We start from the raw sequence: 72,089 nt of genomic DNA, 5'->3' as shown, positions 1-72,089 counted from the left end.
AGTTAAAAGGATTTGAAAAGGTTAAAATTTTTTACTTCTAATTTACCCCCCCTCTCATAAGTAAATCTTCCAACTTGTTAATTCCAACAATTGGTATTAGAGCCAAGTTTTCACAAGGAGAAGCCTTACAGCTTGGAGAAAAGATCTAGAAATGGAAGTCTACAAACTTGGGAAGATCATAGAGAATCAAGAAATTGATATACAACTTGCTTTGCATGCTTTGGAAGAAGCCAGAGAAGAATTGAGAAAATCCTTAAAGAGAAGAAGAGAGATTGCCATAGCTGAGAATGATTCATAGTACAAGGAGATTTACACCTTAAATCTATTTTCAAATGGAGATTCCAAAGAGTTTGATGTAGTAATATAAGACGTAATGGAGAAGAATAGAGCTCAAGCAAAAGAAATCAGAACACTTAAGCTTGAACAAGAATCACAAACCATGATGCTTTGTGAAGTGACTAAACAAAAGAAAAGAGCCATTGAAGAGAAGGCTATGCTAGAAGAAGACAAGAGAAACCTTGCCAATAGACTGGAAGAAAAGTCAATTGAGCTTGCAAGAATCTCAAACATGTAGCCAGACACCCTAAGGCAGATGATGAATGCTCATCCTGAACTGAATGTCAAAGATATTGAGATCTCTACACTGAAGTTGCAAAATGAACAACTAAAAAATGACTTGCAAAGAGAAAAAGAAATTGTAGAGAGCTTTAACAAACCTAATGAGGCCATAAAGTACTTTGAGTAGCTACTAAAATCACCAAGGGCTAGCAATGATACTTTAGGACTAGGATACACCAGACTGAACAAGGAGAGTCATCCAAGATTGCAAAAGAATAGAGTAACAAAGGTAAGAACACTAAACCTACTTGTCATTTCTATGGTAAAAAGGGACATACCTCTAATGTATCTAGGAGAAAGAATTCCCATCAACACGACAAGCCTAAGAATGCAAATCATTGTCATAAGTGCAAAAAGCAAGGACATCAAGCACATAACTACAACACTAGGACTATCATAACACCAAGATTTGAAGGTCACTGCTACAATTGCAAGAAGTATGGACATAGAGCTTTTGAGTGTAGATCAAAGCCTATGTGGTCACCAAATCAAATAGCAAGGGAAGATAATCATGGTCATCACTAAAATTGGGACTAGAACACTAGGTATAGTTATCATTATTGTCAAGAATATGGACACATTCCTAAGAATTGTATAAGGACACATTTAAGAGGGAACTACAAAAAATGGTTGATCCAAACCACATGTTTTAGTTGCTTGAAGATTGGACATATCAGCAGGAATTGCCCAACAAGGTCAAAGGCACCCAATTCAAAGAACAACAAAGGTAAAGAGAAGGTAGATGTTGAACACATCAAAGGAGAAAAGAATAAGACATGGAAGAAGAAAGATGGGTGTAGCACATCAAATGAAGGGATCACTTCACCTAATAGGTCAAGTGGTCACACTTCATCAAACTAGGTAAAGAAAAGACATGAGGGACTAAATTAAAAAGTTTTATCATACATCAGTTCCTAGAAAAGTAAGTACTAAAAAGAAGAGATCAACATGAACAAAGATGCAAAGTTAAAATTTCAAGATTTTGCAAGTTTTGCTGAGTTGCGCTCAGATGCCAAGTAAAAATCCAATACATGCTGAGTTAATTGTCAAAATAGTAGGAGTCAAATGATTAGTAGGAGCCAAGTTGGTAGAGGAAGCTAAGTGAAGAAGAAATCTCAGTTAAAGCTGAGTAAAGGATACTCCTATGGATGCCAAATGTTGAAAAGCCAATGGAAGTCGAGTAATGTAGAATCCTTTACAAGATGAGTGGATAGCTGTAATCATACTAAGCATTAAATGTGATGAAAATAGGGTATATTATAGTATTTTCAATCATTTTCCTCATTGCAAATGAAGAGAAAATATGAGAAAGAGCATAGATTTTCATATATTCAATCATTTTCCCTCATTTTTTAGCATAATTTCATCAATCTTGAGGTATTTACATCTGTGTCAAGTTACATAGTTTAATATTTTCTTCATGTTAAAACCCTAGAATTGCAAAAATGGCTTCTAGCTCTAGGAAAACACAGGAGAAGTAACCTTTCAAAGTCCAAGTAGTGTCTAATGAGATCAAACAACCTAATTTCTACCCAATCCCAGAGGTAGTGTATAAGAATGACCCAGCTGGAGCCCTATCCATCATACCCCTAAGGTTGTAATAGTTTAGGATGTTAGAAGATGTTAAAATTGCAAGATTGGAGCCATAAGTGACATGGAAATGAGGGAAGCCTATGAGAGACAGTGTGAAAATGAAGTGTTAAAGGAAGAATACCATATTGTTGAGAGGAAGGGTTTAACACATGCCCTAGAATTCCCCACCATTTTCAAAACTAAATGGATCAAACTAGTACTTAGCCAAATACATGATGGAAACTTATGGTTGGTGGATGTTCCAATGAAAATCACAAAAAGAATTGTTCATAGAGTGATAGGGTACCCAACCCTAGATCGGTCGAAGACCCTTAGGAGTGATTCCAAGGAGGCAGTTGAGAAAAAAAATACCATTCAAGACCCTCTTGTTTATTTTTCTATTAGGGTGATTGCACACAAATTCTATCAATCCAGTAGACTCAATAGTGTGCCCTGCAATGCAGTAGATGTAAGCTACAAATTGGTGAGGAAGAATCATACCTATGATCTTGTAGAACTGCAACTGCAACAAATTAATGAGAATCTAGCAGCTATCAAGAGAACCAAGGGAGTCCAATGTAAATTTGGTGCTATTTTGATATGTATATTCTTTTATGTTTAGAATGAATTTCCTTCTTTTGGCAAAGTTGTATGAAAAAAAAAAAGGTCAATAATAGCTCAAGTCAATGAATACATAGAGTAGATGGGAGTTAATTTTGAGACCTTAATGACTAGCTATTTTGAAGACTTCAATAAGTCAATGAAGCAAAGGCTAAGAATTCTAGTGTTATTAGTGGAGAAACATGTAAATGATGTATGTTTTCTTGTAGATATTGATTATACATACATTTAAGCTACCATACCAACAGTGAGATGGTTAAGACCTCTTGGCTATGAAATAAATATAGATGAAGAATCAACAACAATAACTGCATTATTAGTAGAGGAGATAAACAAGGATGCACTATATTTTGGAACCTATGGCGTGGTGAGATCAAAAGTGGATATGGAGTTGAAGACTACCTCCACTTTGAAAAAGAAGGATAAAGTTGTGAAGAAATTAAAAGCCAAATTTGGGAAGGCACTACAGAAGCAATAGAAGAAGAAGGTGAAGATGCCGAGGATGATGAAGAGGAGCAAGGTCAAGAACCACTTGCTATAACCTAAGGTATGGGAAGGATGCAAATGAGGAGGAAGGTGTCAAGAAGAAAGCACCAAAGACTAAGACAAAGAAAAGGAAAGATAAAAAACAACCAACTGCACAGCCCAAGGGAAAGAAGAGAGCTACAAAGCCAAGCCTAGCCAAGCCAACTACAAGGGCTAATACCAAGGCTACAACTCAGGTAGCAAAGGAATAGGAGAAGTAGAAGGCAACAAAACAAGGAGGACCTATAGAGCAAAAGAAAAGAAGAAAGTATGTTGCACCTTCTGAATTAGATGAAGAAAGAACATAGTCTAATGAAGAGCAATTCAGATTGGTAAAATGTTCTACCACATCTAAATTGGAAATTTTTTGCAATAATATTAGAGACAATGTTGATTTAACTATTCTAAAGACCACTGATTTTAATAAGTTGTCAAAGGAACAACAAAACATAGTGCAAGAGTCCATCTACACTATGAAAGCTAAGTTCAAGACCACTCCACTTGAACTAGACAACTCAATGCCTAAGGAGCTAAGCTCATTAGTTGAGAATAAATGAAATTACTATCTCAAAATGGGGAAAGAAATAAGGGATTCTACATTGGCTCATGTAATTCTAGACCTAAAAAAAGGTCAAATAAAAAAGGCTAGCAAGAAGCATGGGAGAAAATTTGCACCCAAATATAGAACCTTTAGTATTTTGTAGAACCAAATAGAAGATGTTGTGCAACAGTCCACACAAATGTGGAAACTAATTTATGGATTGAAAAATATAAAGGAAGGGTAGGAAGACCCATTTGAATGAAGAATTGATGATGAAGAAGAAGAAAATGGGAAAGATGAGGAAGGAGAGAAAGAAAAAGAAGAAGAAATAGTGGATAAGACACATGGTGAAGAGGCAATAGTTGAAGAGTAGCAACCAGAATAAGACACCCAAATACCACCACCAAGTCCTCCACACAAAACACCTATAGATATAGTAATTATAAAGGATGTTTCTAACACTTTAGCTCAAAACATCAACCCATTGACTATAGAGGATCTCAAAAAGATCCTTCACCAAACTACACTACAATCACAACTATGTACAAATCCAATTTTGGTGAGTGTGGATGAACTACAAAGGGTTGTACTAGAAATCACAAGGGAGAAGGAAAACATTCAAGAACCACCTACATAGCCTCCCACAACTACAATAGATCAACCTAAAGAGCAAGAAGAATAGAATAAAATTGCTAAGGTTGATAATACAGTCACAACAACAATAACTGTCGAGGAGCCAACAAAGGAAAAAATAGGACAAGATGTTCCTACTATAGAAAGAAAGGTGTACCTCCTCAAATTATCATTATTGATAAAGGTAGTAGAGAAGAGGATAAAGAAGAGGAGAGAACCCCTAAAGAAAAGGAGCAAGAGGCAATACAAATATTAGTAAACTTGCCTACCTCGGGGACTCCTACCAAAAAGCCAAGCATTGATGCAATACCATTGTAGATTTCAGCACTAGGTTCAAGCTTCACCAAGGTTGTAAGGGCACTTCACTATGGAGACCCTGCACTTGATGAAGAAATAGTCATACCTAGTTATGACTCAAGGACAATGAATTTAGCTCAAATAAATGAAGTGCAAGAGGCACTAGAGAGAAGGAAGAAACAAGAGATACTTAGAAATGAGTATAGGTAGAAGCAAGCACTGGTGGAAATTAAAGATATATTTCTTGATGCTTTTAGTTTGCAAGTACCTGATGAAACCCAACCTAATATGGAGCAATTATCCAACATTGTGGACCAAGTATAGAATGAAGACCTTGATACAAATTTAAAATTATTAGAATGGTCAGAAAAGAAGTTTTATATGAAAGTGAATGAGAAAATATCAAGTGAAATGGCACTTTCCCAAGTAGAATTGGCTAAGAAGATTGAAAAAGTGAAGACAATACTTGAGAATGTATTCTCATTATACACCAAGTTGTGTTATTCATCATATTTCACACAAGAAACTAGCCAAAGGATAATGAGCTTGGAATGAAATCTCAAGATTTCTAGCACATAGCTACCCAAAGATCCAACTTAGAGTAAGAAGCATTTTGCAACTACACTTCACACACAGAAATAGTCATTGTATTGATAGTAGAAAAGGCCAATATTAAGGCCAAATTGATGCAAATTCAATCTTCCATCACCCCACATTTAGAAGTACTCCATAAGGAACAGGCCTATGCATAAAATGTTCTAAAGAAAGATCCTAATATTTCTACTTTAGAAGGCCTTGTACATCTTGCAGTGGACAACCATCCAACACAAGTCATTGGAAATTGCATTAGATAATTGGGATGCTTCTCTCAAGATGATTATGGAGGTAAATAAAAGATTTTTGGAAAAGTATTCTGTTCATTCTTAGAACCCTTTGACATAAGTTTCAAAAAGGTGGAGAATCTAATAAGAACAAGGAGATATAATGTTTTAGGGGAGATGTAAATAAGAATGGTTACATAATACATTCTTTGATGGAAGTATTAAAGAATATCCAAAGGGGGAGATATTCAAATTCATATTTTAAGGAAGTAATAAGGGAATAAAGCCAAAAAGGATGTGAAAGGGGAATATATAAAAAGTACAAGCAGAAACAAGGTACACAGAAACAGAGGCAAAAGAATGATAAGGCAGAAAAGGAAAAGAGTATTAGATACATCAGCATGAGACACATTCAGCACAATAATTTTGGTTACAAGAATGGAATTGGCACATCCGCTCAAGGGGAGTTACAAGATTTTGAGGTATACAAAATTTTGAACAAGTTTTTGAAGTTTTGTATATATGCCAAATAGAATATGTAGTATACTCATAGAGATCAGATTTATAATGTTTAGTTAAGTTTTTTTTCCACTTATGTCAAAGGGGGAGATTATTAATCTCAGATTGGTTTTGACGATTAAGTGTCAACACACTTAACCAATTCTTAAGATGATGCCGAGTATAATACAGAAACTGAGCTACAGTGTGTGCCAAGCTAGAGAATTCAATAGGTAATGAGTCACTATAGATAATGAGTCACTATAGATGCCAAGTAAAATAGAATTACTATAAGAGTTGAGTGAGTTAGTTTTCCTATATGTGTCAAGCATCAGCAACTAGTAAGTGCCAAGTATTAAAAAATTAGCATATGATTTTTTGCCTTCACAAACTCAAATGTAAACCATTTTTGAAGCTGACATAGTGTTGGCGCTCAAAATTGTAGCTCGAATTTTGAGCACTATTGAGAAAATCAAGCCTATGAATGCTTTTTTATGAGATTCTACTTGGTTTTACCTTTGAGGCCCTTGAGGTGTTTAATGTTTCTAATACCTTCCATTCAACCTATCCACTTGTTCCATGGTGATAAATTGACATTCTGAGCCATTCTGTGAAGTTCTGTTTTGAGCATTTGCCAAATCTGCATTTTACCCTAAGTGTCAAACAACGACATGAGGTTATGTTTACATTTGAATATCTCACACCCAGAAATGTTTCATGATTTTTTGATTTGGGAGTATATAGTGTCCATACTCAAGAACCTATGTTTCATATTTTGAGTCATTTCAAATCCGTTTGACTAGGTTTTGAATCCCTCAAAGTTGGTAGTTTACTATTTTCACGCTTTTGCAAAATATTCAGAATTATGGGAAGCCGTATTTGACAAGTTATAACTTTGACCCAGTTGATTGAAATGCTAAAATTCCTTTTACATTGCTTTATAGACATCAAAAACTTGTTATGTTTCAAGTTTCAGCTTATGAAAAATCCGTTTGATCAATTTTCAAATGTGATTCCAAATGCAATTTATATCTTTTTACTAGTGTCATAAAGTGCTGATTGATTGGAACCCCTATTTGTGACGTTATAACTTGAGATCCATGATTTCCTAGATTAAATGGATTGTAATATTGTGTTGTCCACTAAAAATACTCCAAGTGTATCAATTTGCAAGTCTTGATGAATCCATTTGCACACTTTTCCACATCAATTCCATTTGCAAAAAACCATTTTTTGTCAGTGTTTCTAGTTTACAAATTCTGAGTAGCCCACTTTGACCGCTCACCAAATGCACCCAATTATTTTTCATTAGCAAAAATCACAAATTTATAATATCCTCATGCTGAAGAACCAACACTCCAGTTTTCGTCTTCCCAAGTGTCAGTTTGCCCAGCTTTCGAAGTCCAATCCAAACATGATTTGTTGCTTTCTAACATGTTTTCTTGCAGGCAATTCTAAGAGGTCAACTTTGAAAGAAAATATCTTTTGACCCTAAATTTTTCATGAGATGAGATTTGACAAAGTGCAAGAATGTAGAACAAAGAATTAGTGGGTCAGTTTTCAGAGCCCGATTAGGTGTTTGGTCAATTTTTAAGGCTAGTCAATGGACCTCCTGACATGAAATTCACAGTTGGAAAAAAGTGGGTAAATGAGTTTTTAATGATCAAATTAATGCTTGAAATCAATTCTAGACAATTTGAGGTGATCATTGGATCATTATGTAAAGTAAGTCGTTTGAAAATTTTTTTTTTTTTTAGCAGGACCCACTTTAAGGCCTGACTATTTCTGTCAGAATTAATAAGGCATTGGGGTTTGAAGATATTTATAAAGAGAATTCATAATGATTTTGAAATTTTGATTCTTATGAACTTGGGATAATCTAAATAGAGTTGGCACCTTGTTAACGATAAGGTTGAGTTATGGAGAACTGGATATAAAGGATTTTCAAGTGATATCAGAATTGTTAAGGTAGTATTTGATTATTCCTTTGAGATATTGACCCACATTACTGGTTGTTGTGTTACTGCTTTGCTAATGGCCCCAACTACAATAAAATCTCTGACATTTCACACAACCCATAAAAAATGATGGAGAAGAGCCAAGATCTTTCTTCTACTCAAAGCTTGTAGAAGGAATGGTAGTTGGTCTTCATGGAAAGAAAGGAAGATTTTTATACAGGCTGATGAACACGTTGTTGCTGGAACTGAGAAGAAGCATTTAACATTGCAATAAAGTGAGAAGGTTGTTATGACTTGACATGAGGTGGGTCATGTCATGGTAGGCATGATAGGGAAGCTATTTTAAAGGTTCACATTTCCAGAAAGCAACTTCCTTTGGATGCAGATGTGGACCCAAATATAATTGCTACTATTGTCACTGGATTCACTGGGATAGATCTATGAAATTTTATAAAGGAAGTGGCCTTTGTTGGCTGGGAGAACAAACAAATTGGCAGTAGAGAGGGGAAGGGACATTGAATGTTGGTTGTTCTCTTAAAGGAAACCTTATTGGAATGTGTGCAATTAATGAATACACTTGTGGATTTTCAGATCTTGTGTATTGACTAAACCTCCAAAAGGATTTTGATTCCATTTCATAGTTTCAATTTAATACATGTGTCCAAGGATTACTTTCTCTTAATTTTGGACAGATGTCTCTTCATATTGTCCATAGAAGCCAAACACCACTTATGGCAGTCTTCCCACCATAGAAGTTATAATTTTATGAAGCTCATTTTGAATGTAATCATATTGACAATCCTATAAGTCTTTTTCAAAAACCTCAACTCAGTTCAATGTCCTAGATTCAATCAACAAGGGACTACTTGAGAGGAAGGAGTCACAGTTTCTAATGTATAATTCTCCACGTGAGAAACAAAGCCCATGCAAGGCATGTCACAGTAGGAATGGGGAATATCCCATGACAGAGCAAGAAAAGGAGGAGGGAGGAGCTCCACATGAGGGGGAAAAGAGCTCAAAATAGATCACGCCTTTAAAGAGAGAAAGTCATTGCCTCCATCTAGTCCACGCAAAAAATAGAGGAGTGGATAGAGTTTGAAGATGCCTCCAATAGTGTAGTAGAGCCTTAGTCAAAAGAAGCCACCTATAGTAGCAAGTTGTGAGAAAAAAGGTTAGTAGAGACCAATCAAGAAAGAACCACACCAAAGAAGATTGAGAACATTCCATCTGCAAGAAGCTGCTAGTGGTAAAGAAGGTAGCCCAAACCATGAAGAGAGAGAAATCCACCAAAGGCTATGTTGAAACAATAGTTCGAAGATTGCAATGCTATTTTAAAGACAAAACTCTCATCAAAGAATCATCAAGAAGCCCATGTAAAAGTCGCAGAGTGATGGGGTTGAAAAGGGTTTTAGTGATAATAGTCCCACATTGCTCATTCAACGTGATTTCCTTTTGTTTAAATACTATCACACAAGACATGTAAGATGTCTTAAAGGCAAGCACTTTTGAAGTGCCAAACCTCACATGTGGGGACTTATGGTCAGCCAAAAATAGATTAAATTTTGAACCAATGTGGTGGAAAAAGCATGATGATGTCAGCAATGATTTGGACCTACTAGGCGAATCCTAAAATGACACATGGTTCTAGAATGACAAACCTACAGATGATGTGGTAGAGGAATTTCCAGTTGGGCATAGATTCTTGGATGCTAACATGGCATGGGGGACATGTCACATAGGTGCTTCCCCGAATGCACAATCAACACCCTGCTAACTATAATGCAGGAATGTGCCTTGCTGACACAGTCAGCAGGCCCAACTCAAAAGTGATGTGGCATACTTACGACAGAGAAGTGAGGTGGAACCAGTAGTCAATTGTAAGGAGGCACATGACATCTGTCAAATAAATTAGGTTACAACACATGGTGCAAGTTTCAGGAGGGAAGTGATGTGGTGGGGCTTGAGATGGAGCTGTACGATTTTGCCACATGGTGAGATCCGACAGCTGGCGCTTCCCCACAATTTGGAGTTGCGAGGGAGTTAAGCCAAGCGGGAAAGTAGGGAAGTGCCATGTGGGAATGGGTCCCAGCCCATGCTGATGTGGCGCCAGGGGTTGACCAATCATGAAGCACCACATGGAACCCAGTCAAACATGGTTTGACCCAAGGGGCAATATGAGGGAAAAAAAAAAAAAATTTAATGGAATTTTTAAATATATTTTCAAAAAAGGTAAACATTCAGGTATTTTAAATTCAAAAAGATAATATTCTAAAGTTCAAACATTAGAATATTTTAAATTTTTGCAAAATTGAAGTTGCAAACCTGAACCTTATACCAGAGGGGGACATTTTCAAACTGGCTTTTAAGGGGTGTTTGAAAGGCAAAATATGTGATATTATATATCATTGGAATCATGAGAAGACAAACTTTTCGATTGTGGCGTTCATTTTTGCACAGGTGCTCACTAGTTTGAGTTATAGCTAGAAATGTGAAATTTGGGGCCTTCTCAGTGGAATCGGTAAAAACTAAAAATCCAATTAGAGGATTAGTAAAACATGGTAAGAATGCAGTTGGGGTCAAAATTAATCAAATTCACTCAGTAAAAACTCAATTTTACTGACATTTCATCAAGTTTTTAGATATTTTGATGACTCAACAAGTTTTCATCATTTCAACAAAGATATTTGAAAATTAGTAATAGAAAAATGATGAAACCAAATCAGATTAGAGTGGGAGAAGGGAGAAAGAATTTGTTCAATTGTAGAAGATTGAATTCCAAGTGGACACATGTCAAGCATAGATCAGATCCGAGAATTCATCTTCTCATATATCTTTCTATCTTTCTTTCATTATAGTGGTTGGTAGTTTTCTCTAGGTAATACTAGTAGGGTTCCAGTGTTCTAGTGTGAAACCATGGATGTGATTGGTTTTGCTTCCTATTTATTGAGCTGAGCTCTAGCAGTGAAGACCACACACTTGTACCTATGCAAATTTGCATTTCATTTTCATGCATTGTTTTTGAGATATGATAATGGATGCTAGATTATGTGACATATATTGAGCTTCATTTTGTGTTGCCAATTTGTGTATTTGGTCTTTCCAAGGATAAATACAAAAGGGGATTTATAATGAATTATCTGAATTTTCTTATCTTGTCTCCTATTTCTTCATATGTTATTAACTTTGTAATTGAGTGAACAAGGTTTAGTTGATTTAAGACATCTTGGATGAGGTGTGTATCAGATATGTTGTTGCTTCTAATTCAAGGAATTAGGTAAATGCTTTAGTGTTTTCTAGGTGTATGGAGGGGATATTGCATAAGAATGGGTTTTGGGGATTTCAGTTGATAAACTTGATTGTAATGCAAACAAGTTAGGTCATCCTGCTGGTAATGACTCTATGTTTCAATGGATAAGACACTGATGACTAAATCAGATGCAAGTTGATATGAATGTCATTTGCAGAAAAATCTTATATTAAAATCAGTTCAGTTTTTCATGTTTTGTAGTGGGTTGAAAAGGATTAACCCTCACTCAACTTATGAGATTCATAGATTTGCATTTAGCTACTGTAGATCTGTGTCATTTCATGAGTTATTAGGAGATATAAGGGGTTTTCATCCTTAGTAAATAGATTCAGGGATATGTTTTGCATTGGTACCATATTGATTGGATCTAAGGTTCACCCACCTAGGTTTTGGAGAGCCTGAAGTGAAGGAGGAGTTATGCCTTATACTTGGCCCAAGAAGACAGTCAAGTGTATCTATCATAGGAAGTTGCTAGCCTTAGATGCATTCATCTAGTTTCTTGGTTATTTACAAAACTGTTAAATCAGGAGCCAACACATAGGATGAATCTCGAAGGATCTTGAAGATAAGATTGGATCTTTTGCATTACCTATGTAATCAACATGCAACCAATAAGAATTAAAAATGGAGAAGGCATGCAACTAATAGGAAGAGTGCAAGAAATGAGTGGGAAATGAAGATTTAATATTGATCATAGATTAATACCTAACCCTGCATGAGAGTGAGAAAGAAGTGTATGAATGAATTATAGAAAAGTGTAGAAGGGTGAAAAGAATTAGTGAAGAACAGAGTAGCATTGTAGAATCCAATTGATCAAGAACAGAGTATTAGAACTTCAAAGAGTGACATATCAGATCAAGCAAGGATTAGAGCAGACAGAGCAGAACAAGGATCTAGAATTAGCAATTAAGGATTGCAAGTTATCGGGTCAAAATTTTTTGATACTTTCTAGCAATTGTAGTAGGATTGAAAATCCTATGGACTTAGGTTGGCTTAGCAGCCATTTGTAAATCCTTTAATAGGGTGGCATTCCAAGTGATTGTACTAAAGTCCTTTAACCAAGCATACTTTTAGTAAGGTAGTTAAATCCTTTAACCAGGTCACTTTTAACAGGGTGTAAAGTCTTTAACAGAATAGGCCTTTCATAGGGTAGACCATTGAAAGTGGCCAAACATTGTAAGCTTGAATAGTTACATATTGTTGTAGTGATACTTTGTTGGTAGTTTTACCTTCTCATTTTGGAGGGTTTTTGGGTTACCAAATTTGTGTGTTATTTGTTTTCATGCATGTTTTACTTTCATGTTTATTAGATGAATTAGATGCATGTGGATGATATTAGTTAAAAGGATTTGAAAAGGTTAAAATTAGTTACTTCTAATTCACCCCCCCTCTTAGAAGTAAATCTTCCCACTTGTTAATTCCAATAGTAAGATAAAGATTGAGAAGTTTAATGGGAAGAATTTTTAGTTATAGAAAATGCAAATGGAGAACTATCTTTATCAAAAGGATTTATGGAAGCCATTGGAAGAAAAAGCGAAGAAATAGAGAACTATGAAAAATGAGGACTGGGAGATTATAGACAGAAAGGCACTTGGAAGTATTCCATTATGATTGACACCATCAATGCCATTTATCATTACAAAAGCAAAGATGATAGAAGAGTTGATGCAAACCCTAGAAAAGTTGAATGAAAAGCCCTCCACTTCAAATAAGGCATTTCTCATAAAGCATTTATTATGAAGATGATAGAAGGTAGATTTTTTGTAGGTCATTAAATGAGTTTAATATAGTTACTAGTTAGTTATCTTCTGTGAATGTTGATTTTGATAGAGAAAATAGGGCTCTCTTGATTTTGTGTTCTTTGCTTGAAATATAGAATGGCTTGATAATGGTTGTGAGTAATTCTGTTTATGGATCTAATACCCTAAAATTTGATGATGTGATTGGTGTTATTCTAAGTGAAAAAACTTGTAGGAAAATCTCAGGTGGATCTACATTAGGAAGTGCTTTGAATGCTAAAAAAAAAGGTAGAATGACTGAGAGAGGAAACAATTTTGGAAACTGTAGGAAATCAAGAGGTAAATCAAAGAGGAATACATCTTAATCCAAAGGACCTAGAGATTGTCAGTACTATGGAAAACTAGGGCATAAGAAGAAAGATTGTTGGACTCAAAAGAAAAATGGAGATAAACTAGAAGGGAACAAGGAGGAAAATATGGTAAGTAACAAAATATGAAGAGGATGCTTTGCTATGTTCTTTAGAAAGTGTTGATGATTCTTTGGTTTTAGATTATGGGGTTTTATTTCATGCTACACCCTATAGAGGTTATTTTATTGATTATATCCAAGGGGATTTTGGGCTTCTTTATTTGGGGGATAATGAACCCTATCAGATTGTTGGAAAGGGAAAAGTTAAGATTAAGATGTAGAATGGGAATCATTGGCTACTACATGAGGTAAGACATGTTCCAAGGCTGAGTAGGAATTTAATTTCAGCAAAGCAACTTGTTGATGAGGGTTACATAGTTATTTTAATGATAAAAATTGGAAGTTTTCAAAAGGTTCCCTTGTAGTAGCAAAAGGTGTGAAAGTAGGCACCTTCTATCTTTGTACAGGTCATATTGTTCCTTCTACTTTAATTATTTCAAAGAGAAATGAATGTTTAGGAACAATTGCTATAATTGAGCAGGGAGAACAGTTAATTTTTGTAGATTTTGATACAAAACTATGGCACTACAGACTTAGGCACATAAATGAAAAATATATGAAATTACTTCATTCAAAGAAAGTTTAACTAGGTCTAAAATGTGTCAATATGAATTCTATAAAAGTTGTGTATGGAAAACAAAAGAGAGTTAGTTTTGAGAAGAGGGGCAAGGAATTTTTTATAGAAATTAGAGCTTGTGCATACAGATGTATGGGGACCATCGGATATATTCCTTTGGTAGATCTCATTATTATGTAACATTCATTGATGATTCAACTAAAAAAAATGGGTTTATTTTCTTAGATAGAGATCTGATGTATTTCAAACTTTTAAGAAATGGAAATGCTTAGTTGAGAATGAGACTAGTGAAAGGCTAAAATATCTCAAATATAATAATGATGGTGAGTATTGCAACAAAGAATTTGAAGATTATTGTTCCTCTATTTTTATTCATAGACATAAAACTATTCCAAGGACTCCATAGGAAAATAGAATGGTTAAACGCATGAACAAGCTAATAATTGAGTATGCGAGGAGTATGAGGTTGCATATTGGGCTATCCTTAAATATGTGGACAAAGGTAGTCAATACTATTGTATATTTGATTAATAAAGGTCCTTCTACTCCTTTGGGTTGTGATATTCTAGAGGAAGCATGAACTGGTAAGAAGGTGAGTTATTCTTATCTCTGAACCTTTGGTTGCAAAGTATTTGCACATATTGATTCTAAAAATAGAACCAAGCTGGGAGCTAAGTCAAAGAAATGTGCATTTTTTGGATATGGCATTGATGAATTTGGTTATAGGCTTTAGGATTTTAAAAATCATAAAATTGTAAGAAGAAGGGATGTTGTAATCAATGAGAAAATGTTGTACAAAGATCTATTGCAACAACATGAGAAGAAAGAAAATAATTATGTGGTGTTGGATGATACTTAGAAGGAATATGTTCTAGTAGTTCCTCATGCTCTGCAACAACCACAACAACTACCACATACCCCAATTAATGCTAAATATTCAAAATGGCTAAGTAGACCTCCGAAATGATTTTCTCCCTCTTTGTACTCTATTTTACTAAGTAATGTTGGTGAAGCTATGTAGGTGGATACCAAGATTTAATGAGAGTCAGTAATGAAAGAATAAATGGACTCTTTGCTAAAAAATAAGACATGAGATTTATGCAAGTTGCTTTTAGGTAAAAGGGCTTTACAGAATAAATGGTTTTATAGGATGGAGGTAATCATTTTTTTAAGCTAGATTAGTTGTAAAAGGATTTGTATAGAAAAAGGGCATTGATTTTGATGAGATATTCTCTCATGTTGTTAAAATAACTTCTATTCATATTGTTTTAAGTATTGTGGCTACAAAAGAGTTTCATTTAGAGAAGCTTGATGTTAAAACAAAATTTCTTCATGGTGATTTAGATGAAGAGATGTATATTGCACAACTACAAGGATTTGAAGTCAAAGGTAAGGAGAATTTAGTGTTCAAATTGGAGAAAGATTTATATGGCTTGAAGCAAGCATCTTGGTAATGATATCTAAAATTTGACAGTTTCATGCATGAGCATGGATACAATAGGTGACATTTAGATCATTATGTTTAATATAAGAGGTTGGATGATGACAAATATATTATTTTATGATTATATGTTAATGATATGATTTTTATTGGGTCTAAATTGGATCACATTAAGGTTTTAAAACAAGTATTAGTACAATCATTTGCTATGAAGGATTTGGGAAAAATAAAACAAATCCTTGGTATAAAAATTTTCAGAGATAGGAAGAACAAAAAATTGACATTATCTCATGATAATTATATTGAGAAGGTGTTGTAATTTTTATCTATGGAGAATGCTAAAGTTGTCAGTACACCTTTACCTAGTTCTTTGAAGTTAATTAAGAAGATGTGTCCAAAGACATAATAAGTGAAGGATAAGATGTCCAAGGTACCTTATGCTTTAGCTGTAAGAAGTCTGATGTATGCTATGGTATGTAGGATGCCAAATATTGCACATGTAGTGGGAGTTGTTAGTAGTTATATGCGTCATCTAGGGATCAAGAATTAGAATGCAGTTAAATGGATTCTCGAATATTTGAGAGGAACATCTGGTAAGTGTTTACATTTTGGGGGATCTACTACTAATATATAGGGCTATGTTGACTTAGATTTGGTAGGGGATATTGATACTAGGTAAAGTACTACATCTTATGTATTTACTATTGGTGGTGTAGAAGTGATGATGCAGGAGCATCCTAGGTGTGAGGGCAATCTTGCATCACACAAAAATATTTTTATTTTCAACCTTTTCTATTTTAATCAAGACTAGTAGACATGAGTTTTACTATTTCTAGGAACTTACTATTTTTATTAAGTTTTTCATATGAGCTTGAAAGTATTTCAAAGGTGGATATTCATCTTGGATATATCATCCTACTAGTTGAGGCTTAGTGCCATATCATGCATATTCATGGATTTTTTGTGCATTTTTTGTTTGCAATTTTGGTATATAAAATTTAGGCTTACCATTGGAAGCCTTAAAGTGCCTATATGAGGCCTTAAAACTTGATGGATGGGTGCTTGCATTGACCTAAGCTAGTAGATCAAGACCTAGAGTTTTCAAAAAGTGGTTATAATAGCCAATTGGAGCAATATTTTGAGAGTTATGGTCTTCTAAAGTTGGATCAACAAAAACATCCAAAAATAATGTCAAAAATGTATTTGGCCAACTTACATGTTGTGTTAGGGTCTGTCAGGCCTAGGTATTAAGTTTTAATGTCTAGAACCTTCCTGGGCAGTATAAAATTGCTTATTTAAGAAATTTCTAAACATTGTCTAGGACACCTCTAGGTGATAGTTCACAACTTTGTCTTGCAAAAATCTATAATGAAGGTGCCCATGTGGGTTAGCATATTGCAATTGTGATTTATATAATTCTACATTCACGATGATAATAAGAAGCCCACACTTTGTTCTCACAATTGTTATTGTTTCTTTATTTTTGTTATGTATTTATGGCATTAAGGGGCACACCCTTCATCAAGTGAGTTAGGCTTCTTGGTTATAGAAGGTGAATAATTTATCTATTATGGAGGAAATAAAGGAGATTTTATGGCTTCAATTATTCATGGAAGAATTGGGACACCTACAGAAGGATAATTATTTGTTCACAGATAGCCATAGTGTCATTCAACTTGCAAAGAATTCTACTCTACATATAAAGACACAACACATATAGTTACATTAATATTTCATTCAATTAGTTTAGGATGATGGATATTTAAAGATGGAGAAGATACATGCATATGATAATCAAGCAGATATGTTTACCAAGACAGTAACAAGGGAAAAGTTGAACTCCTCTTTAGCTTCGGTTGGTCTTCTGTACTAAACAAAGTAAAAGAACAAAAGAGTCCAGGCTGGTTTGATATTCTAGTAGGAGCTATAGGTTTAGTGGTGCTATGATCAGTCTCCAAAAAAGATATTTTTGTGATGTGGAGCCTAATTAGACTCAGAGGTTTATTTGGCATGGTCTCCCCCCATATTATTTCTATGGGGGTTTGGGGGTGTAGACACGTAAATTTGATTTCACCATTAGGTAATCTTATTTAATCATCTTCTAGGACATTACTAATTAAATATTTATTATTTAATTAATTAATCATGATCCCCTAGTTAATTAATTAATTTAATTAACTATAGTCCAATTGATAAAATCAAATGATAACCCAACATCAATTTATCAATTAAATCCTTATTCTTCTATTAAATTAAATAAAATCCTCAAATCTATTTAATTTAATCTCTCATCCCCCTTTATTAAATAAATCATTTAATAAATCATCCTAACCCCTAAACCATCTCTAAAACCTATCTTTACCTCTAATCCAACCCATCTACCCATACTAACCTTACTTAGCCTTCCAACTAGCCCATCCCATCAAAGCTAGGCCACTTGCCCCCTAACCCCCTTTCTAAGCTAAGCCTAATCCACCTCCTAAACTTGTACACAACTTTAAGCAAGGGGTAAAACTTGCTAACCCAAGCCAAAGTCAATAAGTCTCCCTTGTCCTCTTTCATCCCTATCCAAGAGCATTAATGGCTCTTACATGCCATTAATTCCTCTTACATCCATCTTACACACTCTTCCCCCCTAATTACTCCCTTTGATAATCCATTTTTCCCATCCCTTCACACTCATCCTTCTTGTGACAAGTGTCACTCGATGATTAGCTCCAAACAAGCACAATCCATGTGCTCCCCTTTCAAAGCATCCTAGCCCTCCCTCACCATTCTTCCATCCTTACATCCTGACCCTCCATCTCACTACCCCTTAGCCTATAAATTGAGCCCTTCCCCTATCACAATCCATATCATCTATCCATGCAAACTTATAATGCCCCACTAACCACTACATCATACCGATTTTACACCATTACCATGCTAAAATCCATCCATGCCTCCATTGTTGAATCCTTCACCCACCTCCATACTTGATCACTCACCACTTGAAGCTTGAAGTATATCAAAGTACACATCCCTCATCACTAGACATATCAAAGTCATCATAGGATACACCTAAGGAGCTTACCATTTTTGGTCTATCTTCCCCCATGGTGTTTTCCTTTGTCTTATCTTAAAGTTTTTTTTAATATCTAGATGTGAATGTTAATTAAATCTTTGACATTCTTAGCACACTAGGTTTTATAGCACTACATTTTGGCATGCCTAGTGGGACCCCATATTCGGGTCACTATAATCATGCCTTTTTTCTTTTTTTTGTTAACTAACCAACCTAACATTTTGCACTTGTTTGTATAGATAGGTGGTTTTCTAACATTATTTATAGGCATCAAAGTCTCCAACTAGGAAGCATGCTCTCTACTATACAACCAAATTCCTAGCTCAAACACACTTTAAACATCTTTTATTCACTCGTAGTCACAAATTCATGATTTTATATCGGTGGGAGTGTGAGCCCATGCGAGTGAGATCATGATTTGTCATTAACCCCTTCACCATGTGGTAGTTAAAACCCTCCCCATAATTCCCACCGACCAATCCTCTTGCAGGAACACAAGTTTTTATTAGTAGGATCACTGGAAAAACCCACGAGAACGCTTGACCAAAATAGTCGAGCCCAAAAATAGAATTTTAATTTTCACCTTTAAACTCATAGATACATCTGTCAATGGGAACGCCTTCCATAAACTTGTGGGATCACATTGTAAGTATATTTTCCATGACCCAATTTTTGTACCATGATCCCATGTTCTTTAACTACATTCCCATGCTACGAGATCATAGGTTTACTCTTGTGGGTTCACTAGTTTTACTAACCAATTTGGCTTTTTGATCATTTCTCACAAGGATGATAGCTTACTAGATTGTAGGAGCATTTGATACTCTTATCTTTAACTGTGTGTTTGTAGCTTTTCTTAACTTTCTTCAAAAATCATAAAATTTATATGTATACAAATTTAAAATAAATAAATAAACAATTTTTTTTTTTTTAAATGACTTTTATTGCTTCTGTAGGATATGGACTATTTTGAGTTGATTTATGGATATCAAAAATAACTTTAAAAGTTACAATGAATTTTTGCAAAGTTAAATATTTATTTTAAGGATTTTTTGGTGACTAATTAGTTGATTTTTTGTAGGTTGGAGCATCTAGATACACCTAACCGTGCTTTTTGTAGGTTTTTCTTAGGAATGAATTTGAATGCTTAAACACTTGTCTTTGAATGCACATTGCACTTAATTTGATCAATCAAACAAACTCTTGAATGGCTAAAATCAATGAACCACTGCTATGATTAAAACCTCAATTTGGGCATAAAACACTTTTACTTAATCAACATTATCATATTTCCACAATCCATTTGTAAATAAAATATTTTCTGGATTCAATTGTGTGTATTTTTTTAACATCAACATTTCGGATCATACTACATGACCCATCATTAGCATGAAAAAGTGCAGGATAGTAGAGATATGTAGATCAAGCCATTCTCAAGAGACATAAGAAGAGAAGGGGAGAGCATGCAAATTTGTGCAAAGAACAAAAAATGAGAAGTGCACCACCTAATGAAATAAATGAGACATGAAAGATAAAATGTACAAAAGAATTAAAAAATAAAAATAAAAGGTGAAGAAATAAGAAATTAGAATTAAAGAAAATATAAACCTAAGAAAACCATAAAACACATACACTAAGAGAAAAAGAAACAAATATACATGCGTAAGCGAAAGCACATATATATATACACACACACACATATATTATATAATATATATTACAAGTATATACTATTATATATTAATATATTCTTTTATGTACTATTATATATTAATATATACTATTATGTACTATTACATCCTATTATATACCATAAAACACACACCCTAAGAGAAAAAGAAACAAATATACATGCGTAAATGAAAGCATGTACATATATATATATACTATTATGAACTATTATATACTATTATACTATTATACATACATACATAGATACATATATATATATATTTTACCAACTTATATATATATATATAGATATATATATGTATGTATATATATAAATGTGTATATTTGCATGTGTCTATACATCTATATATGCGTAGATATCCATATATGTGTGTAAACATATGCCTATATATGCATAGCCACACACAAACTAATGTGTGTGTGTGTGTGTGTGTGTATATATATGTATATGTATATATATATATATATATACATATATATATATATATACATATATATATACATATACATATATATATATATGTATGTATATATGTATATATATATACATATATACATACATATATAGATATATATGTATATGTATATGTATGTACGCATATGTATATGTATATATTTATAAAGACATATATATAACAAATACATATGTATGCATATATACGTGTGTGTGTGTGTGTGTGTATATATATATATATATAAATGCATATGTATGTATGTATGTATATATATATATATATATGAATACATATATATATATGAATACATATATATATATGAATACATATGTATATATATATATATATATATATATATATATATATATATATATATATATATATATATATATATATATATATAAATACATATATATATGGTAACTAAATACATAAAGAATTAGCAACAAGACAAAAGAGTAAAGATAGATAAGGAACTAAGAAGACAATCCTAATAAAAACCAAACAACCTAAACTCAAGAACTATAGTGTAAATAAACAAGAACTTGATTTGACATACATGTATGACCATGATGCATGGTTTGTGTGTGTGTGTGTGTGTGTGTGTGTGTGAGAGAGAGAGAGAGAGAGAGAGAGAGAGAGAGAGAGAGAGAGAGAGAGAGAGAGAGAGAGAGAGATCAACACAAACCAAGGAGGGAGGTAGACAAGAGCAACCATACTAATCAAACAACAAAAAAGAGATGGAGAAAGGGAGGGTAAGAGTGAGAGAGAGAGGGGGAGGGAAAGGGGGGATCACCACTACACAAAAAACCAAAAGAAAGAGCAGGAAGGAGAACCACAAGAGCGTCAAGGATGGTGGGGTCTGTCAAGCATGCCAAAATGGGGGCTATCAAGAGAATTGAATAGGGGGCACCATGTATGGTTGATGGACCACCCATCATCATGGTTAAGGTTAATGGGATGGTAGGTAATGGCAATGGCCTCTTTCAACTTCCTCTTGAAATAATTGTCCTCCTTGGACATGATTTTGGTATTCTATAGACAAATATGATGTTTGGTAGAATATGAGTGCTCTACTAGAGTAAATTTTTGTACCCTCTCATGCTTGATGTCGACATTGTGCTCCCAAATCCTAGTGATAACAAAGCAACTAATTTCCCCACATGCTGCATGAGAAATCGATCTTGTAGACTCTAGAGTCTAGAAGAGAGTTGTGTGACTCCTTGAGTAGGGGAATATAATTGCTTAGTTTTGAGAGGGGTTTGAAGGCAACCCAAAGGCCCTTGTATTCAATCTTTAATGCCTAAAAATCAAAGAACATTGCAAATTGACACTTCAACTTTGGGGCTTAAAAAAATATTCATTCAATTCCGAATGCTCTAAAAAGTAAAATGTTCTTATTCTCTCCATTTCAAAGCTTTCAAGTGCAATTTTCTTATGTTGATGCTAATCGATTTATTTTTGTTAAGGAACCCTCATCTTATTATGTTGACGATGTTTTCAAGTTGGAAATAACTCTGCATCCTTAAACACAAGTGTCTTCAAGAGTAGATAGAAAACCTAAAGATTCAAATGGAAATGAATAAGTGTCAAAGGTCTACTTGGAAATTTCATCACCCCTTGGGATGACCTCAACTCTAGCATTTTAGAGGAGTACAAATATCAAGAGGTGAATCGAAAGACACCTCTCTTGGAAGCATAATCTTGTCACTCTTGGCTAAGCCCCAAAGAACTTTATACCTTTGGGAAGTAAAGGTGGAGATTTGGGTTACCATTTCCTCCCAGATGTGTGGCATTATTTTCTTTCATCTATAGATTTGGGCCTCATGTACCTTGTGTATATCAAGGACACCCTTATCTACACTTGTATATCCTAGTCAAAACCTTAAAGGATTATTGGTTTTTTTTGGCATGCTTGAGTGTTCGAAATTCCCCCCATGTTTTGAAAAAATCTAAAAGCATTATATAAACATATACATTGGTTACCATCAAATCCCTTCTACTAAAAGATATCACTTGTCCATCTCTCTCAAAGTTGCGTTGTCTATTTTGAGATTGTTTGCTCACAATATACAATATACATTTATGAAAGATTCATGTCCTTGTTGTTTCCAAAATGGTTTTTAGCAAGTCCATTCACAACAACCCTTTATCTACTTTGTTCCACTTTATATTTTGTATTATCTATTGGGAAATCATTCAACCCAAATGAAAGACATACTTAATGTAGTCATTGCCTCATCAGAGATTCATCCAAACTTCCAAAAACATTGTCATCCTAATCACATCCTTTCTTAGGTCATTCTAGTCTTCCATCAAGTCTTCCTTATCCTAAGATAGATAAGTCTTCTTAGCCATTCCTCACCACATTTTCGTATCCTTTGGAGTCAGTTTTTCCTCCTATCATGAGCTTAATCTGAATCCAAATTTGCGCTTACCTACTTATCCTAATCTACATTTTCATTCTCATTTGTATTCATCCTGCATCCCCAAAACATAATGTCACAATATTATTATGATGAATTTGATCATCCCACCTTTTCTCCCACTCCATCTTATTCCAATGATGATGAAGATCTTGTTGACTATGATGGATATATTGAAAGCTTTAGAGATATTGCTCCCAACATCCTCCACAATCCAAACATTCCTCCAAACTACTCCATCATTCCTCTATGCATTCCCACTAGTACTTCTTACCATGCCTTTGACAAGGGAAATTCATTGTTAAACTCATCCACACCTCCTTTCTATATCGCACCCACATATTCCCCTAATGAATCAATCATATCTCCATCTTCCTCCACCTTCATATCCCAATCTCCACCCTTCTAGAATAGTGCTAGTAGCTACATCCCTAGTCCAATCCCACCATCTCAATATCTTCCAAACCCCTTTCCAAATCCTCCAATCAATCCTATTTATACAATGCATCACCTTAATCCCCTTACACTTCCCAATCCCACACACTCATCTCCAAGGATTTTTACAAGGAAACCCAAAGAAAATCTATCTCCCACACCCATCATTCCTCTTACATCATCCTATCAAGATCATCCCCATTTCATTCACTCCACTTATCAAACCCCTTCCATCTCCTACCTCCCATCCCTTGAATCCCTCTAAATCCCATCCACATCTCCTCCTAGCATTACCCAAATCCCATGTAATGAACCTAATGAATCCCCCCATCAACTCATCCCCATTAAAGAATCTCCCACCCATCCATCTACCTCACTAAAAGAAACCATCCATGCATCTCCTATCACATCATCCACTCCAATCCAATCCTATCAAGTCTTGTCCAAAAGCATGTTGAAACATCTCACAACACAAAAGAAGATCCCACCATCCCACTTATTCCCCTACATGATCCACTTTTACCATTCACCCCATCCTAAGAGCAGTCAATGTACCCTCCATATCCAAATCTTACCATTATATATACTCCATCTCAAGATCCATTTCTATAAACCCATCCAAATCAAGATCCTATCATTCCATCTCCTCTAATTCATGATTATACACACCCCATAATCCATGGTGATCAATCTGTTGAAGAGAAACTCACTATCATATTTGAAGTTTCCACTCCTCCACCGAGTAATGGATTCACATCTTGTATTTCAAATAATGAACATCATATTGAAGAAAGAAAGAAAAGTGTATCTCTAGATGTTGGTATCCCTCCTACCCCTTCATGGTCCCAAGTCCTTCCATCTTCACCCCCAAAGTTCCCATCCATATTGTTCTACATCTATCTTGGGCCCTTATCCTACTACTTATTTCCAACCCTCCATTTTGGGTCCATATATCCCTTATATAAATCCCTCGCCCTATCCATCCATTTTGGGTCCTTATATACCTAATTTGAATCCTTTATCTCCTCCATGTATCTTGGGACCTACTCCTTCCTCACTTCCATATGTTTTAGGTCCTTATCCTTCAATCCCTCCATCCATTTTGGGAACTTATATGCATCCATATCTTATATTCCAATCCATCACTCCATCCCCTCAAATCTACAAGCTAGATCAACAATGATACTCATCCTTGAATCCCTTCCAACCTTCAAACTCTATCGATCCATCAGTAATCCCTCCATATCCTCCATGCTCTTGTTCCCATATGTTGGCAAATAGAAGAAAATTGGATGCCAAACTTGAAAAGCATAAATCCATAAATCCATAAAAATCCAAGTATCAACATGTCCCTTCTAAAATACATGTTCCAAAAGAGAAATATTTTATCCAAATCAAAGAAAAAGTCAAGAGGCCACAAAGGCCCAAGCTGTAAAAGCCAAAAATCATGTGGATACCTAGGATACTCATAAAAGAAATACATCTCAAAGAAAAATCTCAATTTGCATCCATTCATGCTACTCAAAAAGCATTATCCACTCATACTTTATCTAAATCTCCATATAAACATCCTTCATCCCCCCAATTCATTGTTAGTCCATATACTTGTTATCCTAGATTTCCAATCCTCCATCTTCCAAATTTACTGTTAGTCCATATATTTCTCTTCCTCCATTTTCTCCTCAACCTTAGTCAGCATCATCTTCCCCACCACTTCATCACCTTTCAAGGCGTGTGCCAATGATGATCTTTCCAAATTCCTCATCTATTTACCCACAAGTCTTATGTCTTCCTATCCATTATCTACCAACTCCCACCCACTATTCCACTCATTTAATCCAATCTTTTTCCACCCATCCTACCAACATCTATAAGTTAAAAAAAAAAAAAAAACTATCCACTAGTGAAAACTTGGAAATTCAAGTGCTTTGGACAAGTACTGTGATGAAAACTTTGCAAACAAGCATCATGCATGATCCCTCCATCCAAATGCTCTATATACTTGTGGGCAAGTTCTAGCACCCACCATACCCATCTCATCCCACCATACCAACCACATATTACCCATTTCACCCACCATCCTCCTTTGGATCTTGATAAAAATAAAGTTCACCATTAGATACATGCTTTTGGTCATCCTTTTGACATTCATTTCCAATCAAAGTTTGTCTCCACCTATCCTTTATCCACCCACTCTTTCTTCCATATAATCCCTCCACCTCCTTTTTTCAAATCTCATTCACTAACCATAATTATCCCCTATCTTCCTTCCTCATTCACCTTTCTTCTCCTTGCTTCCCTCTACCTCATTATCCAGTTATCATCCAACCATTTATCCTATCATACCCCTCATTAAAAAAACTCCTCCTAGCTTCTATCTATCGCCTTTATCCTCTTGTTGACCAATCTTCCATCCTATCAAATCCCTCATAAAACCTCCTCTTGAATAACATATGATAACTGGGGGCACTATATTCCTTGGAGACTACATCATGTCCATGTTTCCATCCCCCCCCATTCTAGCCCTATTTTCATCTTGTCATCCGCAAAACCATTCATCTCCCAATCCCTATCTTTTCACATTCCTTTACCTAAACCTTCTACCTGTCATACCCTTTTTTGCTATCCTTACACTTCCCATCATCTCTTCATCTTTCCATCACTAGGTTCATCCCTTGTCATTGGTATCTAGCTCTAGCCTATCTTGATATACCCCAATATTAACCATTCATATCCTAATGCTTCTAAGAATCTACCATCAACTACACCATCCTATTGCACATCTTTCAACTCATCTAGTCACACTCTTAATATTTTTCCTAGCCTTGTTGCAAGCTTTTGTCACACCTCAATCATCATCATTGGGATGCATCCTTTCTAATGTTTGTCTTTAGGTATATCAGTCCCTTATCCACATCACCCTATCCACCCTCAACCTACTATCTTCTCATCCCAATCTTTTTATCCACTATCTTAACCTTTTCATCTTCTATCTTCCCATCCCAAGCTTTTCATCCCTTTTATTTACTCATCTAGAGGTTTTCCTCTATCTCCTTATCCCACACTTTTCCTCTATCTCCTTATTCTAAGCTTTTTATCTGCTAATCTTTTGATCCACTATCTTCTCATCTTTATCTTTCCTCTCACTATCATATCTATTGGATGGTTAGTTTTTCAACATTATATTCCTTGTGCATCAATCCTTAACTTGGTACCATTGTATATCTCTCTACCTCTTTGTGTCAGTTTATGTTTGATAACAAATTACAATTATCTTGGTTAGGTGCTCTAGTGAATCCTTGTACAAGATCCCTTGTCAACAAAATGTTTTCCTAAAAGATTTTAATTGCTCAGCTCATCCTAGTCCTTGATATTACTGATAGATCCTTGTAGGATGCATCCTTCCTCTTGTCTAATCTTGGTCCATCAGTATCCAATCCTACCAATATCTTTAGAAAAAGGTAACTTTTTCATGGATTTACACTTTCTTTCGATTAAATTTATTTTTGGGATTTCAAGTTTGGTTCTTAAAGTATCTCTTCCAAGAGATTTGGGTTGTTCCCTCCTCAAAGTCACCATGATCTATTATATACGAATGGGGCAATTTGAGTGCAAGGTTTTGATTAGGTCTCTTTTGTCTTCTTTTTTCCACTTGTGAGTCAATTGGATATGACCCTTGCATAGTCCAAATATGTGATCACTTGTGGTTACATGGTGCACTTGGGAAATATTATTTTCTTTTGGGTTACCTAGTATCTTTTCCACTCTAATTCTTCCAAGATTCATGTGTCATGTTGAGGCAGTCCTTGCATGTTTTTTTGACATTAGTCCTATGTAATATTGGGAAAAAGGCTTTGATGTTCCTAGTAACCTTGGCATATACCCGATACTCTTATATGCAAATAAGTGCTCAACTATATGGTGGTGCTCCTCTTTGGAACACCTCCACACTCAAGCTTTAATAAATTCTTTCACACTCCTATCCTATCCAAGAATCCCATCCTATCCAAGCATCCCATCTATTCAGTCCTACAATCATGATCCAATAGTTCTATCCATATTAGTATCATATCTCCTACATCAATCATAATCATGGTTCCTACATCAATCATAATCTCCCCAACCCTACCATCATCCAAATCACTTCCCTAGGTTCAATTCAAACAACCAGTCACCCCCATCCCCCTATAACTAGTGTTCTTAACCATTGGTTATCCTTGTGCACAAGGTTTTCCTTTGTATCATTCTCCCATAGTGATAGTATGAGCTTCCTTAAACCCCCTCTCTTAGCCATTATAAGTCCTCCTATTCACCCCAAATTCTTTTATTTTTCAAGCAGCTGTTGGGCCTCACCTTATCTCCCTACCACCTTCTTGAGGGGGCATCATGCAATCCATTCTCTCTTCTTTCATTCAAAACCAAGACAACTATTTTTCTTTAAAAATCTTCTTTACATCATTTATATTCAACCTTTTTTGAAATAGTGTTGTCCTAACACTATGTCAAATATGGGCAAAATGTAGACACCTAAATTTGATTGCATCATAAGGTAATCTTATTTAGTCATCTTCTAGGACATTACTAATTAAATATTTATTATTTAATTAATTAATCATCATCCCCTAGTTAATTAATTTATTTAATTAACTATAGTCCAATTGATAAAACCAAATGATAACCCAACATCAATTTATCAATTAAATCCTTAAATCTATTTAATTTAATCCCACATCCCCCATTATTAAATGAATCATCCTAACCCCTACACCATTCCTAAAACCTATATTTATCCATAATCCAACCCATCCACCCACACTAACCTCACTTAGCCTCCTAACTAACCCATCCCAACAAAGCTAAGCCACTTGCCGCCTAACCCCCTTCCTAAGCTAAGCCTAATCCCCCTCCTAAACCTATGTGCAACTTTAAGCAAGGGTTAAGACTTGCTAACCCAAGTAAAAGTCAAGAAATCTTGTCCTCTTCCATCCCTATTCAAGAGCATTAATGGATCTTACATGCCATTTATGCCTTTTACATCCCTCTTACACAGTCTTCCCCCCTCATTACTCCCTTTGACATCCATTTTTCCCATCCCCTTACAATCATCCTCCTTGTGACAAATTTCACTCCCTAATTGGCTCCAAACAAGCACAATCCATGTACTCCCCTTCCAAAGCATCCTAGCCCTCCCTCACCATTCTGCCATCCTCACATTCTGACCCTCCATCTCACTACCTCTTAGCCTATAAATTGAGCCCTTCCCCTCTTACAATCCATATCATCTATCCATGCAAACTTATAATGCCCCACTGACCACTACATCATACCCATTTTACACCATCACCATGCTAAAATCCATCCACACCTCCATTGTTGAATCCTTCACCCACCTCCACACTTGATCACTCACCACTTGAAGCTTGAAGTATATCAAATCACACATCCCTCATCATTGGACACATCAACATCATCGTAGGATACACTTGAGGAGCTTACCATTTTTGGTCTTTCTTCCTCCATGGTGTTTTCCTTTGTCTTATCTTAAATTTTTGCTTAATATCTAGGTGTGAATGTTAATTAAATCTTTGATATTCTTAGCACACTAGGTTTTATAGCACTACAGGGAGAAGCACCCCAAGTGTGCTCCTTGTTGCAATATAGGGTGGGGTACAGGGGTACAGGGGAGCAATGCCCTTGAAGCTAAAAATGACCATACTATTGTAAAAGGTGTCGATTGCTATTATTCTATTGGATGACTTATGCTAGCCCTAACTTTGTAAGCACCAAAAGCTTGAATAAAATGGCTTATGGTTAGGGATTTCATAATGTATGGTGATATTGTAGCTTCTTGCAGTGGTATTGAGTTGTAATGGATTATATATTGTAATCACTAGATAATAATAATATTGGGCTTGCTATTGGTGGACATAGCCTAGGAGGTGAACCACGTTAAATCTTAGTGTTTGCAATCTATTATTTTTTGATATTGATTATATTTACATGTAATTATTATTTATGTTAGTGGTTAATCCTAACAATACATCTATGACCAATAATACTTATCCTTAAGCAAACTCAATGTCTTATTAATACAAAATGTCTAGCCAATCCACCACAATATTTTTCCTTAATCAAATTAACTCTCATAGAACTTCTTAGTATACACAATTGAATTCCTTTGAACAACATATCTTCTTGAATGAAATACTCATTATACTTACTCAATTGATTTGATAGATTCAGTGCTCTGCACTCTCTCTACACCTCAAAAACATTACAATCAATACCCATACAACTTGTTCATCTCATTGAAGCCAAGAAGATCAATATTAATTTTGGTCAACAAAGAACATCTTATTCTCAATGCATCTGTAACTTGGTTAGTAACTCCACCACTTTTATGTTTTATCATAAATATAAAACTCTGCAAATACTCAACCCACTTCATATGTCCCTGATTCAACTCATGTTGACTTCCTAAATACTATAAATCTTTATGATTACTATACAACATAAACTCCTTAGGAATCAAGTAATTTCTCCACTTCTTTAAATCTTGAATAATAGCATAGAACTCTTAATCATATGCAAAATGCTTCTTCTTAGCATCATTCAACTTCTCACTAAAGAAAGAAACATGTTTACCTTCCTATATCAATACATCTCCTATTGCACTACTAGTTGCATCACATTCAACTTGAAATGCCTTATTGAAATCAAGAAAAGCCAATAAAGATAACTCAACAACCTTTTGTTTTAGACTCTCAAAACTCTTGGCAACTCCATGTGTCCACTTGAAATTATCTCCTCTCAATAGTCTCAGTCATAGCATTACAAACATAACTAAAATTCCTTATAGACTTCCTATAGAAACTATCCAAACCACAAAGTGATCATACCTAACCCACATTCTCAGTTGTAGGCCACTCTAGAATTGCTTTAACCTTGTTAGTGTCTATTCTTAAACCGTTAGATAAAATCACAAATCTAAAACACATAATCTCCTCTTATATAAATGAACATTTCTTAAAATTAATCAAAAACTTTTCCTCTTTCAATATTTGCAATACTTGCCTAATATGCTCAAGATATTTTTCGTTAGCCTTACTAAGTATCAAAATATAACCAATAAAACAATCATAAATCTACCCATAAATCTTTTTAGAACTTCATTCATCAACCTCATGAAAGTACTTGTTGCAGTAGTCAAACCAAAAGGCATTACCAACCACTCATACAAACCTTATTTTTTCTTAAAAGTAGTCTTCCACTCATCACCTTCTCTGATTTTGATATGATGATAACCACTCTTTAAATTAGTGTTGGTAAAATATCTTTCTTTGCTCAAACAATCCATTATATCTTCCATCCTCACTATAGGAAAGCTATACTTTTTTGTTATCTTGTTAATAGCTCTAGAATTAGTACACATTCTCCATTCTTCTTAGCTACCAATGCAATAGGTACATCACATGGACTCAAGCTTTATCTGATCAAACCTTTCTACAACAACTCGTTGATGAGGGCCCAACCCAAGAAAAATTGAACACAACAGGAAAAGGAGAATTTCATTATCAAATATTTCATTTCAACAATAATAGACTCAACTACATGCCCTATGGGCTTACAATACTATTGGATTTTGGAGAGAAACCCTTCTCATAGTACTCTCTCCCAAACTTCACAAAAATAACCTTTGCTTTGCAAGAAATGACCTCAAGTAACCCAAATTAGGTTTAGAGTTAGGAATAGATTTTAGAATATGTCATTAAGAACCCACCACTGAAGTAGAAGATTCTAGAAGACATGTCAGAAGTTGGTGCAAAATTAGAAGAATCTAAAAATGGTAGTCCAACTTTTGGGAGACATAAATTTTGATCTGGGACTCTGATTGATGAACCATTTATATTTTTGGAAATCTCTCCAATCTCTCTATAGCCCTATGGACTAGCTTTTCTTGTACCCCATTTTTTGAGCCCATACAAGGCCTTTTATTGTCTCAAATCTAACTTTGAAGCATTCTTAGGGGGTCTCTAGACATCTTAAACCTGCAATAACTTTCAAACCATAAAGCACTTTGATTTTATTCTTGTTCTAAAATGCTTTAAATTATAATTAAAATCATCCCTCCAACTTACACCCTCTAAATCATCATTATTATGGCTCAATTATAAAATAACCTATTTTTTGCATTGGCACCTATCTTGAGGTTCTAAAATTACTAACCCATAAAACAACTAGTGGAACTATGAGAGTTGGAATCTCTATTTAGCCTAGATGTTGTTGGAAATATTCAAGACTAGCTAGGTTACTAAGAGGGGAGGTTTGAATCAATAACCTCAAAAACTTTACCAAATTCAAATCTTAATTATGATAATCTAATTACCATTTAATTCATCAAATCATATCTAACTACATGCATGAGAAACTGTGATGCAGGAGCATCCAGAGGTATAAGGGCAATCCTGTGTCACCCAAAAAAATGTACTTAGACTTAGTTTCTATTTCATGTCTTTACATTTTTGGATACCCATTTGGCTCAAATAAAGGTTCCAACTCTCATAGTTTAACTATCAGTGTGTTTGAAAATCCCAAAAAAATAAGAGCATGTATTTGGGCCATCATTTCAGTAAACTAGGTGTGAACTAGCTAGATGAATGTAATCATGATTTAGAGCATTCCAGAAAAAGAATCAGGTCAATAGGCCCCACGGTTTGAAAGTTATTGTAGTTTTTCAAGTTTTGGAGACCTCCTAAGAATGCTTCAAAGTTAGGTTTGGGGCATTAAATGACCTTGAAAAGGGTTGAAAAATGGGGGATGAGCAAAGCTTGTCCATAGGGCTATAGAGCGCTTTGAGAGCTTTCTAAAAATGTAAACGGTTCGTCAATCGGAGCTACAGTTCAAAAGTTATGCCTCTCGGAAGTTTGGTTACCGTTTCTGGATTCTTCTAGATTTGCACCGCCTTCTAACGCAGCTTCCAAAACCTTCTATTTCGTCGGTGGATGCCTACTAGCACTTTCTAGAATGTACTCCTAGTCCTTAACCCTCCCGGGTCTATTTAAGGAGATTTTTGGCATTGTAAAAGGCAGTTCGGAGTGGAGTTTGAGAGGAGGTTCTAAAAGGAGAAATATTCTCCAGATTTATGCTATTGTAAGCCCTTAGGGCATGTTTTGAAGTTTATTTTCTCTGTACCATTTGTACTAGCTTATTTTCTCAGTTAATATAATTTCCCTTTTCTGTTGTGTCTATTTTGTTCTTGGGTTGTGTCCCCATCAAACTGAAAACATAAAACATTCATAACACTTGAACAAAATAATTTGGTGACCCAAAAACCTTCCAAATAGAAAGTAAAACTAGGGTGGGGATGATACCCACGAAACTTCAATACTATACCATAAAATTTCCTCTTAAGGCTTACAATGATCACTTTTGATGATCTGCCCTATTAGGAGAAAATAAGATTGCTAGGTCCACCTTGTTAGAGGTTTTACAAACATACAATGAAGTATGCACGCAGTAAAGAGATTTGAGAAAATATTTTACGTCTACCTTGTTAAAGGATTTGGATTGGTTCACCTGTTAGGATTAAGTAGTAGATCTTTGACTTACAACCAAATTTTTTATAGAGATTCTTTGAAGTATTGATCACCTTTGGTGATGGAAATATCTCTGCTACTCCTTTATTGATATGGCCTTACAATACACTTTGTCTGCTGCTAGTTCACATTCACATGCTTCTATTTTTCATTATTATCACACTTGAATATGATACAATAAATTATATATATATCACTCCAATTTACATAATTACAAAGTCAACCATCATACAGGTTAACACCAATATTACAAAGTTGTCCCATATGTAGATACTCGGGTTCTAAAGACTAACTTGGTGAAGTTCTGATACACAGTGTCCATTGTTATTACTTAGCATCATCATGTTTTTGGTAGAAGTAGAAGCTCACTCCATACTAATCAATTCAATGTAGTCTTGAACTCAGTTTGCACTGGTGACTTGGTAAATATTGTGTAACTCGATATAAACTAAATTACATGTTTACCATGACTGCTCTTGGTAAACATTAATCATCATACAAGTTGGTTAATACTAACTTCGCTTTACATGAACTACTAACTTGGTAGAAACTACAAGGCTCGGTAACTACTAAAGTGCTCGGAAGGAACTATTGGACTTCACACTAGTTGATTCTACTTGGTTTGAACTATAACACTTCACACTAACTAAATTCCCTTGGTAACCATTGAAACACTTGGTAGAAACTATAGTGCTCGATGGCTACTGAATTACATGGAAAACACTGTAGACTATTCAATGAGCTTGATAGCCATACAAAATCTAAATAAGTATTGTCACTAATAACAAACTTGACTGAATGTCAACAATCTCCCCCTTTGGCATTAGTGACAAAAACACTTATCAGCCAAAACTTATGTACATCACAATATGATACTAGCTCAGGATGGTATATTGTTTTTGATATTTTTCAAAATTTGTCTTTGTAAGTATATAGAGTATACTATATCTACAAATTCTCTACTATATACATTTTTCTCCCTTTGCATGATTCTCCCCCATACAATATACATAGTATAACAAGTATCTCTCACTATACATAATAAGTGTCTCTCCTCCTTTTTGACCATAATGCCAAAGATTTATTCAAAACTTATTTACATGGAGACACCAATATGAGAAATAAAATTATAATGTACCTAAAGCATAAGTGCTAGAGTCTTATCCCAGTTCTCTTGTAAAACTTAGCATGTATGTAGAGCAATTTGCACTTCTACAGAGATTTCTATCATGTGATTAGCAATGGAGAAGTTGTTGTCATGGATCACTATTTTGAATAAACAATATGCTTCTACATTGTATCCATGATAGGAAGGATCATATTCTAAATATCTATCAGTGTAGACTAGATCCTTGCTTCTTCTCTTAACAACTCTGCCTACATATCTCACAAGAATCTGATTTTCATATGATGTGCAGAGCTTGAACTTGGGTCAAGTTGCAACTTCTTTTCACTAGCCTTCACATCTTCATCAATCTTTGTTAGTTTTCTCTTTATCTCCTTTGTAAACTCGGTAACATCACACAACTTCACAAAAAGTGATGTTACATTTGTGCAAGAGGTTTCAAGATGTTGGAATATTCAAATGTGGAAAGAGTACTTATGAGAGGGGGAGGGGGTGAATCATAAGTATCACACTTTAGCCAATAAAAATTTTAACTAAAAGTAAATTGCATGCATGTAAATACATCAAATAAACATCAAACAAAAATGCATCAATAACTTATAACACTGAAATTTGGTAACCCAGAAACCCTCTAGGAATAAGAAGGTAAAACTGGGGTGGGGATGATACCCACAAAAATTACTGCAGCAATATTGTTCAACCACTTCTAATGGTCTGCCCTGTTAAAGGCCTACCCTATTAAAGGCTTTACATTGTGTCAATAGTGACCTGGTTAGAGGATTTCAAACACTTAACATGAAGTATCACCCTGTGAAAGGATTTAATCACCTAATTAAAGGATTTACAGAATAGTTGTTAAGCTAACCTATCACCATAGGATTTTCATTCTAATACAATTGCTAGAGAGTATTAGGTACAATGAACCTGACTGATTACAATCCCTGATTGCTGAATGTAGACACCTGTTCTACTTTTTCTGATCTTGATCCTTTTTGTGATCTGATAATCCTCGCTTCTGAAAATAGAATTCCTTGTGCACCCTTGTATATCTTTTCTCCTCTCTTATCATCTCATTTATAATAAAATTTTGTCTTCCTTATAAAGACATTTGAGAATTTAGGGTTAGGTATGGATCTACAATCCATATTCAATCTTCATTTTTCGCTCAATACTTATCTTTTGTTGATTGGTTGCATGCCTTTACCATTTTTCTTATTGGCTACATGTAAATTGCATAGGAAAAATAAAAGATTCGATATCATCATTAAATCCTTCGAGATTTACCTTATGTTAGTTGTAAAAACTATTTGCATCATAGTTTGTGCACTTACAGTCTCTTATGCTGATATACTGAGTTACTTGGCTCGACACATGCTGTTTTCTGAATAGCTCAGCACCTTAACAAAACTATATCACTTGACACCTTATATTACTAGGCACTTGTTAACACTCGGCACCTTGTGTTACTCGGCACTAATACTTCACTCGGTATCTGATCTTCACTCGGTATCTTATCTTCACTCGGTACCTATTGTGACTCAGCATGCATGATGTACTTGGCTCCAATGTGGAATATGTTTAAGTGTGTTGGCACTCAAGTGTCAAAAACCATTATGAGGTTAACAATCTCCCCCTTTGACATGAGTGACAAAAACACTTAACAGACCTTATTTGTACATTTACTAATCTAATTGGTATATACAGAGTTTAAAGAAAACTTGATCAAAATTTGTAACTTACAATCCTACAATATATACCTCAAAATTTTGTAACTCCCCTTGAGTTGATTGTGTCTTATCTGTATATCAAGCTCCTTCTTTGTATCTATTCTCCTTTTATAACTCCCCCATCCTTTTATAACTCCCCCATTAATTTATCTCATAATATCTTTATCTCCCCCTATTAATCTGTATCTCCCCCTTTTTGACACTTATGTCAAAGAATGTTTAAGGGTTAAGACCATATTTAGCCAAAAATGTGTTGTTTACCTCCATAATCATCCTGAGAGCGGCATCCCAATTGTTCAAAGCAATTTCCAGTGACTTATGTTGGATGGCAGTCTCGGCAGCAAGATGAATAAGTCCATCTAATGTAGAAAGATTTGGGTCTTTCTTGATAACAGTTTCAGCATAGACTTGTTCTTTATGGAGTATCTCTAAATGTGGGGTAATGGAGGACTTGAGCTGTATTAATTTTGCCTTGATATTAGCCTCATTTTCTATTAAGATAGCTATTTCTTTATGAGTGTGAAGCGATTGAGCAAAATGCTTCTCACTTTGAGCTGGATCATTTGGTAGCTGCATGCTTGAAATGTTTAAATTTATTTCCAAGCTCAACATATTTTGGCTTTTTTCTTGTGTGAAGTATGAAAAATCACACAACTTTTTGTACAGTGAGAATATATTCTCAAGTACCTTCTTCACCTTGTCAATAAGTTTTTCCAATTCAACTTGTGAAAGTGTAATTTGTCTTGATATTTTCTCATTCACTTTCCCCTAAAATTTTCTTTCTGACCATTCCATAAGTTTTGCATTTGTTTCTAGGCCTTCATTTGTCACCTGGTCAACAATATATGTTAATTGCTCTGTGCTATGCTTTGACTCATCTGGTGATTGCAAACTGAAGGCATCCATACAGATGTCCTTAATCTCATAAAGTGTTTGCTTATGTTTATACTCCTTCCTGAGTATCTCTTGTCTTTTCCTCCTATTTAGTGCATCTTGTACCTCATTGATTTGATCAATGGTTATTGATTTTGAGTCATAGCTCAGTATGACTATCTCCTCATCTAATATAGGGTCTCCATAGTGAAGCACCCTTGCAACTCTGGTAGTACTAGATGATGGTACAGATATTTGCAATGGCTAGTGTGAAGGAGTTCCCGAGGTAGGCAAATTTATTAATGTTTGTATTGCCTCCTGTTCTTTAGGATTTTTCACTATTTCCTCCTCCTTCTATCTACCATGATCAATTATTGTAATTTGTGGAAGTGCACCTTGTGTTTGTGCTATAGGATCAGATGTAATAGTCTCAACTATTTGTTCTGTTCTTTTTTCTACAGCTGCACTTTGCTTCTATCTTGCAGCATCAATTATGCTTGTTGGTATTTGGAATTGACTACTAGTAGTTGTAATAGAAGGTGGTTCTTGTGGATTCACCTTATCTTTGACTGTATTTTCTAGTAGTTTCTGCAATTCATCTATACTGACCAATACTGGATCTGTACACAATATTGCTTGTTGTGTAGATTGGTCAAGAATTATTTTAAGATCTTCTGCAATTAATGGATTGATATTCTGACCAGAAGTATCAAGAACATCAGTAATAGTTATAGTGTCTGTAGGTGAGATGGATGCTTGAGGAGGGCTAGGGGGTGGCAATTGTATGTCTTGCACACTCTGATCTGGTTGTTGCTCTTTCTCAGTTGTTTCCATTATGTCATGTTTTTGTGTCTCTTCCTCCTTTCCATCTTTCTTTTCTTCTTCTCTTTTCTTTTCTTCTTCTTCTTCTTCTCTTTTCTTTTCTTCTTCTTCTTTTCTTTTTCTCCTCTCCTCTATTGGTATAGTAGCCTCTTGTATTCTTCCTCAAGAAAATCTTCAATCTTTTTGTACAAATTCTTCCATGATTTCATTGTTCTTTGAACAATCTCTTCTATTTTATTTTGAAGTATGAAGAATGCCCTGTATTTAGGTGTAAAACTATTATTATACCTTTTGACTGCCTTCCTAACTTGTTCTCTAGTCAAATCTAACAATACACTTGCTAGGGTTGATTCCCTCATCTCCTTCTCCATTTTAAAACAAAAATGCCATCTGTCTTCTACAATTTTTGAGAGTTCTTTTGGCAATTGTCCATCTAGTTCAACTGGAGTGTACTTGAACTATGCCATCATTCCATAAACTATTTCTTCTATTTTATTATGTTCTTCTTTTGTAAATTTACTAAAATCAACTTTATTTAAATTACTCAAGTCACTATTTCCAATCTTTTTACATAAGGTATCAACTGATGAATTGCTTACCTTTTCATATTGATCTTCTTCATCAATGTCAGGTTGAGCCAGATACCTTCTTCTTTTCCTCGGCTCTTCCTATGATTCCTTGACTTGTTTCTTCTTGGTAACTTCCTCTTTATCCTTTTGAGTGGAGGCCCTTGTTGATGCTCATGTTGTTGGCTTTTGAGGTGATGGCGTGGCAGCTTTCTTTGATCTGGGCTTAGCTGAAGGCTATTCTATTGCCTTTCTCTTCTTTGGCTCAGCTTCCATTGGTGCTTCCCTAGATTCTTCTTCCTTTGTACCTTCCTCCTTGTCTTCTCCAAGACCTTGAGTTAGTTCCATTGGCCCTTGTTCTTGCCCATCTTCATGATCACTGTCATCTTCTTCTTCTTCTGCCTCAGCCTCAATTTCCTTGCCAAACTTCTTCTTAATCTTCTTGATTAATTTGTCTTTCTTCTTCAATGTGGAAGTAGTTTTTAATTTCATGTCTATCTTTGATCTTACCACATCATAAGTGCCAAAATGTGGAGCACTTTTATCTACTTCTTCTACCAATAATGCAGTTATTGCTTCAGATGCCTCATCAATATTGATTTCGTATCCAAATGGCCTTAGCCGTCCTACCCTTGGTATTACTACTTGAATATAGGTAAAATCTATGTCAACTAAGAAACATATATCATTAGTATGTTTTTCCACTAAAGAAGTTGGTATCCTTGATCTTTGCTTCATTGATTTCTTGAAATCCTCAAAATAGCTTGTCATCAAGGTATCAAATTTTTTTCTCATTTGTTCTATATATTCATTAATTTGACCAATGATGGTTCTATCATTCCTCCATGCTACTTTTCCAAAAGAAGGAAATTCATTTTGAACATAAAAGAATATGCAAACTAGGATTGCTCCAAATTTGCACTGTGTGCCCTTTGTTCTTCTTATGGCAGCTAGGTTTTCATTGATCTGTTGTAGTTGCAGTTCTGCAAGATCATAAGTATGATCCTTCTTCACCAATTTGTAGCCTACATCTACTGCAATGCATGGTACATTGTTGAGTCTACTAGATTGATAGAATTTATGGGTGATGACTCTAACAGCAAACTCAACTAGAGGATCCTGTATGGTATGAATTGTCATTCCTCTTTTGTTCCACTGTGCACCAGTATTCTTTTCAATGACCACCTTTGATTCACTTCTCAGGGTTTTGTACTGATCTAGGGTTGGGTACCCTGTTACTCTATGTATGATTTCCTTTGTCAATTTAATTGGAATATCTTCTAACCACAAGTTTCCACCATGAATTCTGCTCAATACAAGTCTAACCCATTATGTTTTGAATACGGTGGGAAAACCTAAAACTCGGGTCAAACCCTTTCTTTCAATAATTTTAAATTCTTCTTTCAAGACTCCATCTACACACAGTTTATCATATGCTTGTCTAATTTCCATGTCTCCTAGAGCTCCTATCTTGCAATTGTAACATTTCCTCACATCTTGAACCATTACAACTTTTGGGGGAATGTGGGAGAGAGCTCCGGCTAGGTCATTTTTGTAGGCAACTTCGAGAATAGGATAGAAATCAGGTTGCTTGACCTTATTTGAAACTAACTGAACTTCAAATGACTCTTTTTCCTCAAATTTCTTCGAACTTAATGCCATTTATGCAAACTAGGGTTTTCTCAACAAAAGGATATGAAACTACGTAGCTCGACACAAATGAAAATACCTTAAGAATAATGAAAAGTGTGTTGAATGAGGTTTCAATCTTCTTGAAATGCTGGATTCTTGCTATGAAGTTTCTCATCTCTCTTTCTTCTCCTTTGCTTCTTGATCGTGATGAGAAAAACTGATTGAAATCGTGATAATAGACCCTAATTTCATCACATTAAATGCTCAACTGCCAACTTGACTTCTAAAGAAATTTTAACCTAACTCAGCTTCCACTATATTTCACTTTACTCGGCTTGCATTAGAGTTATCTAACTCGGCATCGGTTATCAGCTCGGTCGCTGTTGGGAGCTTGACATCTATTTTAACTTGGCATCCAAAGATAGCTCGGAAACGACATTTAGTTTTTGTCTTGACATCTTGTTTCATGTAGATTTATACCTTGCTTAGCTTCTTTGTCTTAGGACTGATGTGTGATATAGCTTTGTATATCAGTCCTGTGTACTTCTCATGCTTAGTTTGATGAAGTGTGATCACTTGACCCATTGGGTGAAGTGATCCCTCCACTTGATGTGTTGCACTCATCTTTCTTTTTCCAAGTTTTATTCATTTGCCCCCTTATCTTTTCGACATCAATCTTTTGTTTTCCTTTGTTTTCTTCAGTCTTGGGTGCCTTTGATCTTGTAGGATAGTTTCTGCTAATATGACCAATTTTCAAACAACTAAAACATGTAGTTTGATTCAACCATCTTTTGTAGTTCCCTTTGAAATGTGTTCTTATGCAGTTCTATGGTATATGTCCATATTCTTGGCAATAGTGACAACTGTACCTGGTGTTGTAATCCCAATGATAATGACTTTCATTTCCTTCTATTTTTGCTGGTTGATTTGATGTCCACATAGGTTTTGATCTACATTCAAATGCCCTATGTCCATACTTTTTGCAATTATAACAATGTCCATCAAATCTTTGAGTCCTTGTGACATTGGATTTGCAATTTTGTGTCATATGTCCTTGCATGTTGTACTTGTGACAGAAACTTTTGGGTAAGTTTGATTCATTGAATCTTCTAATCCTACACACATTAGTTGTATGCCCCTTCTTATTACAGTAATGACAAGTGGGTTTTGAATTCTTACCTTTATCACTTCTTTGTTCAACACTTTTTGATGATTCCCCAACTTCAATGCTATTGTATCCTAGTCCTCATGTATCATGGGAAGATTTTGGGGATTTCAGCAACTGTTCAAAATACTTGATCGCTTCACTTGATTTATTGAGATTCTCTACTACCTCTTTTTCTCTGTTCAATTCATTCTGCATTTGTTCATTCTACATCTTCAAATTAGAGATCTCAATATCTTTTACATTGAGTTCATGATGAAGGTTCATCATTTGGGCAAGTGTATCCATCTGCACGTTTGAGATCCTTATCAATTTAGTACATTTTTCTTCAAGTCTGTTTGCAAGATTTCTTTTGTCATTTTCCATCATGACCTTGTCATCAACTGCTCTTTTCTTTTGCTCAGTAATTTCACATATCATTATGGCCTGTGATTCATGTTCCATCTTGAGAGATCTTATCTCCTCTGCTTGAATTTTTTTTTTCTCCATCAGTTCTACTATTGCTGCATCAAACTCTTTAGTGTCTCCACTAGAAAATATGTTGGTAGTATCAATCTCCTTGTAGTGTATATCATTTTCAGCTATGGCTAGATCCTTCCTTTTTTTTAATGAGTTTCTCAACTTGTTTTTGAATTCCTCCAAGCTATGTAGAGCAAGTTGCACATCTATCACCTGATTTTCAATGATCTTTCCAAGTTTGAAGGCTTCCATCTTTAGATCTTTTCCTCCAAGTTGTTAGGCTTTTCCTCGTGAGAACCTGGATTCGCTCTAATACCAATTGTTGGAATATTCAAATGTGGAAAGAGTACTTATGAGAGGGGGAGGGGGTGAATCATAAGTATCACACTTTAGCTAATAAAACTTTTAATTGAAAGTAAATTGCATGCATGTAAATACATCAAATAAACATGAAATACACATGCATCAATAACTTATAACACTGGAATTTGGTAACCCATAAACCCTCCAAGAATAAGAAGGTAAAACTGGGGTGGGGATGATACCCACAAAAATTACTGCAGTAATATTGTTCAACCACTTCTGATGGTCTGCCCTGTTAAAGGCCTACCCTATTAAAGGCTTTACATTGTGTCAATAGTGACCTGGTTAGAGGATTTCAAACACTTAACATGAAGTATCACCATGTTAAAGGATTTAATCACCTAATTAAAGGATTTACAAAATAGCTGTTAAGCTAACCTATTACCATAGGATTTTCATTCTAATACAATTGCTAGAGAGTATTAGGTACAATGAACTTGACTGATTACAATCCCTGATTACTGAATGCAGGCACTTGTTCTGCTTTTTCTGATCTTGATCCTTTTTGTGATCTGATAATCCTCACTTCTGAAAATAGAATTCCTTGTGCACCCTTGTATATCTTTTCTCCTCTCTTATCATCTCATTTATAATGAAATTTTTTCTTCCTTATAAAGACATTTGAGAATGTAGGGTTAGGTATGGATCTACGATCCATATTCAATCTTCACTTTCCACTCAATACTTATCTTTTGCTAATTGGTTGATGCCTTTAGCATTTTTTTATTGGCTACATGTAAATTGCATAGGAAAAATAAAAGATTCGATCTCATCATTAAATCCTTCGAGATTTACCTTATGTCGGCTATAAAAACTATTTGCATCATAGTTTGTGCAATTACAAACTCTTATGCTGATATACTGAGTTACTCGGCTCAGCACATGCTGTTTCCTGAATAGCTCAGCACCTTATATTACTTGACACTTGTTAACACTCGGCACCTTGTGTTGCTCGACACTAATACTTCACTCGATATCTGATCTTCACTCGGTATCTAATCTTCACTCGATATCTGATCTTGACTTGGTATTTGATCTTCACTTAGTACCTATTGTGACTCGGCATGCATTATGTACTCGACTCCAATGTGGAATATGTTTAAGTGTGTTGGCACTCAAGTGTCAAAAACCATTATGAGGTTAACACAAGATTGGTCAAAATTGAGGAAAGATCCACTTGTTGGATAGCTATTTGCTGAGTGATGTGCTCAAGCACTTTATTATCAAATTTATTTTCTACTTTCTTAATCAATTTATCTTGACCGCTAGAGTCCTCATTAAACTTTTGGACTGCCTCCTCTAATTGGAACAAAATGTGTTGAGAAGTATCAACTTCAACACCTATTACCTCAGTCAAAATGTTCTTGGCATCATCAATGATTTTATATTCCCTATCTCTCTCCTCTCTCAATTTCTTTAGCTTTGCCTTCTTTTGGAGGAGTTGACCAACTATATGCATTTGATCCCTAGTGATATTATCAAAATCCCATTTAAAATTTCAATTGCCACATCTAGGTCTATATCCTCTTCTATCTCCTTACCTCTACTCAAAAATCTTGTACTTGATTGAGCCTTAGGTTCAACTATCCTTGTACTTAATGCCTTTGAATCTAAAATGCAAATAATAGTAGAGATAGAAGGACTAGTGGTGAAAATTGATATAGTGCCAATAGATGGAATACTAACTAGAATACTTGATGAATCCAAAATTGAAGTACTTATAGAAGTATCCAAAATTGTAGTGGTGAAAATTGTAGAATCCAAAATTGTAGTACTCAAAATTGAAGTACTTACTTCTGAAGAGCTCAAAATTGTAGAACATACTGTATCAATTGCTGATGATGTTGACTCAGTGGTTGAAGAAGAGGGAGGTTGTAGCTCAGTAGATGAAGTGGTAGACACTGCTATTAGTGATGTGCTAAGCTATGTGGGGGTGAAGAGTGATTGGAATTTTGATGTACCTATAGTTGTCACAATCAAACTTGTTGAAGCTATCTCTAAGTTAGATGTGGCTAGTGGTTTTCTTGGAGAGTGAGGAAGTGAGGCAATGACTGTGACTTCTATCTTCATAGGATCAGTCTCCTCATCATCTTTTTTGTCTTCCTTAGTAGCTTCTTCCTCTTTATCTTCTTCAACTTCATCATTGTCAAAATGTGTGGGCTCAGTATAAGCTCCTTCTTCCTCATCATCACTATCATCATCCTTGACTTCTCTAGGAAGTCACTTTGTTTATGCAAGTGATAAACATTCTTCCACATGGTTGTGGAATTCTTAAACACATGCTCTATATCCTTAATCAAAATTGAACAAGTATAAAATCTAACAGTCATCTTATCTTCATTTTTCTTTAAGGACTCTTTTACCTCAGCATCTGTCATGCTAGGTAGCAACTACCTCAAGGTTTGTGCAAAGATATCTTTTTCTATTTGTATAGCAAAGTCCCATCTTGGCTTTATTTTCTCTAAGAATTCATTAGAGATTTGGGAGACTATCTAATCAGGTGAATACTTCCATTTTCCCATCTTGGTTAACACCAGTTCTTCAACCTATTTCTTCTCAGCCTCTATTTTAGTTTCATAATTCAAGGATTTGAAGTTGGTTATACATGCACCTTCTTCCAATTGTTTCAGTTTTTCTTGGAAGGTGGGAGGAGGTTTACTAAAGAAAACTTCACTGCCTTTCTTCCTTGATCTTCTGGTGAACACTATAGTGGATGGATTGGGTGGCTTTGTGATTATCACATTGCCTTTCTTCTTCACTAATTCTTCTTCCTTTTTTTATTCCTCTTCATCCTCTACTTCTTCAACATCTTCTCCTTTTCCCTTAGTTAACATAAGAGGTGTGCTTGTTTTCAGTTTGGTTATCCTCCTCTTACCTTTGGTAACTATGTGTGGAAGCTTAATTTCAAACTCTATTCTTGCCTTTGTCTCATCATATGTTCCAAAGTGTGGTGCCTTTGGATCAATAGGCTCATTAATCAAGGCTTCAATAATGTGTTTTGCTTCATCTATGTTTACCTCATAGGGAAGAGGTTTGACCCATACAACTCTGGGTTTCACTGCTTGAATGTAGACTCTGTCATAGTCTACCATGAAACAAAAATCATCTTTTTAGTCTTCAACTAATTTCCTAGGTATCCTAAATTTTTTATTCATTTTCTCCTTGAAGACATAAAAATAGTTATCCATTATGCTAACAAAATTCTCTCCCATTTCAAAAATATATTCATTAATTTGATATAATACTGGAACATCTTTTCTCCATACTATCATGCCTTTTGAAGGGAAAAACTTTTGAACATAGAAAAATAAGCATGTCAACAAAGAACCAAATTTGCAAGGGTTTCTTTTGGAAGTTCTAATACTTTCCATGTTTTTGTTGAATTGTTTCAACAATAGATTTGCAAGATCATATGATAGATTGTTCTTAATAGCCTTGTATGCCAAGTCAACAGCTTCACATGAAACACTATTAAGACATCTAGAACTATAAATCTTGTGAGCTATCATATGTATGCCAAATTTTAGTTTTTTATTAGTTACACTACTAATCTTCATGCCTTTTTCATCTCACTTGGCTAGGGTTTTCTTTTCTAACTCCACCTGACCTTGGGTTTTAGTGATTTTGGCCTTAGAGAGCATGGGAAGGTCAGTGATGCAATGAATCATCTTCTTAGTGATCAAAACTAGTTTCTCAAGACATAATTGACCATTGTGAACTTGGATTAGGATGTATATGATCCATTTTATTTGAAACCTTTAGGGTAGGTGGGGAGTGTGGGTTAAACGCTTGTCTTCTAGATGTTTATGTTTGGGTTTAATAACTCCATTCACATAAAATTCACCTAGGGAATCATCCATTTCTAGGTTTCCAATTTCCTAAATTGTACGCTTGAAATGAGTTCAGATGTCATTAATGAGTAGTACCTTTGGAGGGATCTGTGATTGCACTCTGTTTGGGTTGAGGGTTTTAGCAACCACTAGCACAAGTTTGAAATCAAGTGCTTTCCATTCTACTCCTCAGACCAAAATCTCTAACCCTTTCCTTTCTTTGCTACTATTGATTGAAATTGCCATGGATACTTAGTAAGCTATGAAAAACTTTGAAGAACTTAGCTACAAATTCTGCTTGAAGTTGCTTGATCGCTCTGCAATTCACTTGTTTGCAATAACACTTAGAATTCTCTATGAAAATGAATTTGATTTCCTAATTTTTGTTAAAACTTTTTTATTAATGCTCAGTATGAAGGTAGCTATAATGACATCATTATGTGTGATACCTTGCCATCCACTATTCAATTGATTACTTAGTGAAGGCTTCATAACTCAGTAATCAAACATGTTCTTGCTACTCCTAACTTTGCTCGGTAGAGTCCATGACTCAACCTTACTCGATAGAGAAGGTAACTCGATGATAACTAATACTGATCTCACTTGATGATCCTTTTGTATCTTGAATATTGATTTGGAAATTTGGTTCCTTTCAATTGGAACTATTTAAATGTGATCTTGATAATGCAGTTCCAATTCTTCCTCAAGAACTTAGTTGAAAATGGTGGAATCACCCACTTCTTGAGTGACATGACCATCATTGCTTGAACTAGCTTCCTTGATGAATTTAGGAATTCATTGCTACCTCATCTGCTTTTGAATATTATCTTCTTTTGATTTCTTTTCATCTTCAATTCTGCCTATATTCATGAAATTTTTATCTATATGACCAAGTTTGGTACAAGTGAAACATCTTATGATGGTGTCTCTCTTCCTTGTGTGATGTTTAACACAGTTCATGCCAATGTTTCCATATTCTCCACAATAATGACATCTACACCAAGTGTTGTAGTCCCAACCAAATATTACTTTCACAATTTGCTCTGTTGAATTGAATGACTTAGTTCTACAATCTAATGCCTCATGACCTTGTTTCTTGCATTTATGACACTTGCCTTCAAATTTTGGTTTCTCTTTGCATTCATTAGCCTTATGACCATGCTAATTGCAATTGTAGCAAACACCATTGAATTTTTTTTACCATTACTCCAAAATTTGTTTGATGTATGACCTATCTTACCATAGTGATTGCAAGTAGGTCTTTGATTCCTTTGAGCACCTTGTTCAGAGGATTCACCTTCTTCTTTGTATCCAATTCCTTCTTTACCCTTTTATCTACAGAGATTATACTCATTTAGCTGATTTAATTGATTCATGTCTATTTGGGATTTCATCATTTGTTCATTGATTTTCTTTTCAATGTTTAGGTCATTTTTCAATTTTTCACTTATTTTCTTTTCAAATCTTAGCTCATTTCTTATTCTTTAATTGATTTTTCTTTCCAAATTTAGATTATTTCTTAATCTTTCATTGATCTATCTTTGGCTCATGATTTCCTCATTTGCATTGGAGATTTGATCCATAAGATCTACATGTTGATGGGATTGGTTATGGATCTCATTATTTCTTCCATCCATTTCTTCTTTCATCTTGTTCTTCTATTCCAAGATTTCACATAGTCTTACTGACTGAATTTCTTGTTCTCTTTTGAGCTTTCTTACTTCTTCTTGTAGGGAACCATTCTTCTCTAAGAGTTCTTTGATTGCATCTTTTTCTTCTTCTGAACTATTTGAAGGGAAAAAGTCTTCAATTATTTCTTCAATGTACTGATGATCATTCATTTGATTTACAAGTTCCTTCCTTCTTTTCAAGGATTGGGAAAGTTGTTCCTTAGCTTTCTTGAGTTGTGCAAAGGCCATTTCTAGATCCAACTTTTCATTGTCAATTGTCTTATGAAGTTTGAATATCTCCATTATCCTTGATCTTTGCTCAAGTTGTCAAACTTTATCCTGAGAACCACAAAGCTCTGATACCAATTGCTAGAAATATTTAAGACTAGATAGGTTACTAAGAGGGGAGGGGTAAATTGGTAACCTCAAAAAGTTTACCAAATTTAGATCTTAATTGTAATAATCCAATTACCATTTAATTCATCAAATTAGATCTAACTACATGCATGAGAAACTAAAAACATAAAACATTCATAACACTTGAACACAATAATTTGGTGACCCAGAAACCTTCCAAATAGAAAGTAAAATTGGGGTGGGGATGATACCCACTAAATTTCAATACTACAACATAAAGTTGTTAAGGCTTACAATGATCACTTCTAATGATCTGCCCTGTTAGGAGCAAATAGGACGGTTAGGTCCACCTTATTAGAGGTTTTACAAACATACAATGAAGTATGCACTTGGTATAAAGATTTTTAAAAAGACTATTAAGTCTACCTTGTTAAAGGATTTGGACTGGTTCACCTATTAGGATGAAGCAGTAGATCTCTGACTTACAACTAAATTGTTGATAGAGATTATTTGAAGTACTAATCACCTTTTGTGATGGGTATGTCTCTGCTGCTCCTTTACTGATATGGCCTTACAATACACTTTGTCTATTGTTAGTTCACATTCGCATGCTTCTATTTTATATTATTGTCACACTTGAATATGATACAATACATTACATATATATCAATCCAATTTACATAATTACCAAGTCGGCCATCATACAGGTTAACACCACTATTACAAAGTTGGCCCATATGTAGATAGTCAAGTTTTGAAGAATGACTTGGTGAAGTTCTGATACATGGCATCCATTGTCATTACTTAGCATTGTCATGCATTCGGTAGAAGTAGAAGCTCACTCCATACTAATTACTTCAATGTAGTCTTGAACTTGGTCTACACTGGTGACTTGGTAAATACTGTGTAACTCGGTATAAACTAAATTACATGTTTACCATGACTACTCTCAGTAAACACTAATCATCATACAGCTTGGCTAACACTAGCTTCACTTTACATAAACTGCTAGCTTGGTAGAAACTACAAAGCTTGATAACCACTAAAGTGTTCAGTAGGAACTGTTGGACTTCACATTGCCTAATTCTGCTTAGTTTGAACTATTACACTTCACACTAACTGAATTCCCTTGGTAACCACTCGAATGCTCAATAGGAATCGTAGTGCTCGGTGGCTACTGAATTACTGTTAGAATCTGAAAAGATTAATAACCCAGAAAACTAGTGCAAAGAGTAAATATCTAAACTATGAATGCAAATGATACAAAATCAAAATAGCATCATAGAGTTAGTCTCCAAGAGAGTAATGAAAATGCTAGAAGCAAAATAGCATTAAGAGGATGCAAAAATAAGAGATGCAAATACAAGCCAGGTAGCATGCTTATATAGGCTAGGAAGAGAGATGAGGTGGCAACACCAACCAATGAGGAGCAACCATCTATCGGACTAAAGATAGCAAAGTATCTTCCCAAGATAGCTAATGGATGCTCACATGTAGGAAGATGACACCTCACAACCATTCACCTAATAAGACATGCTTTATTAACCTAAGCGAGATTATTAAAAGTGTAGGAAAAACCTAGCAAAATAGGAAAAATAAAAAACTACACTAACACCCCCCCATAAGCGAAGCTTAGGTGGATGTAGAAATGGGTCCCGGCAAGTCAAGCCTGATGAGGTACCCATGTACATAAAATTCCCCCAAAAGAGAGAGAAAAGAGACTCCCCAAAGAAAATTAGGACTCCAAGTGAGAGGAAGAGGCCCCCCCAAAAGATGTAGCATCCTGCACCTCCAGAAAAGCTTGCAAATTTTGTCCGGTAGATCCACTTACATCGAACAATTTTTCTTCCCTTAGAAAAAGGGACAAGATCCCAAGTGTGGTTCCTCATCAAGGAACTATACTCTTCCTGCATAGCTATATCCCACTCAAAAATATCAGAAGCCTCATGAAAGGACTGTTGATTTGAGGCAGTAGCAATGAAGATATATAGAGCATCCTGGAATTGTGAATGAGTCTGCTTGGTGTCTGATGGATCCCCAACCCAATCACCTGCAAACTGCAAGGTCTGTCTAGCCCAAAGTGGACCAGAAGATGGAGAATCTAGAGGAGAATCATCAACCTGTGAATGATGACTAGGAGAGGAAGGAGGTGAGTCCTCTGAGTCACTCTCTGCATCAAAAGTGGAGGTAGAAGACTGCTCAAGTGAATCTGACCCATCAGGAGATCTATCATGTATTCCAAGTGACTCCAATGTCAAAGTAGAAGGCAACCCTGTGACCATGCTCTGCTGGTTAAGCTGATGCAAGTAGTGGAAGTTAAGATGGCCAAACTACTCATGCCATAATCTACTCACATCATTAGAGTGAGTGAGAAAAATAGTCAAAGGAGGATCAGGAACAAGGTGAGAAAACATATAGAGTCTTGACTGATGATCTGCTCTCCCAACTGCAATTGTAGAATCATTGTGCAACTCACGTATCTCCACTGAATCAGGAGTGAACTCAACCTGCTTGCCTAAACCTGTGTGAGTGATCTGGTGTACCGATAGGAGATTAGTTGACAATGAGGGTACATAAGGAACATCATGGAATGTGCCATCCCCCACATCAACAGACCCTCTCCCGCACACCTCAATAGGAGTGTTGTCACCCATCAACATAGAAGGCATAGTACATTGCTCCAAGGATGCAATTTCTTCCTTAGATGAAGCCATGTGGTGTGAAGCACCCGAATCAAGAACCCAAGTGGATGGTGAGGAAGAAACTGCAAAAAGGGCCTTGCCCTTTCCTTTCCCCTTGCTGTTTTCTTTTTCTTTGTTAGACCCTTCATTAGAACTTTGTTTGATAGACTCAGGAACACTGATATTATTCTTCTCAAGAATGTATGTCAAGTGATCAAGTTGTTTCTGCAAACATTTATGTTCATCATGACCAGGTCTTTTACAATAAGCACATTTGAACTTTTCTTTCTTAGGTTTATTGCCCTTGGAAGATGGTGTATCAATAGTTGCTTTTGAAGAAACTGGCATCTGATCCTTCTTCTCCTCGCTATTCTTTTGTTTCTTGTCCTTACTATTGTTGTTACTACTTTGTCCTTGTTGTTCTTTTGTGCCTTGGTTGGCAGCCAAGGCATGTGACTTAGAGGACTTAAGAATGCCCATCTAGATTAGCTTGTCCTATTCTCGAGTGAGATTGACAGCAAAATCATCTAGAGATGGCATGGTGAATTGAGTACCAAGTGCACTCTTAGCAGCATAGAAGGTAGAGACAAACACAGAATATTCTGAACTTAGCTTAGAGAGAATACTGAGAATCAGTTGTTCATCTTTCTTTTCAATTCCACATTGTTTTAACTGCAGCCTTAGTGATTTCAATTTGGTGAAGAAATCTAGGATTGTGTTGAAATTGCCTGGACTCAAACTAATTAATTCATTTTCTAACATATGACCCCTCATTGAATCTTGTGTGCCAAATAGTGTCTCTAGCTTTGTCCATACTTCATTTGGTGTATCCAAAGACTCAATGTGAAATAGCAAGTCAGGAGAAATAGACAAACACAATGTTCCATATGCCTCATCACATTTGTTAACCACTTAGGCTTGTCTTCATCTTTAGTAGGTTTAGTTTCAAGTCCCATAGTTATCCTATTTAATCTAGCTTTCTTTAAGTGAATTGTCATGCGTGATTTCCACTCAAAGTAATTGTATGGAGTTAGGATGGGCATATTTGTTTGATCCATGATGAAGAAATGCAGAGAAGAAATGCTAAAAAGAAGAGAACCCAGCCACGACAATGCCCCCCCCTTTTTTACTCAATCAAAGAACCCCCCCCTCCAAATAAATATGATTTGGCACTTTATTTTAGTGCATTTACAACTACCACTAGAAAGAAATACTTAGTGGTCTTGATTTCAATGCATTACAAACCCTCATGAAGAGCATATGCTAGAAGTGAAACTTGGGCACAATAATCAAGGAAACAAATAGCACCACTGCGATCTACTCAAAAAATCATGCACTTTCAAAAAAAGAATCGCCTCGATACGAGGTCGTATGAGAAAGTTATGATCCTCTGAAGTTTCCAAAACGAGAACTGTGCACAGTCACGGCTGAGAATCTGCAATTTCTGAAGAATTCATGCATGAAAATCAAAAACTAACTCCACTAGTGGATAGAGCACAAAAAAATAGCCAAGTTCATAATAAGAATCATCAAAATCGGAGTCCATATGAGCAAGAACGAGACATTTGAAAACTGCATTCAAATCTGCAACTGCCAACGGAGAGGGGTATGGTTGTAGCTTTGCATGATCGATTCTGAAAAATATACAGCTTGCATGCAAAATCTAAAAGATACCCAGATGGTTTTTCGGGGCTGCGAACAAAACCCAGAAAGCGTTTTTCTTGCTGATGAATAGAAGATGTTGCTGTAGTGTAAATTAGATGCTTTTAATAGTAAAAAACGGCTCCAAAAATCAGAAAACGACCCCAGCAACCAAAATATGACATGCAAATGCTGGATCAGCTTCTTAAGTCCATCAATGGCATGTTGGAACCTGCAAAACTGATTGAAAACTCCAAATATGCAAGTTGGTTGTCAAATTTGAGATTGAAACCCCAGAGAAAAACTGTTTTTGTCAAAACTTTTCTGATTCTCAGGATCATCCAAAGATGCAAGAGAAGAGCATACTTTTTTTTTCAAAAAACTACAATAAAATTTATTTGCCCCCTCCCGAATCTCTCAAATAAGGAAACTAAAATCTACTCTTGCACATAGAAAAGCTCTGATACCATGTTAGAATCTAAAAAGATTAATAACCCAGAAAACTAGTGCAAAGAGTAAATATCTAAACTATGAATGCAAATGATACAAAATCAAAATAGCATCATAGAGTTAGTCTCCAAGAGAGTAATGCAAATGCTAGAAGCAAAATAGCATTAAGAGGATGCAAAAATAAGAGATGCAAATACAAGCCAGGTAGCATGCTTATATAGGCTAGGAAGAGGGAGGAGGTGGCAACACCAACCAATGAGGAGCAACCATCTATCAGACTAAAGATAGCAAAGTATCTTCCCAAGATAGCTAATGGATGCTCACATGTAGGAAGATGACACCTCACAACCATTCACCTAATAAGACATGCTTTATTAACCTAAGCGAGATTATTAAAAGTGTAGGAAAAACTTAGCAAAATAGGAAAAATAAAAAAACTACACTAACAATTACATGGAAAACATTGTAGACTATTCAATGAGCTTGGTAGCCATACAAAATCTGAACAAGTGTCGTCACTAATGTTAGGAGAAAACTATGGACAGAAATAAAAACTACATGCAAATATAACCAATAATAGAAAATAATAGAACACACAGAAATAAACACAAGGCACCAAGATTTAACGTGGTTCACCCAATCCCTGGGCTACGTCCACCAAACAGCAAGTCCGATCTTATTACAATCCAGTGATCCCTTACAGCTCAATACCGCCGCAAGAACCAATTTTGTATCACCACACATAAAAAATACCCAACCCTAAGCCCTTTTTATACAAGTATTAAACCGCTTTAGGGTTATAACATGTCGGCCATATGTCGGCCATAATATGTCGGCTACCATGTCGGCTACTTCCAAAAAAAAATTTTCAAGGCGATGCCTTGAACCCCACTATTTATGAAGTATGTACAATACTTTCCTGATCAGTCACCACAATCTAACAACTAATAACAAACTTGACTAAATTTCAACAAATGGGTATCTAGAAATACAAACACATTAAACAAAAGCTAAAACTAAGCATATTTTTGGGTGATATAGGATTGTCCTTACACCATAAGATGTTCTTGCATCACTCCTGCACTTGTTTTTTAATTTCTTTATTCTTTGTAGGTCTCAATCTATATGGTGATTTATTCAAAAAACTAGCTCCAAAAATCAAATCCATACAATGGCTTATACTTTGTATTGGTGTTAAACTACTAGGAATATCTTCTACAAAAATCTCCTTGTAATCATTAAGTTTTCAATTTCTACTAGCACTCGACTAACACTGTCTACATCTACTGTTACTCAACTTTTACTATCTTTTGTTACTAAGCCATTACTATTTTCTCACTCATCCATTACTATTTTTTGTCACTCGACCATTACTATCATAAATTAGCCCTCTAGGAGTTATAACAAAACTAACTTAGCTCTTCGTCATCTCCTTCTCAAATTATTTTTCATTAACCATACAAACTCTAATAGTAGTATTGTTGAGCTATTGTTTTGCATGATGCTTAATAATAGGAATCTTTTCAAACTTGATGTAAGAGCATCCTGGGTGTAAGAACAATACTGCATCACCCAAAAATATTTGTATTTTAGTATTTTCTATTTTGATAAGGACTAGTAGACACGGTGGTTACTATTTATGGAAACTTTTTATTTTTAGCAAGTTTGTCATATGAGCTCAGAATGTTTCTCATTTTCTATATGAAGGTTCATTTTAATGTTGTAAGTCTACCATAAAAATCTCACAAAATAACCAAGTGGAATTACATTAACCATGTGCTAAAACCATGTGCTACCTAAACCATTCACCCCACATTTAATATTGGGCATTAATTCTTTCCCCCAATAATAAATAATTACATGAAATATTATCACAATGTTGTAATACAACTCATCAAGAATATCCCATGGGAATCTTTCCATGTTGCACATCCATCTAGGTATAACATTACATAATAGAATAAAATAATACAATATAACAATATTATGAAATGTGTACAACACCCATTATTTGAACAATCTCCCTCTTGTTATATACATTGCATAGCGACAATCCATAGCCACATAAATAAATAAGGGATTAATCCCTCCCAACACATCCACCATCATGGATCAAAGTACACAAAGTGCTCCATCTTGGTACCCACAAAAAAATCAAAGTATCCAGCATCTCAAACATGAATGAAGCCACCTCCTATTATGTCACTACCACTGGACATACATAGAAGCCATCCAAAGAGAAAGCCACCCAACTTGATTCAAAAGATAATAACATGTATCTGTAGTTTTCAAAATATCCATAGTTGAAATAACACCTATAGCAAATGTCAAACCCATCCAACTATCCTTACCTCCAAAGGCATGTAAGGAAACTTGGCAACAAAGAATATAACCGTTTTCACATAACCCATAATAGATCTGAAATAAACATGGAATTAAAATTCACATGCAAGAGAATAGAAAACATACCCACAAAATGTGACACAAGATATACCTTGGGAAACCCTCATTGAGGGAAAAACCCAGCCTCCAAAAGCATCCATCATCATGTATTATTTAGCAAAAATGCCATTTCCATACAACCATGGAAGCCTTCATGGCCATAGCCACAACCGAGGAAACTATGTGAACAAGTATAAATCCACGCATCCCATGCCATGCTTTCAACTTTCACAAATGCTCCCTTGGCTAACCTGTCAAGCCTTGTCCCGCTCGACTCTTTCCTTTTGTCTTCTCCTTGTCACTCTCTCTCTCTCTCTCTCTCTCTCTCTCTCTCTACAACAACTACCCTTGTGGCTACTTATATAGTAGCAAGTCCTACAAAACCACCAAGTGGTATTACATAAACCATGTGCTAATACCATGTGCTACCTAACCCACTGACCCCACATTTAATATTGGGCATTTAATTCTTTTCCCCAATATTAAATAATTACATGAAATATTATCACAATGTTACAATACAACTCATCAAGAATATTCCATGGGAGTCTTTATATGTTGCACGTCCATCTAGGTACAACATTACATAATAAAAATAAAATAATAAAATAACAATATTATGCAATGTGTGCAACACCCATTATCTCAACAATCTCCCACTTGTTGTATACATTGCATAGGGTCAATCCGTAGCCACATAAATGAACAAGGGAACAATCCCTCCCAGCACATCCACCATCATGGATCAAAAATACACCAAGTGCTCCATCCTGGTACCCGCAACAAAATCAAAGTATCTAGCATCTCAAACATGAATGATCTCACCTCCTATTATGCCACTGCCACTGGACATACATAGAAGCCATCCAAAGAGAAATCCACCCAACCTGTCGCATTAGAAAATCATAAAATCCTGTACCAACTGAAATTCCAAGCACAAAAACCTGATCCAAAGGTAATCACATGTATCTGTAGTTGTCAAAATATCCATAGCTGAAATAGCACCCACAGCAAGTGCCAAACCCATCCAACTATCTATACCTCAAAGGTATAACAAGTGAATCTCATATCACCGACATATCCAATCTGCAACTTGCAATCATAAGCCTCAAGAGTAATACCTGCCACATATATACCAAGAAGCTCCCACTGCAAAAGATAATGTCAAATCTATAACCAATCCACTCAACACATCTCAAAGAAGTGAATCCATGTAGTATCAAAGACATCCACAATACATAAACCAATATCCTACAAGAAAAAACTCTCATAACAAGTCTCCAATAGTCTCCCAAGTTCACCACAACCAACAAAGGAAAGAGATAAAGGAATAACCATGTCATCTCTCACATGACATACATGAGCACAAACTAGTGATCACAATCTCTAACCAATCTCAAATCCAATGTAGGCAAAACTAAACATCCAGGAAGATAACCAAGACCAGAGAAACCATGCAAATCATAACCTGTATCATATCCCTCCACACACACCTCTAGATGTAAACTATACAAGTTAGATCTCCTCCATAAAACCCCAAAAAGAAGCCTCAACAACACCCAAACCATACCATATAACTAATCATGGATGTAAGCCTCTCACAAGAAGATCAAACTCAATAAAACCATTCCTAAACCAAGGAATAACCATTCCTAATCCAAGGAAAAAATGCCCAATATAAAACCATCTCCCAAACTCAACCAGCATAACAACATATGCACATGGAAATAACCAATGCTAAACCATCTCTCAAATGAACCCTCCAGAACTAACTCATTTACCATAGCTCAAGATCCATATCCATGAAAGACAAGCATAAATATAATGCAACTGAGAGAAACAATGGGCTATACCTCTCAAGTAGCAAACCGCCGAGTAGACCAAGAGTGGGGAATGAGAATGCTTATCAAGATACCCAAGTCTCCAACCAAGACTCATCTAAGAACAATTTCCTCTCAAGTCCATATCAGATGACTACCCCTTGGACTTCCTGCTGAAACCATCAACCGTCCCAACAAATACTTCTCTAATCCAAGAGAAATCAGCGTCACCACTGTCTCTAAGTATCCATGAGCACCTGTAACCAATCAATCCATGCCAACTCCAAATGCAACATAGCAATATCATGAAGTATCCAGCTTGTGATCAGTGTACTCAATACCAAGAAACTAAACCAAGATCAATGTCAAAGTTCCAACCATGGCCTCAGGAACATAAACATGACAACATGATCTTACCATCTCAACTAAAGAGATAACATGCTCCATATGAACATACTATAACATGTCACAACTCTAAATGCGTATCAAGAGTATACTATGACATAATAATGAAACCATCCTCATACCAAGGATAACATGCCAAATAAAAGTATAAACCACACCTTTGCTAAGAACTCTGTGAGTCCTCAAGATGCAACCATCTCCACACACCATGAAGAAAACCATCTCCACACACCATGAAGATAACAAGTGCACCATGCAAATGTCAAAGATGCTTCTGTTGCAACAGGATCTAAGAAAAACCTCCAACATCTGCAAACACTCAATAAATATATCAATGCCAACAACTCCCACTCAACTGTGGTACCAAGTCACCTATGGCATCATAAAATCCATCCTCTCCAAACTAAGAAGATATAAACCAAACCAGGAACTAATCTTGCACTATCACCCCATCACTGTCACAAGCTCCCACTAAATCGTGTATCCAAGATATCCATGACATATGATGAAAACCCATCCTCTAACCATGAGAATCAACCAAGGCATCAAACCATCAAAGAACTCAAAGTGCACATCATGAGCTCTTCAAAAGAAACCAAATAACCATGATCCTCAACTAAGAAGATATACCACCATAACCAAATCGGAAAATCCAAGCTAATGAACATCAAGGATGTACCTATATAACCAATCATGTCATGCCAAAAAATCCATGGCACCATGATCACATCCATGAACTGAGCATCTGGCTCTCAATATGTCCAACCTGTCAGCATAGTCAACCACAATCCTCTACCATGACTGTACCTGGTAACAACATCTCATCCCTTCTACATGAAGATAAAATCATGTGACTTAGGGCATAGACAACCCAAATTCAAGCCACCAATCTAAATATGCATCGATAATGAAAGACCAATGGGCAAAGACAACCCATAATCAAGCTATAAATGCAACCTGTAAGTATAGAATGCTTACAACACTGCACAACTTGTAGACCCAAAAAGTCATCATACATATCCAAATCAAACACTGATAACCATATCATCATGAGACCAATCTGAAATATGAACTAAGTATACAATTATATCAAAACTTAAATCTCCAATGCCATAAACTCATAATGTTACCATAGTCAAAATATATCTATAATCTATTCTGATAAATATATCACCAAATAAATCATGCCAAACCTGCACCAAATTTAAACCAATTTGTAGAGCTCTTGAAGAGCTTTTCGTTGACTACTTGAAGTCTAAAATCTGACTCCGTATGCCCAAGTTATGCCCCAATTCGTGCTCAAAATAAACATCTGACTTTAGGGCTCTCAAAACTTGACAAAATTTCAAAATCATAGAACCAAACCTATACCAAGTTGCAGTGCTCTGAATTAGCTTTCCAACGCTTGTAAGAACTCTGAAATCTGATATTTTAAGAGAAAGTTATGGCTGTTTTACTAAGACAGTCTTTTTACCATTTTCAGTACGATTTTTCATTTTTTATTTTTTCAGTGACGAAAATTCCGACAGGATTAAATTTGACGGCCATCATGGGCTGAAACCAAAAAACTCTTTCATTTTCTCTGAACATGGCCAAACTAGGGCATATTTTATATCAAAATTTATGGAAATGTCGACCCGGATCCAATGGTGAGGTCTGTTTTTACCCAAGAGGTCATTTTTGCAAGCTACCCCCCAAAACCCTCATTTAAATGAAACATCCGAAAAACTCTTTTTGTCCAACAATTTCACATGCCCAAATATTTTATCATCCCATCATAACAGAAAACCCAAAACCCTCAGATCTGCAATAAACCATTCATATATCTTGCCCCTTTCTTTTATCCTCTCATGCATTCCCATATATTCAATCTAGGGTTACAATAATAAAACCATAGCTCTGATACCACTTGTAAGGAAACTTGGCAACAAAGAATATAACTGTTTCCACATAACCCATAATAGATCTGAAATAAACACGGAATTAAAATCCACATGCAAGAGAATAAAAAACATACCCACAAAATGTGACACAAGATATACCCTGGGAAACCCTCATTGAGGGAAAAACTCAGCCTCCAAAAGCATCCATCATCATGTATTATTCAGCAAAAATGCCATTGCCATACAACCATGGAAGCCTTCATGGCCATAGCCACAACCGAGCAAACTATGTGAACAAGCATGAATCCACACATCCCATGCCATGCTTTCAACCTTCACAAATGCTCCCTTGGCTAACTTGTCAAGCCTTGTCCCGCTCGACTCTTGCCTTTTGTCTTCTCCTTGTCACTCTCTCTCTCTCTACAACAACTACCCTTGTGGCTGCTTATATAGTAGCAAGTCCCACAAAACCACCAAGTGGTATTACATAAACTATGTGCTAATAACATGTGCTACCTAACCCACTGACCCCACATTTAATATTGGGCATTTAATTCTTTTTTTCCCAATATTAAATAATTACATGAAATATTATCACAATGTTACAATACAATTCATCAAGAATATTCCATGGGAGTCTTTATATGTTGCACGTCCATCTAGGTACAACATTACATAATAAAAATAAAATAATAAAATAACAATATTATGCAATGTGTGCAACACCCATTATCTCAACAAGGTATACCAAGTGAATCTCATATCATCAATATATCCAATCTATAACCTACAATCACAAGCCTCAAGAGAAATACCTACCACATATATACCAAGAAGCTCCCACTACAAAAGATAATGTCAAGTCTATAACCAATCCACTCACAACATCTCAAGGAGGTCAATCCATGTAGTCTCAAGGATATCCACAACACATTAAACCAATAACCTGTAAGAACAACTCTCATAAAAATCTCTAGTAGTCTCCTAAGCTCTCCACAACCAACAGAGGAAAGAGATAAAGGAATAACCATGTCATCTCTCACGTGACATACATGAGCACAAACCAGTGATCACAATCTCCAACCAATCTCAAATCCAATATAAGTGAAACCAAACATCAGGGAGATAACCAAGACTAGAGAAACCATAAAAATCATAACATATATCATGTCCTTCTACACACACCTCTAAATGTAAATTGTGCAAGTATAATCTCCTACATAAAACCCCAACCAAGAAGCCACAACAACACCCAAACCATACCATATAACTAATCATGGATGTAAGCCTCTCACAAGAAGATCAAACTCATAAACCATTCCTAATCCAAGGAATATGTCCAATATAAAACCATCTCCCAAACTGAACCAACACAAGAACATATGCAAATGGAGATAACCAATGCCAAACCATCTCTCAAATGAATCCTCTAGAACTAACTCATGTACCATAGCTCAAGATCCATATCCATTGCATACAAGCATAAATATAATGCACTTGAAAAAAAATTATGGGCTCTACCTCTCAAGTAGCAAACTACCCAGTAGAACAAGAGTGGGGAATGAGAATGCTCATCAAGATATCCAAGTAATCAACCAAGACTTGTTTAAGAACAATCTCCTCTTGAGTCCATATCATGTGAATGCCTCTCAGAATTTTTGTTGAAACCATCAACTGTTCCAACAAATACTTCTCTAATCCAAGAAAAATTAGCATCACCATCGTCTCTAAGTATCCATGAGCACCTATAACCAATCAATCCATGCCAACTCCAAATGCAACATAGCAATATCATGAAGTATCTAGCTTATGATCAATGTACTCAATAAAAAGAAACTAAACCAAGATCAATGTCAAAGTTTCAACCATGGCCTCAGGAACATAAACATGACAACATGATCTAAACCATCTCAACCAAAGAGATAAAATGCTCCATGTAAACACACCATAACATGTCACAACTCTAAATGCATATCAAGAGTATATCATGACATAAAAAATGAAACCATCCTCACACCAAGGATAACATGCCAAATGAAAGCATAAACCACACCTTTACCAAGAACCATATATGTCCTCAAGATGCAACCATCTCCACATTCCATGAAGAAAACCATCTCCACATACCATGAAGATAACCAAGAACCCCATGAGTCCTCAAGATCTAACCATCTTCACACATCATGAAGATAACTAAGTGCACCATGCAAATGCCAAAGATGCTTCTATAGCAATAGGATCTAAGACAAATCTGTAACATCTACAAACACTCAATAAATACATCAATGCCAAAAAAATCCCACTCAACCATGGTGCCAAGTCACCTATGACATCATAAAATCCATCTCCTACATGAAGATCTTTCAAGTCTACACTCACACAACCAAAGTGTCAATACCAAGTGAAATCAAGATCTCCAAACCCAAGAAGATACAAACAAAATTAGGAACTAATCTGGCATTGTCATCCCATCACTACACAAGCACCCACTAAACCATGTATCCAAGCTATCCATGACATCATGATAAAAAATCATCCTTTATATATCCAGTCATGTCATGCCAAAATCTATGGCACCATGATCACATCCCTAAATTGAGCATTTGACTCTCAATATGTCTAACCTGTTAGCATAAAATAGTCAACCATAATTCTCCACCATGACTATACCTGGTAACAACATCTCATCCCCTCTACATGAAAAAAAAAATTAGAAAATCATGTGACTTAGGCCATAGACAACCCAAATCCAAGCCACCAATCTGAATATGCATAAATAATGAAAGATCAATGGACAAAGACAACCCATAACCAAACTATAAATGCAACCTATAAGTATAAACTACTTACAACACTGCACAACTTGTAGACCCAACAACTCATCATACATATCCAAACTAAATGTTGATAATCATATCATCATGAGACCAATCTAAAATATGAACTAAGTATACAATGACATCAAATCACAAATCTCCAAAATATGCAATTCCATAAACTCACAATGTTACCATAGTCAATATATATCATAAACTGTTCATGTTAATATATCACCAAATTAATCATGTTAAACCTATACCAAATCTAAACTAATGTATAGAGCTCTCCAAAGGTTTCTGTTGACTATTCAAAGTCCAAAATCTAACTCAGTATGCCCAAGTTATGCCCTAATCTGTGCTCAAAATAAACAACATCTAAATTTTGGACTCTTAAAACTTGACAAAATGTCAAAATCATAGAATCAAACCTACAACAAGCTATAGTACTCTAAATTAGCTTTCCAATGCCTATAAGAAGTCTAAAATTCAATATCCTAAGATAAAGTTATAGACATTTTACTAAGATGGTCTTTTTACCATTTTCACTACAATTTTTTTTGTGATAAAAATTCTGACAAGATTTAATTTGACGACCATCATGAGCTAAACTTAAAAAAACTCTTTCATTTCCTTTGAACATGGCCAAAATAGGGCATATTATATATCAAAATGTATGGAAATATCGACTCGGATCCAATGGTGAGGTTTTTTTTTACCGAAGAGGTCATTTCTACAAGCTACCCCCTAAAACCTTCATTTAAATAAAACATCTGAAAAACCCTTTTGTTGAATAATTTTACATGCCCAAAATCTACCAACATCCCATAATAATAGCAAATCCAAAACCCTCAGATCTACAATAAACAACTCATTTATCTTGCCATTTTCTTTTATCCTCTCATGGATTCAATCTAAGGTTACAATAATAAAACCATAGCTCTGATACCACTAAGAAAATTTGAAAAAAAGAATGTATCCATTTTCACATAACCTATTAAATATCTAAAATAAACATAGAATTAAAATCCACATGCAATAGAATAGACAACATACTTACAAAATTGTGACACAAGATATACCCTGGGAAACCCTCATTGAGGGAAAAACCCAGCCTCCAAAAGCATCCATCACCATGTATTATTTAACAAAAATACCATTCCAATACAACCATGAAAGCCTTCAAAGTTGTAGTCACTACCAAGAAATCTATGTGAACAAGCATGAATCCACACATCCCATGTCATGCTTCCAACCTTTACAAATGCTCCCTTGGCTAATCTATCAAGCCTTCTCTTGCCTTTTATCTTATCCTTGTCACACAACAACTACCCTTGTCATTGCTTATATAGTAGCAAGTCTAACAAAACCACCAATGGTATTACATAAACCATGTGCTACCCAAATCATTGACCCCACATTTAATATTGGGCATTTAATTATTTTCCTCGCTATTAAATAATTACATTAAATATTATCACAATGTTACAATACAACTCATCAAGAATATCCCATGGGAATCTTTCCATGTTGCACATCCATCTAGGTACAACATTACATAATAAAATAAAATAATACAATATAACAATATTATACAATGTGTGCAACACCCATTATCTCAACAGTAGTGCACCTGGCGCACCTGTGCACCTTGATGAAATTTGTGCAAGGTGCTTAATTCGCCAAAAAATTAGAGTTCTCAGATTTGAAAATGGTTTCTAAGTCTTTCTCAGATGAGGTTTGGGAGCACTCTAGTGTACTTATTTCACCCCTTTTTGATGATTTATACTCTCTTTATAGCCAAACACTTATGTACATTTTAACTCCTGCTTCTTCTATCTGAAATTCCAAGGTACCATGTTGAATCTTGTCATTAATAATTGCATAAGATGAGGAACTTGTTCTGGTTTATGTGTCCAATCTTTGTATGTTTGATCTTTTCTTCTCTCCAACTATTTAATCCTTCTAGGTTAGTGACCAGGTGATCCAGATTATCCCAAATGATCAAATGTTTTCACAAGATTTTTTAGGCATTTTTAACTAGCTTTGTCAGAGGTCTTCTGCTCAAAATTTCAAGTTGAAACTTTCATTGTTCCCTAAAATTAGGCTTCCAAAGGCTTTCTATTTTAGAGACTAAAATTAGATTTTTAATTCTTTCTAGTAGTGTAAATAGTTTTGAATTCTGAGCTCTAGGTCAAAAGTTATGACCCTGACAAGTTAAGAATTCCATTTTTACCTACACAAATAAGCAAACATTAGTCCAGAGAGTTGAAAATATTAATTAAAACAAACCCTAATTACAACACAAAAAAACCAAAAAACCCTAACTAATTAAAACATCAAAAATCTAATTTGTAACCCTCATATAAAAAGGGCACACCTGGCACACCTCGGAGGTGTGCTAGGTGCACCTTTCTTCCTTGGTAAACCTTTATATGTGGGGATGTACACCAGCGCACCTCATGAGGTGAACTGATGCACACCTTATATACTTTGGTGCAAAAAGGTCTTTAAGTATTTTAAGGTGTGTAGTTGCACACCTTTTGTGTAGGTGTATATTCAATTTGTTAACCTTTTTAACGTTTTAAAAGTTTTTTTGCATTGTAAAAGGTGTGCAGTTGTGCGCCTTAACTTAGTTTCACATTTTTGTGTTGGTGTAGGTCTAGCAAGGGATAGAGATGTGCACCTACGGGGCTACATTGCTTCAATGTAAGAGCTAGAAGCGAAGAAAATGTGAAGTGAAGGGGGTAGGGAGGTCCCAAGTTTTATACACTCAGGGTCCTAGTGCACCCCTTAATGGTGCGCAGTTGTGCATCACCAAGGGTGATGCCTTCTCTATGGATTTGGCACACTAGTGCACTTAGGGAGGTGCATTGGTGCACCATTTTTCTTTGCAAAAATGATATCCTCTCAAATGATTTTTGGAATTTGATTTTCAAACCAAGACCTGAATTAGGTCAAAAAACACTAGATAAAACACTAAAAAAGACCCAAGCCCTAGACTAGGGATTCGAAAAGTTAAAAAACAAAGTAGGGGGTCCCCATTTCTAAGAGAAATGGGGTGTATGTTGTGAAACCATAAAAAAAATCCTTGACAAAAGGAAGAAATAACAAAGGCATTTCTTCATTAACAAACATTCCTTAGATACGTGTCAAACACCAACTAAATCCTAAATACTCCAAGTGTATTTCAAGTCACTTTACAATCAAAACCTCAGAATCTTGAATGTCTAAGTTTAGCATGTGCTCAATGTATCCATTTTATTTGACATCTCATAATGTAATCTATCAAAAACCTCTGACAACTTGGAAACAATCTTCCACCCCTTTCGGTCCATTTATTGGGAATCTTCACGAAAGTTGTTTATCAAGCCCTTATCTAACCAAATGAGAGAATCAGCCCTAAGGGCTCTTAACAGGTTATCACCTTTTATCTGAAGTCCTAGGTAATCTTCTGAATACTTGCTTCATGTAGCTTGCATGTCATGATTTAAATCTTTGATGAAGCAATTATTTTGATACTAGATAGCTTATTTGGAATGCATATCCCTATAATCATATTATCTTTCTCAGAATTTGTAGAATCTTTCATTCTTAATACCTTTTTTTTTCCTTTTTTATTTTCTTTCTATACCTTCACCATGCTTAGACTGTGTGGCCAAGACATTGGTGTTATTTCTCATATTCAATCTATAGTGAACATCCCTTGGTTTCCTCTTTTAAAAACCTTTTAGAAACTCTCATGCCAAACAATGATCTTAGCAATTCCTTCAAGAAGACCCTTTTGTTTGAACTGGTAGGGTTCAAACTACCCCATGTAGTCATTGAACTTGGTTCAAAAACACCTAAGATAGTCAATCTCTAAATTTGAAAAGTGTTTAAAACTTGTTGATCTGCAATTTTGAATTCAAGACTAAAAGTCCACTATTACTGCAAGTAACATTCATTCCTTTTTAGTATAAAAAATAAAATCATTAAAATGTTTTGACAAAGAAATACCTCTTCCCCAAAAGTCAAAAAAATAAAAAGTGGTTTAATGAGATACATCAAGATAAAATCTTGAGTGCACCTAACCCCTGGACTAACACAACTTTGAAAGAAAAAGAAATAAAATCCAAACAAAAGACTTGGCTCAAAGAAAACTAACACCTAACTAGAAAGACTAAGAAAAACAAAAACTTATCTACGAAAACCCTTGAATAATAAGAATGCAGGGTGGTTGTCAGTAGATTTCTAATGATGTGCAATGCTAATGAACCACCCCATATAGTCATAAGAAAAGTTGATTTTTCTTTGTACTTAGAAAAATAAAATTTGGACAATCTTGATTCAAATTTCGAGCACAAATCACACAAAATCAAAAGTTGTGGTAACTCTCCATGACCATGATAAATCCATAAACAAGTTCTCTTGCCTTTAGCATCATATTCAAATTAAAAATCATCAAACTGAAATGGATAATGGAAAATATCATCTTATCTAGAGAATCCCCCACCATAGGGGTACACTCACACATTGTAATTTTTCCTTCTAGTGGTCTTATCTCATGATACACAACTCCATACATACATGGAAACATTTTAGGTTCCTTCAAAGTAGAAAAATTAATCACCAACCTTCCTTTTGAATTATAGGATTCATTTCTATCATCGACCAAGATGTTTTCTGCCTCATATCCCAAAGAAGCCTATTCAAAATCATACTTTCCCTCCATTGCGATCTCCAAAGCTAACAAGAAATCAAGACAACTTTTTCTAAATAGAACCCAAATGGATGGAGTCTACATGACTCGATTATTACATGATTTGATATATGTGTAGAATACTCACAAATAGACATTTCCTTAGTCAAGCTTGAGACTAAATTGAGCAATCTATCCATCTCTTCTAATGACAAATCTTGTTTTGAGGGAGGCATCTTATCATTATCCAATGGGGAATCAATATCACAGTAGGAAGAATTGATATCTTCCTCTTGATGACTTTTTGATTCAAAAAATTTCACCAACCTTAGGATCTTCTGCATTTCTATCACTTTTTGCAACTACATGTCCACACTTATTGAAACATCAAAACTTGGAAGAATTTCTTCATTGAATGGGAACACAAACTCCTCTTGATCATCTTCATTATTTTTTCCTCCTATAGATTTATCATATGATTCAAAACACCATTGCACTAAACTATAAATCTTGTTTCTCCATGATTTAGGGAGGCTAATCTAAAACATCATTGTACCCATATCCATTTTCACTTGGACTCATACCTATAATACCATTATTCTCATTGTTGATGTTACTATAAAGGCCAACAAAATTTATTTAATTTTGAGAATAATTGTTTTGGGCAGCAAGGTTTCTTGGATGATTGACTTGGTTTCTTGAGGAATTCAACTTTATTTTGATGAGTTCATTGGATAAAAGAGACATCGTCTCCTTCATGGTCTTAAATTCTCTAGCCATATTATTTTTTGCTTCAGTGGATGCAACTACCTTCTGCTCAAAGAAAGCAGTCTTTTGAGACTCATACACTGAATATGTAATTTCTAGCATTCGAGCAGTAGTAACCTACTTCATGAATGCAATAGCCTCTTTGAAGACCTTTTCAATGGTATCAATGTCTCTAGGTGGGAGCCTTCTTAGAGAAATAGAAGGTAATGAATCCATTGTTCCAAAATAGATCTGGATGGTAGCCTCTTGTGGTACAATGTATAGAAACTCCATTCTTTGATACATCCTATAGAAGCGATAATTAAATTGTGAAATAGTCTCATGGGGATCCCTCTTAATTGAGATGAACTAATGATGTGCGATAGTTGGATCAATATAGATATTGAATTATTCTAGAAACTTGCTCTCAAAAGAGTTCCAATCCCATATTGATGCTGGTGGTAGATTGAGGTACCAATTGGATGCCATTTCTCCAAAGTGTAAGGGAAAAGGTGGCATACCACATCAATATGCTGAATCTAGTTTCGATTATAAATATCTTTGAAAATTTTAATACAATCTATTGTTTGTGATTCTCCATAGATGAACCATGGGAAAAACTTTTCAATATTTTTGGGCAAGTCATGTAATGGTCCAATTAGATTCAAAGGTGAACTTTGGGCATTGAAGAAAGACATGATGCATAATGATGGGAATGTATGAAGTAGAATGTAAAGTGAATGATGATGATGGAATGTGTAATGTGAATGGGTGGCATTATTGGTATCCCTTTTATCACTGTGATGCTTGTAAAAGTGACTGAGTTCTAGGAACTTGTGTTTATTCTAGAAAAGTGCACCTCTGAAGAAGAAAACTTTCTCAAAACAACACACCTTGCACACCTCACACACATTGGTGACAAGACCCAAAAATCCAAAAATTCTTCTAAGTGTCAATTTTCTAGAGTTATATTTTTTTTTTCAACTTTAGAATTTTCTAGAGTTAGAATTTTTTTTCAACTTTAGATTTTTTCTCCAACTTCAAAATTTTCTAGAGTTAGATTTTTTTTCTAACTTTAGAATTTTCCAGAGTTTGAATTTTTTTTCAACTTCAGAATCTTCCAGAGTTAAATTTTTTTCTACTTTAGAATTTTCTAGAGTTAGAATTTTTTTCTCAACTTCAAAATTTTCTAGAGTTAGATTTTTTTTTCCAACTTCAAAATTTTCTAGAGTTAGATTTCTTTTTCCAACTTCAGAATTTTCCAAAGTTAGATTTTTTTTCAACTTCAAGATTTTCCAAAGTTGGAAAAAATTTTCTCTAAAAATTGTAGAATTTTCAAATAGTAACTTTTTCTTTTTGAGCCAAATGGTTTTGAGGCCCTCCTTCTAGCGCCACTTCTGTTGAGCTATCATTTTGCACAATGCTTAACGATAGGAATCCTTTCAAACTTCTCTCTTGAAAACTTGATCTAGGATCAACTCTAAGGTTTTGGGTGATCTTGTGACCTATTGGAATCTACTCAGTTGAAGATAAATGTGTTTGTTCATGAGGAGGCCTTTGTTGGTTTGAACCAATTTCAAATCAAATGATCAATCTACTCACTATTTCAAAATTAACCACAAAAGAGATATGTTTTTTGGTATTTTCTAATTTTTTTGTTGAATGCAATCTAACAATGCAACTATATGAATTCCTAATTTAACCAAGGGTTAACAAAGAAAATAAAAAAGTAGGTTAATAAGAATTTTAAGAAAATAACATGAAAAGTAAAATCCTAACAGACATAAGCCACGAAAACAACATGTTTGCAAGTTAAGTCTTTGAAAAGATCGGTGGGTAACTAATGAAAATTGGAGCAGCGCTTCCTTAATTTCGCTGATGCAATCGTCGATGGGAATTCAATAACTATAAGATGTTTCACTTTTCATTAGATTGCAAGGCCACAAAAAGTGTGCTCATGCAAGACAAAAGCCTATGCAAGAACAATATAGCTGATCTCTTCTTGAACTAAGTATATTAATAGAATTTGTAGACCTCTAGCAAACACCAAAATTAAAAGATCACACAACTAGAACAAAAAAATAAAATAATTAGCTCAATTACACTTCATGAACATACATTCATAGAATATAACACACTTAGGCAAGAATCACTGCACTCCAAATGTGAGCACCAATAGCATATATTATTGCATCAAAATAATGGTGGCCTAGAATACAAATTACATTCCTAAATTTATAAGAAATATTCTCCTCAATTTGAGTTGAGAGTGAGAGATATCTTTATGCAAACATATGCTTCTAAACTAATAAAACAAATCTATTTATGTACAAACCAACTCTCTAACTAGTGTTTAGTAGGACTTCATCTTTATTTATACCATTTAATGGATACATGAGCCTTTACATGTCTTAAAACAAAGAAATCATGAGAAAATAAGAAGAAGAATGCCATTAGATGATGTAGGAGTCTTTGGAGGTGCCAAAAATAGAAGCTCAACCTTCATTAGACATTTGTAGAAGTTAAACTATTATAATAATGTATTTTTGGTGCAAGAAAAGCTCTAAAATTAGAACTAGCAATTAATTGTCAATGCACCTCAGAAGAAGCACACCTCAGAAGTAGTGCATCTGGTGCACCTATGCACCAATGTACCTATCCACCTTGATGAAATTTGTGCAAGGTGCTCAATTCACCAAAAAATCAAAGTTCTTAGTTTTGAAAATGGTTTCTGGGTCTTTCTCAAATGAGGTCTTGGAGCACTCTAGTGTATTTATTTTGCCCCTTTTTGATGATTTATACTCTTTATAGACAAACACTTTCATATATTTGAACTCCTTCTACTTCCTCTATCTAAAATTCCAAGGCACTTGTGTTGACTCTTGTCATTAATAATTGCATAAGATGAGGAACTTGTTCTGGTTTATGTGTCCAATCTTTGTATCTTTGATCTTTTCTTCTTTCCAACTATCTGATCCTTTTGGGTCAGAGAGCAGGTGATCCAGATTATCCAAAATGATTAAATGTTTGAAACTTTTTCACAGGATTTTCTAGGCATTTTTAACTGACCTTTTTGGAGGTCTTATGCTCAAAATTTCAAATTGAAACTTTCATCAATCCCTAAAATTGGACAACCAAAGTGTTGGTGTAAATAAGTATTTACTATTTACACTTTACTTAAGTTTACTTAGGGTAATGCATTATTTTATTATATTTCATTATTCTATTATTTATTTGGTGAGACAGTAGGAGTTTGCATACTCTTACGAGTTGTCATGTTGACAACATTAGATTAAGCAACCCTAATTTAGCACATGGTGTCTACAACATCATTTTGTGTGCTACACCTTTGCAAGCTTATCCTTGCATCATTGCACTTACTCTTGTGCTTGATAGAGGATAACCCATATCTAGTGGATATGTGCTTGGTTGTATGGCTTATCATGTTGTTGATTCCTATGCATTTTGGAAGTATTCTAAAGCCCTTTACATATAGGCACTCCTAGTGTACTTTCATATCAATTCATATCATGGAGTATTGAATGAATATTATATCATCATTCTGATCATACTCTCTTTGGTCTATTGTTGTGCTTGTGTTTGAGTTCCTTGGTCTTGGGTGAATCTTTCCCTAAGGAAAATTCTAACATCATATTAGAGAGCTATACCAAATTCTTACACAAAGGCTCATTGTTTTAGGGACTAAGATTAGATTTTTAGTTCTTCTTTTCAATGGTGTAAATGGTTTTGAATTTTGATCTCTAGGTCAAAAGTTATGACCTTGACAAGTTAAGGATGTTATTTTTACATACACAAAGAAGAAAACATTAGTCTAAAGAGTTGAAAATATTAATTAAAACAAACTCTAATTATGACTCAAAAAACTAAAAAACCCTAACTATTTAAAACATCAAAAATCCAATTTGTAACCCTTATATAAAAAGTGCGCACCTAGTGCACCTCAGAGGTGCCTTCGTAAACCTATATATATGGGGGTGCACACCAGCACACCTCATGAGGTGCATTTATGTGCACCCTATATACTTTGGGACAAAAGGGTCTTTAAGTGGTTTGTCTAGGTGTATATTCAATTTGTTCAATTTTTAAAAAATTTTAAAGTTTTTTAGCATTGTAAAAGGTACACAGTTGTGCACCTAGATAGGTGCATAGCTGTGCACCTTAACTTGGTTTTATGTTGTTGTGTTTGTGTAGGTCTATCAAGGGGTGGAGATGTGCACCTAAGGGGTTTCATTGCTACAATGTGAGAGTTGGAAATGAAGAAAATGTGAAGTGAAGGGGGTAGGGAGGTCCTAGGATTTATAGACCCAAGGACCTAGTGTACCCCTTGGTGGTGTGCCACTACACATCACCAGGGGTAATGCCTTCTCTATGACTTTGGTGCACTAGTGCACCTAGGGAGGTGTGCTAGTGTGCCATTTTTCTTTGCAAAAATCATAGCCTCTTTGATGATTTTTAGAATCTAATTTTTGAATTGGAACCTAAATTAGGTCAAAAAACACTAGATTAGACCCTAAAAAAGACCTGAGCCCTAGACAAGGAATTCAGAAAGCTAAAAAATAAAGTAGGGGTATTTCTAAGTGAAATGGGTCATGCATTGTGAAACCACAAGAAGTAAAATGTATCTCAT

The sequence above is a fragment of the Cupressus sempervirens genome, chromosome 9 (assembly GCF_028749045.1).
Source record: "Cupressus sempervirens isolate cs-2001-9-10 chromosome 9, ASM2874904v1, whole genome shotgun sequence".
In the NCBI taxonomy this organism is placed as follows: domain Eukaryota; kingdom Viridiplantae; phylum Streptophyta; class Pinopsida; order Cupressales; family Cupressaceae; genus Cupressus; species Cupressus sempervirens.
Note: the sequence above shows the minus strand (reverse complement) of the source record.